The sequence below is a fragment of the Salvia splendens genome, chromosome 18, assembly GCF_004379255.2.
Source record: "Salvia splendens isolate huo1 chromosome 18, SspV2, whole genome shotgun sequence".
Classification (NCBI taxonomy): domain Eukaryota; kingdom Viridiplantae; phylum Streptophyta; class Magnoliopsida; order Lamiales; family Lamiaceae; genus Salvia; species Salvia splendens.
Genome location: NC_056049.1, coordinates 13,497,790 through 13,569,878, shown reverse-complemented (window position 1 = coordinate 13,569,878; position 72,089 = coordinate 13,497,790). Strand labels below are relative to the sequence as shown.

General features: G+C 41.2%; 3 protein-coding genes and 2 long non-coding RNA genes across 6 annotated transcripts; 2 read left to right on the top strand and 3 right to left on the bottom strand.

Moving 5' to 3' along the window:
- Window positions 1–16,511: 16,511 nt before the first annotated feature.
- LOC121776759 (protein MAIN-LIKE 1-like) lies at window positions 16,512–16,922 on the bottom strand. Its single transcript, XM_042173929.1, has one exon. It carries the CDS (start codon window positions 16,920–16,922, stop codon window positions 16,512–16,514), a length of 411 nt encoding a protein of 136 aa, XP_042029863.1.
- Window positions 16,923–19,560: 2,638 nt separating this feature from the next.
- Window positions 19,561–20,053, top strand: LOC121777043. The gene is made up of 3 exons (XR_006045354.1): window positions 19,561–19,601; window positions 19,690–19,866; window positions 19,930–20,053. It is a non-coding gene; the product is annotated as an uncharacterized LOC121777043 (long non-coding RNA).
- A 14,410-nt stretch (window positions 20,054–34,463) lies between these two features.
- Window positions 34,464–35,783, top strand: LOC121776403. Its single transcript, XR_006045286.1, has 2 exons — window positions 34,464–34,496; window positions 35,570–35,783. It is a non-coding gene; the product is annotated as an uncharacterized LOC121776403 (long non-coding RNA).
- Window positions 35,784–45,776: 9,993 nt separating this feature from the next.
- On the bottom strand, window positions 45,777–48,769 carry LOC121777947 (transmembrane protein 53-B-like). 2 transcript variants are annotated; one of them, XR_006045566.1, is made up of 2 exons: window positions 46,355–48,769; window positions 45,777–46,223 (listed from the first exon to the last, which is right to left on the bottom strand). XR_006045566.1 is itself a non-coding variant. In XM_042175284.1 (2 exons), exons 1-2 carry the CDS (start codon window positions 48,259–48,261, stop codon window positions 45,959–45,961), a joined length of 318 nt encoding a protein of 105 aa, XP_042031218.1. In that variant the 5' UTR covers window positions 48,262–48,748; the 3' UTR covers window positions 45,777–45,958. The 2 variants fall into 2 exon arrangements, 1 of the variants encoding a protein (XP_042031218.1); XM_042175284.1 differs by having other exon boundaries at window positions 48,209–48,748.
- A 5,525-nt stretch (window positions 48,770–54,294) lies between these two features.
- On the bottom strand, window positions 54,295–61,795 carry LOC121777496 (phospholipase SGR2-like). The gene is made up of 22 exons (XM_042174769.1): window positions 61,463–61,795; window positions 61,117–61,342; window positions 60,335–60,435; window positions 60,049–60,222; window positions 59,455–59,610; window positions 59,098–59,169; window positions 58,868–59,020; window positions 58,236–58,286; window positions 57,695–57,865; window positions 57,406–57,555; window positions 57,216–57,281; window positions 56,436–57,110; window positions 56,307–56,361; window positions 56,036–56,199; window positions 55,886–55,958; window positions 55,631–55,733; window positions 55,424–55,517; window positions 55,277–55,339; window positions 55,136–55,184; window positions 54,940–55,043; window positions 54,796–54,842; window positions 54,295–54,724 (listed from the first exon to the last, which is right to left on the bottom strand). The coding sequence occupies exons 2-22, from the start codon at window positions 61,322–61,324 to the stop codon at window positions 54,520–54,522; spliced, it is 2,934 nt and encodes a 977-aa protein (XP_042030703.1). The 5' UTR covers window positions 61,325–61,342; window positions 61,463–61,795; the 3' UTR covers window positions 54,295–54,519.
- Window positions 61,796–72,089: the final 10,294 nt, after the last annotated feature.

Here is a 72,089-nt window from a genome sequence, read left to right as displayed (position 1 = left end):
TCGGCGGAATCAGTGTAAATAGCAACGGGAATGTAAATTGTTTCTTCGCCCTTGAACTAGGACGGTGTTACAACCCTCGAACCACTCTCGGAAAGCTAAAACATGAACCCCAGCCAAGTGCTAACTGAAATCTCTCGCGAATTTGGAGTCAAGTGTGTGGAAAGGTGAATCGAGCAAGGGGCTGTTAGTGAGGCCTCCACCCCAGAAGGTCCCTCCAGCCTGCATGCTTCTCCCTTTTATAGATGCGGACATAGCCTTCTAGAGTTTTCGTAGAAATCCCTATTCTACCCTTCAACTCCGAGGCTTCCTCCGTCTAGCAATTTTCTTCCAATTGTTCACCCTTTCGCCAGTTTCCTAGGACCATGCAAGCGTCCTCTTCTTTTCCTGGATCTGGCGAAAAACTTCACATACGTGACTTAATTCAATGCGTTAGACCCAGTAATTTCATGAAATGAACCCTAGACCGATGCATGAAATTAGCCTTATCAAACTGCTCACACTTAAACCATGCTTGTCCTCAAGTATGAAAGACAAGAAAATAGGAATAAGGCGAATTTCAATGCATGGTTACCAAGTAAAAAAAATGAAAACAAAACAAACTCCTAGACCTAAGCAACTACGGACTTAGAAAAGAAAATAACACAAAGAACAGAAACACAACAAAACAAACAAGCATGAACTAGTTTCGAATTTTTAAGCTACTATCCCCACAAGTTTAAGTTCAATCTGATCGATTACAGTCTTCAAATCTTCCCCCTTCCTTCGTCTGCCTAAACGGTCTGTCAGTTAGTCAAGATAGCCTATTGATTTCCCATCTGTTAGGTTCGCTCGATCACTCATTCCTCACCAGGGATGTTAGGATAAAAAACGCTCCAAAGTTAGAGTTATACCACTGATGCGTCGGGTTATGAGAGTTTTCTCCCTATTCTTCCTCCTTTCCTATGAATTTCCCTAGGCCAGGCTACGATTTTTTTTTTCTCTTCCTCATTTTTCTGTATTACAACCCCTTTCCCCTGGACTTCGTCCAGCTTATTCCTCCTATTTTTTTTTCTTTCCCTGGACTTCGTCCAGCTTATACCTCCGGTTTCTGGACTTCGTCCAGCTTATTCCTCCTTAACCCATTTTTTTTCTCCTTCATACTCTACTCCCTAAGCATCAAGTGATAGCCCATTGTTTCATGTTAGCTCTAAAAGTGTTTAGGCTTATAACTCTCTTTATAGTAGGGCTGTACAGCTAGGTTATCTAAGGCGTTTTCCATCGTCCTAACTTCATTCAGATCGCATTCGGCTTATTAAGGAAGAAAGTGTCAAAGTTGATCTGGTTTCTCTCTTCAATCACTCTTACTAAGGGGATCTTGCCTTATTATCTAGCTAGCTCATGCGAAGCACACATCCTAAGACACAAAAACGATACTTACTCCCCCCCTCCCGCTTCACTCAAGCTTGTCCCCAAGCCATCGTAGTGAAGGGGGGAAAAGGGAAGTACTAACAGCAGACTGATAAAGCAAACAACAACAAACACAAATACAGAGCAAAACTTCTCACACTTAGACCGAGCATCGGGCTAAGTGGGAGAAGGCGCAACAAACAAACTAAGGCATGCAAAAAAAAAACAAAACACCCCCTTCTCACACTTAGACCAAAAGTTGGGCTAAATGTAAGAAAGGCAACACATATGTACAATTACAGAGCATGCTGGCATATAAGAACACAAACAAAATGGAAAATAAAATAAAAAAATAAGGGTTACTTGGCTCCGTGGGGGGTTCAATTCGGGGTCTGGCCCCCGCGAGGGCCAAACTTTGGTGGCGCTGTCTGGTAGGTCACCTTAGCTTTCTTTCTGGCTGGCAACTCCGGCTTCTCTTGTCGTTCTTCTGTCAGGCGGGGTACGGTTGTCTTCAATATCACGGGCCGAGATGGAGATGGAGTAGTCTGGGGCCTCGGGGCATGCGGTGGCTTCTGCGCAGTCAGACTTCCTTGACCTGGCGTTGTAGAATCGCCGCTAGGCTTCGGAAGTTCCTTCGGTGTCTCTGGGAACCTTGCTCTAAGCCACTTTGTCATTGCCATCATCAACTCAACACCTTCCGTCATCTTTTCAGTACATCTGGTCGATGTCGCCACAAGATCAGACATGCGCCCCTTGAGGGTCACCATTTCCTCCCTAACCTTCCGAACTTCTACTCTTATTTCTTCCATCTCCGTTCGTACTCCGGCGACTTCCTTCCTCACTTTCTCAGCCTCACTACTATCCTTCCCTTTACCCCGCAGGGACACAATTTCATTCCGAACCATCTTCATTTCTGACCTCATCCAACCAACCTCCTTTCGCACTTCCTCTACTTCTATCCTGGCTCCTGCTTCCAAACCAGTAGTATTCTTCACTTCCACCACATCGGATTCCTGTTTCACCTGAGTCTCTGACTGCCCAACCTCGTAAAAGCATACTTCCCTTCCGCGTGCGATCAGCAACCCTTTATTGAAAAAATAATCCATGTTAAAAACCTCAGGGGGCGAACATGTCTTTACCTCTCGGCATGCCTTATGGATCTTTATGATCACATTCCTCTGCAGATAAGCTCTGAGCAAGTGGCACGTGTATAGGTGCCGGGAAGGATTTGCAGTCACTTGATGGCACGCTTGGGCTATCCAGTAGCCCAAGTGAACTCTTACCCCCGTAGCCATGCACCATGTGAAGTACAGATCGGCGGTAGTCAGAGCGTTGTTGGCTGTGCCCATTAAATTGTAACTAATAAAAGTCTGGGCAAACCTCAGGACCCTATTTTCGATGTGGTGTGCCTTCGAAAAGCTTGTTTTAAACTGACCCACCCTCGGGTGAGTCAAGAACTCCCATGCGCTTTGCGCTTTGAATCCCGGCGTCATTTTCGGGGGACCAATCATCCTCTCGCTCCACAGGCCTTCATCGTCCTCCGTTCGCGTCTGCAAACCCATCCGCAAGGTCCATTCCCGGATGCTCATCGTATGTTCCTCACTGAAAAGTCTGAAATTAATGGAGTCGGCATCCAAATCGGTAGTGGACTTAAATCGGAAGGTGGAAAAGAATTCTCGGGCCAGGTCAATCGGAACCTCGGTAGTACTGTGCTTGAGCAACCAATCGAAGCCTATTGCGTCGATATAAGTCCGGAATTCATCGTTGCAAGCAATCGTTTTGAGCTCCGATGAGCTATACATCTTTCCGGACTTAGCGACCTTCCCCTCAGTACTCTTCTCCTTATAAATGGCCGTGCGCTTTGGGTCGTCAAACGTCCTCATTTCATCTAGCAAGCTGTTTGTTATCCACACTTCGGTTGGCTCAAAGTTGAATTCCTCTCCTTGTTCCTCTTCCGAGTCGCTGGACTCAGAAGGGCTCTCGGTTTCTACGGCATATGGCACCTTAGCTGCCGGCGGAAGCGCGGATTCAGTAGAGTTCCCTCTCGCCTTCTTGGTCGAGGAAGGAGCAATTTGTTTCCCCTTCCTTTTCTTCTCAGCCGCTTGGCGACGTTTCTCCTCATCACTCTCCCCCCTGCCAGGTCTGGGAGAGTTCACCTGTTCAGAGGCTGCGGTCTCTGGACCCAGCAATTCTTCCTCCGTCGGCTCCACAGTTTCATCAATCTCATCAATGAGGCTCCGGCGAGCCTGCCTCCTAGCATCTCTGGGGTTGACCGGCGAGTCGGTCTCCTCTGGGATCTCGGTCAGATCCACAATCAACTTCACCCCGGCGTCAGCGGGTTCCTGGCTAATTTCAGAATCGAGGGCTTCTCCCTCCTTGGACAACAATGGGGTTGCCCCCGAGATGTAAACAGGGGTCTCTACCCCCTAAAATCCTTCTCCGACGTGGGCCTCAGTACCCACCGGTTTCTCAGGGGTATCCCCCTCCACATTTTGTTCAGAATTTAGGGCCTCGTCGCCCCCACCTTCACCAACTATAGGGGCTTCCCCCCCCACAGATTCTTCCAAAACAGGGGTTCCCCCCTCAGTTGCAGAGTCTAATCTTGGTTCGCACATAGCCAACAATTCCAACCCTGTGACCAAATCTGAGTCGTCTTCACGATTCCCTGCGGTGGTTGGTTCCGGGCTAGGGGTCGTGGATTCTTGAATGTCCTCCGGTTGTGTGGTGGTCTCCGGAGCAACTGTCTCCTCTGGTACGGCAGTGGGTTCCGGAATGGCGATGGCTTCTTGAACGGTTTCGGGTTCGGCGACGGGTTCTGAGACGGTCTCCGGTTGTGGTACACTAGAAGACGGAGCAGCTTGTACGGATTTACCCATTGCGGTTGCAAACATGGCGAATGCCTCCATCGCCTTCTCCGCACCCCCAAATTTCTGGAATAGCTCGGCCATAAACGCCGCCGCCCCAGAGTCGGCGGACCCTGAGGTGCTTCCGGTTCCTTGTTTGTTTTCCATGGATGTTGTTTTGGGGAATTTTTGTAAAGAATTTGGGGCGGAATTAGCAAATTAGGGTTAGAGAGAGTAAAATGGGAGAGGAAATTGGGGATTTTTGTGTTTGTGAATATTGGAGAGAGAATAGGTAACGAGAAATAAAAAGGCAAAACGATTATAGTGTAGGCATGAGAGAGGACGTTTTGGCAGGTGGTTGCAGGTGATGACGCTTGCGACCGTACGCCTCCCCATAAAGTGCCTTTTGAAATCCGAACCGGTGCTAACTCCCCCCAAAATTTTTACTCCACAACTCCTTACCCTTGTGAATTCCTTCTGCAAAATCACACTTAGAGAAAAACATTAAACTAAAAATTGAAACGCCAGACTCCCCGGGTCTAGGGTATGACAGTATCAAAAACATTCCTTAAGGAGTCTGGTATTTCGAAAATATTTTTGGAAGATTATTTTTTTCTGATTTGTTTGGGTTTTTCTTGATTTAAAGAAGGCGATTGAATATTTACAATTTATGTTCAAGTGTTCTCAAGATTCCCTAGGTCAGGTCATGCTAAAACTTCTTGGATGCTGGACCTAGGAAATTTCTAAGAACACTCACTTCCCAGATCTATTAGGCGATATCATGGAGTGCGCGTAGTGGCATTTCGTCCACTACACACATCTCCGAGCTATCCCTAAATACCTTTACCCTATGACCGTTAACAAGAAAAGGAGTAGAGTTTGAAGAACTTCCCTGGATTTCTACAGCTCCATTTGCACGCAGACTCACAACAGTGTATGGCCCAATCCATTTGGACTTTAACTTACCAGGCATTAGCTTGAGCCGGGATTGGAATAGAAGAACCTTCTGCCCGACTTGCAATTCCTTGACCCGGAGGTTCTTGTCATGCCAGAGTCTCGTTTTCTCTTTGTACCACATCGCCGATTCATATGACTCCAGCCTTAGCTCCTCCAACTCCTGCAGCTGCAATTTCCTCTCTTCCTCGCAGGATTCGGGTCTCATGTTTATCTCCTTGACCGCCCAATATGCTCGGTGTTCTACTCCCACGGGCAAGTGACACATTTTGCCGAACACAAGCCTATATGGTGACATCCCAATAGGCGTCTTGTATGCCGTCCGGTAAGCCCATAGTGCGTCTCCAAGCCTCTTACTCCAGTCTTTCCTGGACGGATTAACCGTCTTTTCCAGTATCGCCTTTATTTCTCTGTTGGATATTTCCGCCTGGCCGTTGGATTGAGGATGATAAGGTGTAGACAGTCTGTGGTGGACACCATATTTTCTCATCAGAGCTTCAATAGTCCGGTTGCGGAAGTGCGTCCCATTGTCAGATATTATAGCTCTGGGCACTCCGTACCTGTTGAAAATGTTAGCTCTAAGAAACTTTGCTACCTCCTTAGCTTCACACGAGGTGGTTGCTTTTGCCTCTATCCACTTTGACACATAATCCACTGCCACAAGTATGTAAGTGTTCCCGTATGAAGATGGAAATGGACCCATGAAGTCCATCCCCCAAACATCGAAGATCTCACACACAATCACTGGAACTTGCGGCATCTCATCCCTCCTGGATATTCCCCCGGTCTGTTGACACCTCTCACAATTCTGACAAAACTCGAACGCATCCCTATGCAATGTAGGCCAGTAAAAACCACTGTCTAACACCTTCCTTGCGGTCTTCCTAGGTCCAAAGTGACCTCCACAAGCTAGGGCATGGCAATGATTCAGCACATCCCTCTGTTCCCACTCCGGGATACACCTCCGGATTACTTGGTCGGCTCCCATTCGCCACAAATACGGGTCATCCCAGAAATAGTACTTGGCCTCGCTCTTTAATTTCATCTTCTGGGCCCGGGAGATTACTTGCGAACTGGGCACTTCTCCAGTGACTAAGTAATTCGCCAGGTCTGCGAACCATGGCTCAACGTTTTGATGGCATTTCCCTTTTTCGACATCCCCTGGACCTGTTAACTCCATAACCTCCTCCCAGCTGATAGGTCGAGGAATTTTTTTCACGTAGTACAAATGTTCCTCAGGGAATGCGTCCGGTATTGCTTCCTCGGTCTCCCCTTGAAATATCCTGCTCAGATGATCGACTACTTTATTTTCAGTTCCCTTTTTATCTCTAACTTCCCAATCGAATTCTTGCAAAAGCAACACCCAACGGATTAATCTCGGCTTGGATTCTTTCTTCGCCAGTAAGTACTTTATTGCAGCGTGATCAGTGAAGACTATCACCCTCGACCCAAGCAAATATGGTCGGAATTTTTCAAAAGAGTACACGACTGCCAACATTTCCTTCTCCGTGGTGTCATAGTTTTTCTGGGCCTGGTTGAGCGTTTTTGATGCATAGAAAATTACGTAACTTTTTCCGTCAACTCTTTGACCTAGCACCGCCCCTACTGCATAGTCACTCGCGTCGCACATTATTTCAAATGGCAAACTCCAATCGGGTGCTCGGATAATGGGAGCCGATACTAGTCTATCTTTCAGTAGTTGAAAAGCCTTTATGCACTCCTCATTGAAAACAAACTCAACATCATTGTGCAGCAAATGAGTGAGTGGCTGAGCAATCTTCGCAAAATCCTTTATGAATCTTCTATAAAATCCTGCGTGCCCTAGGAATCCTCTTACCTCCTTCTGGTTCGTTGGGTAAGGCAGTTTTGATATCACCTCAATCTTTGCCTGGTCTACCTGTATACCTTTTTCCGAGACTACGTGCCCTAGGACAATTCCCTCAGGGACCATAAAGTGGCATTTCTCGAAGTTCAAAACCAAATGTTTTTCCTGGCACCTTCTCAATACTCTATCCAAACTAGCCAAACATGAGTCAAATGAATTCCCGTACACAGTGAAGTCGTCCATAAAAATCTCGATGCAGTCCTCCAAAAGATCCGAGAAGATACTCATCATACACCGCTGAAAAGTGCCTGGCGCATTGCACAGGCCAAACGACATCCTCCTGTAAGCATACGTGCCGAAAGGACACGTGAAAGTTGTCTTCTCCTGGTCCTCGGGATCCACATAGATTTGAAAATACCCACTATACCCGTCTAGGAAACAGAAATATTGCTTGCCCGCCAGCCTTTCCAGCATCTGGTCAATGAAAGGTAGAGGGAAATGGTCTTTCTTGGTCGCTTCATTTAACTTCCTATAATCGATGCACATCCTCCACCCAGTGACTAGTCTGGTGGGCACCAATTCATTCTTGTCGTTCTTGACCACCTGTATTCCTGACTTCTTGGGTACCATATGGACTGGACTCACTCATTCACTGTCTGGTATGGAATAAATGATTCCTAGGGAGAGTAGTTTCAATACTTCCTTCAGCACTTCCTCCCTCATGTTAGGATTCAATTTGCGTTGAGGATCTCTGCAGGCTTTTGCTCCTTCCTCCGAACGGATGTGATGCATGCACAAATCTGGACTAATTCCTACCAGGTCAGAGAGTGTCCACCCAATAGCCTTCTTGTTTCTTCGGATTACCTTCAGCAGTTCCTCTTCTTGTCCTTCGGTCAAGCTGCTGTTGATAATAACAGGGAAAGTTTCGTTCTCCTCTATATAAGCATACTTTAGGCCTGGTGGAAGTGTTTTCAGCTCTTTCTTGGGAACATCTTTTTCCTGGGGCAAGGGATTTTTCTCTGTTTCTTCCGTAGTCATTCCCTTCCTCGACCCAGCAGAACCTTCCACACTCGCCACATACGGTGTCTTTCTTGACCTAACTGGTTCCGGATTTGCACAGAATTCCAGAATTGCTTCAGCTAACTCCTCATCAGATAACTCACTTGTGTTCATTGCTTGACACCAACTGGCTACCTCTCTATCAATGGCATGACTCATCTCGGAGTTCTCAATCTGTTCCTGCATTAATTCCGTCTCAAGGTATTCCTGGACCAAAGGGTTAATAACATCTATAGCCTGCAGGTTTTCAACGTCAAGAGGTTCTTCATTGCCTCATCTATACTGAATGTATATTTCTCCCCATTATAATCAAGGCAAATTGTTCCATCAAAAACATCAATGATAGTTTTAGCGGTACGTAGGAAAGGTCTCCCTAAAAGTACTCCGCCCGACTCAGCAGACTCATTATCACTCATCTTAATCACATGGAAATCAGCAGGGTACAAGAAGTCATGTACCCTGACTATCACATTCTCAAGCACCCTTTCAGGACAGATGCATGACCTATCCGCCAATTGAATCACAACTTTCGTATCTACCATGCCTACCCCAACTAACTTCTTGTATATGGAAAGTGGTAACACGTTTATCGACGCACCTAAATCACACATAGCATGCTCGATTTTCACGTCACCAATAGAGATGGGTAAGGTGAACATACCTGGGTCATTGCATTTTGAAGGCATCTTCCTCTTCTGAATTACTGCGGAGACATTCTCGCCTATCAGAATTTTCCCACTGGGCCTAGCCTTCCCAGCTATAAATTCCTTGATGAACTTGCTAAAGACTGGCATCTTCAGGGCCTGTAAAAATGGCAGATTGATTTCCAACTTCCCAAAAATGTCCATGAAGTCTACCGGTTCTTCCTTCTGTTTCTTGGCTTCCCCCCGGCTTGGAAAAGGTTTCAGTCGCTTCCCTGCTCCGGTAGAACTTTCAGCTGATAACTCTCCAGTTTCTTTTCCCACTGCCTCATCTTCCAACTCCGGCTCTGGGTCGAGGAAGAATGGTTCGGTCGGTCTAGGCAATTGTTTCTCCAAATCTTTTTCCTCAAGATCATCCTTGACCAAGGGACTTCCTCCCTCCAAGTGTCTGGGTCTGGGAGTTGTTTCCTCTTTCTTCTTGCCTTCCTTAGGATCTGTCCCCTCCTTTGTTCTCACCACCGGTCCCTCATATCCTTTCCCAGACCTCAAGGTAATCTGACTTATATTAGCTCTATCAGGTGGCCTTACTGAGGCCGGAATTTTTCCTTCGTTTCCCCGCATGTCACTCAAAGAAGTGGCTATTTGGGACAATTGCTTAGCCAGCATATCCATGGCTGCTTTCTGTTCTTGCTGAGCGTCTTGAAGCTTGTGCACTACGTCATTGTTCGATTGCAGGTTGTTTTGCATATGTTGCTGAGAACTGACGAGGTCGTGCACCATATCATCGATACTTTTTGGTGGTTTCGGGGGCTGACTGGGCCCTGGCCCTATACTCAGAGTTGGTCCACTCACTTGATTCTGACGAGCGTTTCCTTGACCGCCTGAAGAGTTATTGTATTGATTTCCTTGGCCCTGGTAATTATTCTGAAAATTCCTTTGGTGTGGTGGTACATAAGAGTTCCCCTGATTGCTCTGATTTCTGTTTCCCCAGTTTGGGTGGTCTCCTTGGTTACGATTGATCCAGTTGCCCTGCCCTTCTTGATTCCTTCCTGACCAGTTACCTTGTCTTTCAGGCTGAGGTGCAAACTGCTGACTTTGTTGTGGTGCCAGCTGATTCTGTTCATTGTCAGTCCATCTGAAATTTGGATGGTTTCTCCAAGGCGCATCTCTCTGTCTCCCTGGATTCCAGCTCCCATCGGGATTCCAACTTCCCATTGCATTGACCTGGGCCTGATAATCTCCTTCCTGGGTCCCGTAATATTGTTGCATTTGATTATCTCCTGGACCAGGAGATTTCTCCTTCCCTTGTGAAGCTAGTGGAATCGTCTTTTCAATCGCGTTCAAAAGAGCCTTCTCGAGCCTATCAATCCTTGCTTCGACTTTGTCATCTTCTTGTTCTCTCACAGCATGCACCGATCCTCTTTCACTGCATTCCTAGGGTTATCGTACGCCTTCTTAGCGTCAATCACTTCCCTAGGATCTCTCTTGCCTCACTTCTCCTTTTCTTGTGAAATTTCCCCCACTCGAGGAGTTCATTAAGTCCTTTGACTCGGGAGTTGCTCCTTCGTAAAACAGAGAGTAGGTCTCTGCCTCTATCATTCGGTGATTCGGGCATGCATCCAACAACCCCTTAAATCTCGACCAATACTGACTCAACGATTCATCGTAATCTTGCTTACACTCTAGTATTTCTTTCTTAAGTGCATTCGTCTTGTTGGATGGGAAGAAATAATCTAAGAATTCTAACTTGAAGTCCCTCCACGTGCGGATAGAATCCGGAGGCAACCTCAATAGCCACGTATTAGCTTCCCCCTTCAAGGTAAACGGAATCGCTCGTAGGCGATAATCCTCCTCTGTTGCATCATTCGACCTCTTCTGAATACCACATAACTTACTGAATTCATTTAAGAACTCATACGGACACTCATTTCTACGCCCAGAGAACGTCGGCAAGATGCCGAGTACGTTTGTCTTGATCTCGATAGTCCTCTGGCGTGGATTCATCACTATAGCTTGAGCTGGTTCTCCATCTAAATGGGCAGTGAGAGAGCCGATTTCTGGATCTGGGTCTACCACCTGCGCCATGACTACTTCCTCTTCTTCCCCTGTTTCTGACTCTGTTTCTGATTCGGGTGGTGATTCTGGATCTTCGCGTCCTGATGACGTCCAAGATTCGTCGCTAGTAAATTCACTCGGAAACGGGCCTCCCGTGGTGAACCCTGATCTGGTGGTCACAGTCGAGACTGTATCCTTAACTCGCCAATCAAACTGGCCGTGTTTCCACCCAGAGGAGTTGCTCCAGTAGGTAGACCTTGAGCCTCTGCTCATAAACTGCAAACAAAAGAGAAAGAAAACAAATCAAAACTATTTACACCACAGACTCTGAACACTAACACTAAGCACGCCATCCATCCCCGGCAACGGCGCCATTTGAAGTAGAGTTGGGCCTGCCTCTCGACTCTAATGTCGAATGACTAGACTCAGGAGTAAGCAAGTGTGCACATATGAGAATTAATGCAAGGCTCGGTCCAGACACAACGCTCCTAAAATCCACTGGATCACTGGGTCTAGGAACTTAAGAGAACAAAAGTGCTTTGGTCGTTGGACACACATCGACTCCCCTTCAAAAAAAATAAATCCCTCAACCCGAATACTATGAATTAGTATAGGGAAGTGGGGTCGATCCCACAGAGATGGATTCGCAGGGTAGTGCTAAGAGACTATGGAAACAAACGGCTGCTGCCACGCAAAGGGGTTGAGATTTTAACTACCACTAGATCTAGGCAAGAAATGTAAACGCTAGACCTAGGACACAGAAAACTTACTGGAATCAGACATCAAATCCGAAAGACACAATCACTTCCTTGACTGAGTAAATAACTAACTGATTGAGACTAGGCAGAAAGAATAAAACAGCGGGGAACATGATTCCAAATATAGCAAGTACGGTAAAAAGCTGCAGATAACAGATCAGCTCCAGCTAGCTTCGCATGCAAAGTTCCTAACAGATTCAGAAACGCAAATGCAGAAACAGAGCATACTCCCAGATTCGAACAGAATATAGAAATTGGGATGCCGGAAACTTGCTACGAATTGGAAATAAACCAGATCTATGTAAACTAGGCGGAATGAAATGAAAACACGTAAGCTAGGCATGAAATTTAAACACTCCTGCTCAGAATCACGTCGGACGCTTAATCCACTCCGGATCCAAGCAATCCAAACTCAACAATCAACTAAATCAACTCCATAACTCTGATTCTAACAGATCTGCTCCGATCACCGCCAAATTCAATCAATCAAGAACAAACTGCAAACAAATCACAAACTCCAGCAAAACCCAACCTCTGATTTATCCAAAAACAGAACCATTCTTCAGATCCAGACGAAAAATATCAGCAAATAATCAGAAACCAACTGCAAAAAAAATAAACAACTCCGACAATCCAACTCGAAATCAAGCGAACTCAACCAGCAAACCAGAATGAACACAATAGACATAAGTGAAAGTAAAATCTGGAATAAAACAGGAAATATTGGTTAACAAAAGAAAACCGAGCTTCGAACAGCGAAGCTCGGCGGAATCAGTGTAAATAGCAACGGGAATGTAATTGTTTCTTCGCCCTTGAACTAGGACGGTGTTACAACCCTCGAACCACTCTCGGAAAGCTAAAACGTGAACCCCAGCCAAGTGCTAACTGAAATCTCTCGCGAATTGGAGTCAAGTGTGTGGAAAGGTGAATCGAGCAAGGGGCTGTTAGTGAGGCCTCCACCCCAGAAGGGGTCCCTCCAGCCTGCATGCTTCTCCTTTTATAGATGCGGACATAGCCTTCTAGAGTTTTCGTAGAAATCCCTATTCTACCCTTCAACTCCGAGGCTTCCTCCGTCTAGCAATTTTCTTTCCAATTGTTCACCCTTTCGCCAGTTTCCTAGGACCATGCAAGCGTCCTCTTCTTTTCCTGGATCTGGCGAAAACTTCACATACCTGACTTAATTCAATGCGTTAGACCCAGTAATTTCATGAAATGAACCCCTAGACCGATGCATGAAATTAGCCTTATCACACCTCGTCCGGATCCTCGAATGCATTCAACCACATAAAGAGAACCTTACATGTAACGCCCGTACTTTTTATAGAATTTGAGACTTATTCAGTTTCATCCTGTTTTTCATGACCTATCTCGTATTCTTTCGAGCTCTCATCAGAAGTAAATTCCCAAGCTCTATGGATTTGATTTGATACCGTTTAAAACCATTTAATTCTCAATATGATGTGTTAAGTTCAATGGTTTAGTCCTTGCTTTGTTTACAACCATTTTTTTTTGCAAGTAGGTGATGAGATCTAAAAGAGTCAAGCTAGAAATGTTGTTCTTGTTTTCTTGATTAATTCTGCAGCCTTTCTGATTAAGACACTTTCAGCAGTGTTGCTACAATTTTTGAAATCAGTTCATATCCAAGTAAGACTGCTTGATCAATTTTCGAGTTCTTGATACTAGACTTGGAGAAAAGGGTGAGATAGAGCTTATCGAATGCGCACGGGGGGAAAGAGTTTCTATAATCAGATATGCATAAAAGTGATACACCAACTAGAGGCAACGATATAACCACGAACACGAGGTGTTAAATTTTCAGCTTTTACATACCGCTAATAGCGAGTTGCTAAGGGATCGAACATTATGCTATACCTCTAGATTTTGGATCTTGAGCAACAAAATGTGGTGAAAATGCGGGCGTGACGTCTCGCCGCGCTCAACAAGAGAGAAGGTAAAATGTTTTTAAATGAGAAATGTTTATGCAAATGATGTTGGACGTGATGATGAATGGAGTATGATTGATGATAGTATGAGATGAGCAAATTTCGGGACGAAATTTCTGTTAATGTGGGGTAGAATGTAACGCCCGTACTTTTTATGAAGATGACGCACGTAATCGAGGAACGGTCGAAGGAATTATATTTGGAACAACACCAATAGTATAATTTTGCGTTGGGCGTTTTTAATCGTTGTGAAGACAAGATAACGAATTTATAAAGTTCCCGTGAATTTTTAATTGACGAGGGAAATAACGAAAAAAAATTATATGTATGAATTTATTTTGGACTTTCCAAAATAAATTTGAAGTCCAATTAAATACAAAATAATTGGATTCTTATTACTTTTTAAATCCTCCAAATAATAGTATGTTACTACTTGGGCTTACATATTATCTTTTAACTCAAAACAAAATAAATTAATTGAGCCCACAACATAGAAGTGAATTACTTTTTTTCCAAGCCCAAAGCTTTCTTCTTCCTCTTTCCCCACAAGGTGGCCGACGGTTTTTTCCACTTCATGGGGGGGACTTCCCCATTTCCTCCACCTTCTACCTTCCCACCATCAAATACCCACAAACCAAGAGTCACCACCACTCCTCAACTTATGCTCTTCTCTAACACTTCACATCCACAACTTCAGACAAGGAAAAGAGAGAGAGAGGGTGAGAGAAATCGAGAGAGAGCCGAGAGGAAGCAGGAGGATAAAGAGTTCATTCTTGTTTTCACCATTCTTGTCCTTTCACCACCAAAATCAACCTTTTTTGAGGTATACTCTTTTCTAAATCTTAAAGCATGATTAAATGATAGCTTGCATATATCAATTTCATAATTCCTTTCCATAACCAACTCAACCAATTAACAATCAACCAATCGAACAAGCGCCGAACACAATCGAAGATACGAAAGAACTTAACTTTATAATGAGAACGCTTGTTGCGGGTTGATTCGGGGTGGTTCGGAGTGTTTCCGGAGAAGAGGAAGCAGCCGGTAGCGGCGAGCTGCCGGTGACAGCAGCGGCTCCTCCTCGTGGCAGCAGCAACTGTCGACGGAGCAGCAGCGGCGGCTGACTCCAGGCGGCGACGGAGCAGCAGTGGCGGTCAGCGGCGGCAGCGACCGCACAGCGACGGCAGTGAGCAGCGATGGCAGCACACGGCGTCCTCCCTCCTCGCTGCAGCGGCGATTTCCGCCGAGGAGTGGAGACGCCGACGAACAGCAGGCCGGTTCAGCAGCTACGAGGGCGTGTCTTCACGGCAGAGGCGGCTGCTGCGTTCTTTTTTTTTCCCGAGAGAGAGGCGGGTAGAGAGAAGATAGAGAAGAAGAAGAAGATAAGAGGAGAGAGAGAAGTGGGGTAGGAGAGTGAAGAAGATTGGGCCTCTTTTGTTGTTTGTAGAAATTGGGCCAAACCTTTCAATTGTTTGGACTCTAAAGGTAAAAATTGAGAAAATAAGAATGGGCCTTTCTTTTTTATGTTAAGGAGATTTTGGTTGGGGGCAACTCTTTAATTCTTGGACTTTAATTAAATCGTTGGGCCGATAAATAATCGTGGTGAATTATTTAATTAATTCCCGGAAGACTTTTTGAAGAATGAATAATTTACCTAAGTATGAAATGATACTTTTTCAACGGTAAATAATTACGAAAAGTTAAGCATGCGCTTGAATAATTTTTAGAAATTATTCCGACGACATGGAAAATACGAGGAGCCAACGGAGGAAAAGAACGAGCGTAAGCGGCCAACCGGCGTCGCACGCGACGCCTTGGGCGGCCGCCGAATAACTGAAAATGCACGAAAACCGAGAAAACGAATTAAAAGATTTAATTAGAGTGCATGCATTCTAAAATGGTTTTTTTTGTTACCGAGATTGATATGAATTTTATGTATTTTCCGAGAAGGTGGTTTGCACGCACGCTAAAAGTCAGAACGGGGAACTTTTTACGGAAATCCTAAGCTTTTGAGGTGGGCTTTATTACTTAAACTCTTTTAATTGAAATGATATGTTATGGTGAAATAAGGGCGGTTTAAAATAGTATGTCATGCCGTATTTTATGTTTTGAATTGCCTATCTGATTGTCTACTAGGATAATGTCCTACTAGACTTTGATGGTTAACGAATTCGGGTCTGACTAGGGAGTGAGTCCCTACTCGGACTAGTGCACTGATGGGGATCGTGAGCCTTCCTTTGTGGTCGGCCGGTCCAGTGATCGAGTTTGTGGCCACATTCTCGTTTCATATGATGGTTCAGATATGGTATATGATGGAGGATGATAATGATATGTGTCTGCAGACACCTTTTAAGGAATGATTTAGTGTTTCTCGGCTTTTAAAGTAAAACCCGAGTTTCACTCAATGATGGCTTGACATATCTTAACGATGAATGTATTCAGGGCATGAGTTCACTGAGTGCATCAAGTACTCAGCCCCTGCATATGTTTTCCCTATGTGCAGGTTGAGCGGGGACGGGGGACGGAGGATGTTGAGCATTGGACAGAGACAGTATTCAATAAATGATCCGGTTGCTATTGTGTCTTCATACATAGTAGTAGCTAACTCTCAAATGCTTCCGCTATGCCAAGTTTAGGAATTTCTTTGATTTCCTTTGAATTGTCAAACCATGTCATTCACGTTATGTACCTTCGGGATTTGGAACCCTGTTGATAAATGAAATTTCGTATTTCGACCGATATGTCGTACTTCTTTGATTGTTTCCCTTTCTTCTTCGCTTCTTAATTCCCCACTAGTCGCGATTCCCGTGCTTCCTATCCTTAGGAAGCGCGGTCGTGACATTACACCCCGTGGTGTCTGGTAGAATGAGACCTCCTAACAAAATTAGGGCATGGATATGTGCCCTTTGAATGTATACGTATGTAGGTAGTTCATCACCCAAAGGTATCCTCGTCTGGTTGATCAGAGCGGTCATCAGCAAACCGCCTTGCTTTGTCTCTGTGGATGTATCCGGTATCCATCCCAACAAATCTCGGCACTTGCTAGGTCAATCAGGATATCCGACATGATGGTCACACCCTGTGAAAACGCGACCGTCCGCTCTCATGCCCCAAATGGCTTGCACATCTTCCAAGGTCATGGTCGCCTCTCCAATCGATAGATGGAAAGTGTGCGTCTCCGGCATCCAACGCTCAATCAAAGTCGTGATCAGCTCATTGTCGACCTTCATCGACTTTCCACAATCCATCACGCCTTTGAAACCAAAGGCGTCAAGCCAATACCTCACATGCTTATGAATGTCGACATCCCAAGTCTTACTTTCAGTCCTGCGAACTTTGAAAACTTGTATTGTGCCATCTTTCAATAGTTTATTTGAAATGTGCTTTTTCTGCAGATATAGCACGGACGGGTCTTCGGGTCCATATAATAATTGTCCGCTTGAACTTGAAGTCTCCATCTAATCTAATAACATATTCACAAAACAACAATTACAAACTCACATTTACAATACACATAACATATACATTCAAATTCATCATCAAAACAACAAAACATTATAAACCAAATGATTCACTGCTAATCCATTGAATACTATATATTATAAACTCCAATTCATCACAATTCATGCTTTATAAGTCTAATTCACATATAACTACTAAATTAGAAGGTTAAATTACAAGATACATTTCAACCCCTACTCTCTTCTCCAATAACAACCAAAATCGCAACCCCTACTTTCTTGCGGAAAGCAGTCTTGGCAACACAAAATCGCCATGAACCGTCTTTCTTGCGAACTAAGAGGACCGGACTCGAGAACGGGCTGGTGCTTGGTTGTATGATTCCAGCGGTGAGCATTTCGGACACCAATTTTTCCATTTCATCCTTCTGGGTATGATTATATCGATAGGGCCGAACGGAGACTGGTTGAGAGCCATCTTGTAGGGGTATGCAATGATCAATGGGCCGGTGAGGAGGAAGTGAGGCAGCGGCTGTAGTGACTGCCGGAAAAGCTTCAATGAGGGCCTGGAGTTGACGTTTAGAGGCGGCTGGAAGGGTTTCGGCAAACCCAAAAGTTGTTGTGGTCTGATCTGCGTCAAGTGACCAAAGGAGCCAAGAGTCATCAGCTGCTTCAAAGCAGCGGATCTCAGATGGCGTGCAAGCCCGGCGGGTGAGAGTTGGATCCCCCTGTAAGTGTACTAAGCGGCCTAACAGTGTAAACTCCATAGTTAAATCCCGCCAGTTGGCTTTGACGTCGCCGAGTGAAGCCAACCAAGAAATTCCCAATATGATATCCACCCCTCGTAGAGGAAAGACATAACAAGAAAGTAGAAATGGCTCCAAAGCCAATAACAACTTGACATCGTGGCAAATCCCACCACTGCGCACTTTAGTCCCATCACCCAAACGGACAGAAAAAATAGCTGTGGATGTGATGACAAGACCGAGTCGGGTAGCCACATGGTCGGCGATAAAGCAATGACTAGCGCCACTATCTACCATTACCGTGACGTTGGATGTGTCAATGATTCCGGATAACTTCATGGTGTGGCAACTATCTAAACCATTAGAGGATAGTTCAGATAACTGTAGCTGAAGCAATGACCCATTGCTAGTGGGAAGAGCACCCTCTTCATTGTTGTCATTCTGGTGGTCGTCATCAGTGGAATCGTCCTCCTCGTGCGTGATGAAGACTTGCAAAGTTTTGGGTGGACAACGGTGGGTAGGGCTGTACTTGAGTCCACATCGAAAACATGTACCCGCTGCAAGATGCTTCTGATATTCCTCTTGTGGCATGGTGCGAAAACGACGGGGCGGGCGCGGGCCCTTCGGGAGAGAGGCTGTAATGGATGTAGAAGAATCCCTAGAGGCAGTCTGAACGGGACTCGAATACGATTGATAGGAAGAACGACCGGTTGAGAAATTGCTCGATGAGTTTTTCGTCGTGGAGCCCAAAGGAGCATATAATTTCTCATATCGTTTCGCCATCTGAACAGCATCAGAATAGTTCGTGATGTTCTCACGCAACTGTAAACGAATGGATGGCTGTAAATTAGCCAGAAAAATCCCCAAAAACTGACAATCGGTGAGGTCGGGCAACTGTGCTAGATGTGACTCGAAAGCTGCAATATAGTCTGAAAGAGAGCCAACATGTTTAGTTGCTGCCAAAGCCTCATACCCATCACGGGCATTATTGTCCCCAAAACGGACAAGTAGCTCATGGGCAAATTGATCCCAAGAGAGAGACGGATAGCGACGCATTAGGATTTGGACCCAAGGGAGAGCTGGGCCTGACAAGGCGATGAGCGCGAGGTCCAAACGTTTGGCAGTGGGAGTTTTGTTCACCATAAAGTACTGGCTAGCCCGGGCGAGCCACCCAATAGCATCGGTTCCATCGAACGGAGGAAGTGGCATGGATGGTTGAGAACCTGGTGGAGAGATCTGACCTAAAGAATCAGAAGATTGGTCACTTGGGGGAGGTGGAGGAGGATTCTCCGGCTGAGTGCCTCTAAGTTCGAGCAAAATGGGACCCAGTTGAGTCTCTAGGCAACGGGCAATACGTGCATCAAGAGAGGAATCCAAGGCTGCTACTGCCTTCTCCAAACCAGCGACACGAGCAAGTGTGTCGTCTGACTGGGCAGATGATGAGCGAGTCTCGACCATCGTTCGCCGCACCAAATTGTTATGGAGTAAAGGCAGCCCAACTTTCACACACACCAATTATTTGATAACAGAAGGCAAACGAAGGGTAAGAGTATTTAGTGGAATGGAAATAGGATAAAAGGAATCAGTAAACAATGATAATCCTCCTTGAAGCCACGGTTACACGGTTTACAATGATTTCCCAGAGATGCCTTCTTCTATTCTCTGCCATCACTTATATAGGACCTAGCAAATCAAAATCTCAGCCAATCAAATCTCAATCATTGACTAATCAATCAATCAAATCATAATCATTGACTGATCAATCAATCAAATCCCCATCATTGACTAATCCCACAATCAAATCCTAATCAAGCAATCAAAGATAACAATAATAATAAGAAAACAATAATAATAGATTATCAGGATTTTCCTTAATCTTCCTTAATCTTTGTCTTTGCGATCACGCCGCGTATACACCTTCCATGGGCGAGCGGTATCAAAATGACTCCAGCTACTATGATAGGACATGCTAAGAATAGTACAACTCATTGAATTAGCTCCACATTTATTTATCTTTGCAGGATCTCTGTGTCTCTTTGAGGAAATCTCTCGGTTCAATGGGTGCATATTCAGAAGCATTTTCAGTGTATACTATGCTGAAATATAGTAAGAGAACGATGAATAAGGCCATTCATGGAAAAATTTTACACATTTTACTTTCAGGTGGACTTCTTAAAGATGCATATCTAGTTGTCAAGGTACGAATTCTGTTGATAATTGTTCTCTCTGCCCTATGTAATTATTGCTCTTCATTTCATCAGGATAATGCAGAGTTAATCCCTAAGCCAGCCATTAAGAAGTTTGCTATCTCCTTTATGAGGAACGGCAACATAAACTTAGTAAATGATGTGATCAAGTCTATTCACAACTCAAACTACAAGATTGATCAGGTAGTCATTGTAGAACAGTAAAATATAGATATAAGCGGAAAAGTAAATAGACATAGTAGAGAAAGTAGTAGTGTATTTGGTTTATTTTATTACTCAACACAGGCATATATATATATAATATATATATATATATATATATATAGGATTGTGATCAATACCAAACCACTCTTAAACCTTAAACGCCGAACAACATCATTATATGATAACATGGAGTTCATTATAATGAACTAATAACAAACATATAATGAACTTCAGATTTCTAAATTATGCATGATGATGTCATTGTTTTTAAATCTTAGAATTCCCTATAATGAACTACAAATAAAGTTGTAATGAACTCCGCGTTATTATATAATGATGTGTTTGGCGTTTAGTGTTTAAAACTAGTTTGGTATATAATACAACCCTATATGTATATATATATATATATATATATATATATATATATATATATATAGTACAAAACACTAAGCTAGGCTAAGTCACATCACCGATATGAGAAAGAATACTAATATTCTTAACAGTCATATATCACCATGGCAAAATGTGCTTCTATGTCTGCTCCTTTCCCTGTTCTTGCTTCTCTTAAGCATGTGTACAAATATCCCATTGTACTCAAGTGTAGTACAGGTCTTAATTCTAAGCTACATAAAGTTTTGTAGTTAACCGGACATCTATATCTAGCTTTAAACCGCATTAATTTTGTACAAGTTTCTGATATTCACATATGGATGAGATTTCGTTTCAGGAGATTTTTCACTTGGCCATTTTCCGTACATTGAGCAACCGAAAAGAAAGACCTGCTTTCTCATGTGTTAGTGGATGCATGGTCAAGGTTATGCTGTGATCAACTACAAGTGATATTATGATACTAAAGGAATTCACACTTCTTTGGGACCATTGAATTGCAGAATTAAGTATAAGGCATCATACCGTGCTTGAAGAAAAATAACATTAGGTAGAGAGGAGCAACGGAGGAACAAGAGTCTTAGCGTTAAAGGTGTGCTTAATGCATGATATATAGGCGTTACCTTTATCCTAGTAGTTATTATTCCATGTTTATCTTAGTAGCTTTGATTTTAATCTCTATAAATATGTCAAGAGGTACCCAGGGGGATCAATTAAGTTTGTGCCCGAGTTGCGGTGATGGTTACAGACTCTGAACACTAACACTAAGCACGCCATCCATCCCCGGCAACGGCGCCATTTGAAGTGGGGGTCTCGCTCGACTCTAATGTCGAATGACTAGACTCAGGAGTAAGCGAGTGTGCACATATGAGAATTAATGCAAAGCTCGGTCCAGACACAACGCTCCTTAAATCCACTGGATCACTGGGTCCAGGAACTCTAGAGAACTACAGTGTTTTTGTCGTTGGACACACTCGACTCCCCTTCAAAAATAAATCCCTCAACCCGAATACTATGAATTAGTATAGGGAAGTGGGGTCGATCCCACAGAGATGGATTCGCAAAGTAGTGCTAAGAGACTATGGAAACAAACGGCTGCTGCCACACAAAGGGGTTGAGATTTAAACTACCACTAGATCTAGGCAAGAAATGTAAACGCTAGACCTAGGACACAGAAAACTTACTGGAATCAGACATCAATACGAAAGACACAATTACTCCCTAGACTAAGCAAACGACTACCTAATCTAGCTAAACAGTAAGCAAATAACAGTGGGGACCATATTTCCAGAAATAGCAAGTACGGTAAAAAGCTGCAGATAACCAACCCATGCTCCAACTAACTACGACATGTACCTTCGCAACTAAACTAAACTCGCAGATGAAGAAAACAGAGCACACTCCTAGATTCAAACAGAATATAAAGATTTGGACGCCGGAAACTTGCTATGAATCGGAAATACATCAGATCTACATAAACTAGGCGAAATGAAATGAAAACACGTAAGCTAGGCATAAAATTAAAACACTCCTGCTCAGAATCACTTCAGACGCTTAATCCACTCCGGATCCAAGCCATCCGAACTCAACAACCAACAAAATCAACTCCATAACTCCGATTCTCACAGATCTGCTCCGATCAACTCCAAATTCCAACAATCACAAACAACTCCACAACATCAGCAAAACAAAACCCCGATTCATCCACAAACAAACTCCATTCTTCCAGATCTCACCATTAACCTGCAATAATCCAGAAAATAACCACGAAAACAACCAACTCCAACAATCCAACTCCAGAATTCAAGTAAACACAATCAATCGACAGAAATCATCACACGATCGACGTAAGCGAAACGAAACTTGCATAAAAGTAGAGAAATATCCAGAAACAAAAGAGGACCGAGCTTCGAACAGCGAAGCTCGGCGAATTCAGCAGAAACGAAAAAAAACAGAAATAAATTGTTTCTTCGCCCCAAAGAAGGACGGTGTTACAACCCACAAACACTATCGGAAAGCTAAATGTGAACCCCAGCGCGAACCCGAGATCCTCCGCGAATTAGAACCAAGTATGTGAAAAGTGAACTGAGCAACAGGCTGTTCGTGAGGCCTCCACCGAGAAGGTCCCTCCAGCTTGCATGCTTCTTCCTTTTATAGATGCGGACATAGCCTTCTAGAGTCTTCGTAGAAATCCCTATTCTACCCTTCAACTCCGAGGCTTCCTCCGTCAAGCAATTTCTTTCATAATGTCCGCTCTTTCGCCAGTTTCCTAGGACTATGCAAGCGTCCTCTTCTTTCCTGGATCTAGCGAAAACCTTCACACACCTGGCTTAAAACATGCGTTAGACCCAGTAATTTCACGAAATAAAACCCCTAGACCGATGCATGAAATTAGCCTTATCAAACTGCTCACACTTAAACCATGCTTGTCCTCAAGTATGAAAGACAAGAGAAAGAAATAAGGCGAATTTCAATGCACGGTCCCCAAGAACGACTCTACAAACAAAAACAAAAACAGACTCCTGGACCTAGACAACTGGCAAAATAAAAAAAACAGACTTATAAAAGAAAACAACACAAAGAATCAAAACACAAACAAGCATGAACTAGGTTCGACTTTTAGGCAACCGTCCCCACAAGCTTAAGTTCAATCCGATCGTCTACAGTCTTCAAATCTTCCCCCTTCCCTCTTCTACCTAAACGGTCCGTCAGTTCGTCAAGATAGCCTATTGACACCCCAGCTGTTAGGTTCGTTCTCGATCACTCATTCCTCACCAGGTATGTTAGGATCAAAACGCTCCCCAGTTAAAGTTATGCCACTGATGCGTTGGTTATGAGAGTTTTACCCTTCTTACTTCTCTTTTTTTTTCCCATTGATTTTCCTGGGTCAGGTTGAAATTGCTTCCTGCCCTTGAGGATACTAATATATATTTATTTTTTTATTTTTTCTGTATTATATCCCCTTTTCCCCTGGACTTCGTCCAGCTTATACCTCCAAATTTTTTTTTTTTTTTTACTCCTCCCCTGGACTTCGTCCAGCTTATTCCACCTTTTCCTGGACTTCGTCCAGCTTATACCTCCGAAACCCATTTTTTCTCCTTCATACTCTACTCCCTAAGCATCAAGTGGCAGCCCAATTTACATGTTAGCACAAAAAAGTGTTTAGGCTTATAACTCGCTCTTATAGTAGGGCTGCACAGCTGGGTTATCTAAGGCTTTTTCCATCGTCCCAATTCAGACCGCCTTTGGTTTATTAAGGAAGAAGGTGTCAAAGTTGACATGCTTTCTTTCTTCAGTCGCTCTCACTAAGGGAAACCTGCCTTATTATCTCACTAGCTCATGCGAAACACACATCCTAAAGACTCTTAAAACAGAAAGAACACAAACACCATACTTACTCCCCCCCTCCCACTTCACTCAAGCTTGTCCCCAAGCTATCCTAGTGAAGGGGGAAAAGGAAGTAAGAACAGCAGACAACAGACACAAACGCAAACAAAAAAACAAAACAAACTTCTCACACTTAGACCGAACATCGGGCTAAGTGGGAGAAGGCGCAACATACAAAACCAAGACAAAACAACCCCTTCTCACACTTAGACCAAAAATTGGGCTAAGTGTAGGAAGGTATAACACATATATACAGAACGATGCATGCTGGCACATAAAAACACAAGCGAAAGAAAACGAAAAGTAAAAGACAGAAAAGTAAAAGTTACTTGGTTCTGGGGGAAATTCAATTCGGGTTCTGGCCCCCGGGAGCCAGACTTGGGTGGCACTGTCTGTTGGGTCATTTTAACTTTCTTTCTTGCCGGTGACTCCGGCGTCTCCTTCTGATCTTCTGTGGTTCGGGGTACGGTTTTCTTCAAAAGCACGGGCCTGGAGGAAGACGGGGTGGTCTGAGGCCTTTGGGCTTGTGGCGGCTTCTGCACAGCTAGACTCCCTTGACCCGGCGTCTTGGAACCGCCGCTAGGTTCAGGAAGTCCCTTCGGTGTCTCGGGGAACTTCGCTTGAAGCCACTTCGTCATCTTCATCATCAGTGCGACGGCCTCCGCCATCTTGTCGGAACGCCTTGACGATTCTGCCACTAGGTCGGTGATACGCCCCTTCAGGGCTACGACCTCCTCTCTACTTCTCCCCATTTCCCTCCGTATCTCCGTCACTTCTTTTCGTACACCGATTACCTCCTTCCTCACATTCTCTACTTCGTTTCTCACTTCCTCAACTAACTTTCTGACTTCTGCATCCTCAGCACTGTCCCTTCCTTTACCCCGTAGGGCCACAATCCCCTCCAAAACCATTTTCATCTCTGACCTCATCCATCCAACCTCTTTCCTTACTTCTTCTACTTCTATCCTGGCTCCGGCTTCCATGTCAGCAGTATCCTTCGCCTCCACCATCTCAGGCTCCTGCTTCGTCTGCGCCTCCGACTGACCAACCTCATAAAAGCACACGTCCCTTCCCTGTGTAATGAGCAGCCCCTTATTGAAAAAGTAGTCCACGTTGAACACCTCCGGGGGTAGACACATCTTCACTTCTCTGCAGGACTTGTGGATTTTCATAATAACGTTGCGTTGCAGGTAAGCCCCTAGAAGGTGGCATGTGTAAAGATGTCGGGAAGGGTTGGCTGTCACTTGATGGCAGGCTTGGGCTAACCAATAGCCCAAGTGAACACGTACTCCCTTGGCCATGCACCAAGTAAAGTACAAGTCGGGGGTCGTCAGAGCGTTGTTGGCTGTGCCCATCAGGTTGTAGCTAATGAAGGTCTGGGCGAATCGCAGGACCCTGTTCTCAATATGGTGGGCCTTCGACCAGCTGGTTTTGAACTGACCTACCCTAGGGTGAGCCACAAACTCCCATGCGTTCTGCGTCTTGAATCCCGGCGTCAGCTTCGGCGGACCAATCATTCTCTCGCTCCACAAACCCTCATCATCCTCTGTGCGCGTAAGCAGTCCCATCCGTAGAGTCCATTCACGGATGCTCATCACATGCTCTTCATTGAAGAGCCGGAATTTGATGGAGTCAGCATTCAGATCGGTGGTGGACTTAAATCGGAAGGTGGAGAAGAATTCCCTTGCCAGGTCGATTGGAACTTCGGCGGTGCTGTGCTTGAGCAACCAATCAAAGCCGATTGCGTCGATATAAGTTCGGAATTCATCATTGCAAGCGATCTGCTTGAGCTCCGATGAGCTGTACATTTTTCCAGACTTAGCGTACTTGCCCTGGGCACTCTTCTCCTTGTGGATGGTTGCGCGTTTCGGGTCGTCAAACTTTCTCATCTCGTCCAGGAGCTCTCTTGTAATCCAGATCTCAGTTGGCTCAAAGTTGAGCTCCTCTTCTTGTTCTTCTTCAGAGTCACTAGACCCAGCAGAATCCTCGGGCTCTGCAGCGTATGGTACCTTGGCAGGTCGAGGAAGTGGGGATTCAGTGGATTTCCCTTTCGCCTTCTTGGTCTTGGAAGGAGCAATTTGTTTCCCCTTCCTTTTCTTCTCGGCCGCGTGGCGGCGTTCCTCTGCATCACTCTCCCCTCTGCTCGGTCTGGGAGATTCTGCCTGCTCAGGTGCTGTGGCTTCTGGACCCAGCATTTCTTCCTCCGTCTGCTGGACGGTTTCATCTATCTCATCAAGCAGGCTCCGACGAGCCTGTCTCCGCGCTTCCCTTGCGTTAACCGGTGAATCGGTCCCTTCGGGGACATCAGTCAGATCCACTATCAAATCCAACCCGACATCGACGGGTTCTTGGACATTCTCAGCACCGAGGGCTTCTCCTTCCTCGTTCAACAATGGGGTTGCCCCTGAAAAATAAACAGGGGTCTCTATCCCCTCCAAACCTTCTCCAACGTGGGTTTCTGTACCCGCAGACTTCTCAGGGGTTTCCCCCTCTCTGACATCTTCCTCAGTAATTAGGGCTTCGTCGCCCCCAACCACTTCTGGGGTTTCCCCCTCCACATTTCTTTCAGCATCTAGGGCTTCGTTGCCCTCTGGAATTTCAACTCCATCAACAGGGGTTTCCCCCTCAACAAACTCCTCCAAAACAGGGGTTTCCCCCTCAACACGGCTATCAGTAACAGGGGTTTCCCCCTCAGAAACACCAACCACTCTATCCTCTAAAACAGGGGTTTCCCCCTCAGTGGCAGATCCTAACCTGGGTGCACTTACGGCCAACAACTCAACCCCGCGGCCAGATCTGCTTCGTCTTCGCGAGTTTCTGCAGCGGTTGGTTCTGAAACGGCGGCAGTGGGTTCTGCGACGGCCTCCGGCTCAGCGGTGGTTTCTTGAACGGTCTCTGGTGGTGGTGCGGAGGATGTTGAGGCGGTTGGTACGGATTTCCCCATTACAGCCGCGAACATGGCAAACGCCTCCATCGCCTTTTCTGGTCCCCCAAATTTTTGTAGCATGTCTGCCATAAACGCCGCCGCACTTGAATCGGCGGATCCTGAGGTGTTCCCGGCACTTTGCTTGTTATCCATGGAGAATTCTGCAGAAAATTTTTTTTGACAAAGACTTGGACGGAAACTTCTTTGATTAGGGTTAGAAAAGAAAACCTAGAGAGAATTTGGGATGTAGAGAGAGAGTAAGTAAGTAAAAAAAAATAAAAGAACACGGTTATTATCCGATAAGTATGGGCGAGGACTGTTTTGCAGGCGGGTTGCAGGCATGACGCCAGCGACTGTACGCCTCCCATAAAGGTGTCTTTTGAAATCCGAGCCGGTGCCAACTCCCTCCAAAATTTTACTTCTCAATTCCCTGCCCAAGTAACTTCCTTCTGCAAAATCACACTTAGAGAAAAACATTAAACTAAAAAAAATTGAAACGCCAGACTCCCCGGGTCTAGGGTATGACAGTATCAAAAACATTCCTTAAGGAGTCTAGTATTTCGAAAATATTTTTGGAAGATTATTTTTTTCTGATTTGTTTGGGTTTTTCTTGATTTTAAAGAAAGCGATTAAATATTTACATTTTATGTTCAAGTGTTCTCAAGATTCCCTAGGTCAGGACATGTTAAAACTTCTTGGATGCTGGACCTAGGAAATTCTCTAAGAACACTCACTTCCCAGACCGATTAGGCGATATCAGGGAGTGCGCGTAGTGGCATTTCGTCCACTACACACATCTCCGAATTATCCCTAAATACCTTCACCCTATGGCCATTGACAAGAAATGGAGTAGAGTTTGGAGCACTTCCCTGGATCTCTACTGCTCCATTTGCACGAAGACTCACAACAGTGTATGGTCCGACCCATTTGGACTTCAGCTTACCAGGCATCAACTTGAGCCGGGATTGGAATAGGAGAACTTTCTGCCCAACTTGCAATTCCTTGACTCGGAGGTTCTTGTCATGCCAAAGTCTTGTTTTCTCTTTGTACCACATTGCCGATTCATATGACTCCAGCCTTAGCTCCTCCAACTCCTGCAGCTGCAATTTCCTCTCTTCCTCGCAAGATTCGGGTCTCATGTTTATCTCCTTGACCGCCCAATATGCTCGGTGTTCTACTCCCACGGGCAAGTGACACATTTTGCCGAACACAAGCCTATATGGTGACATCCCAATAGGCGTCTTGTATGCCGTCCGGTAAGCCCATAGTGCGTCTCCAAGCCTCTTACTCCAGTCTTTTCTAGACGGATTAACCGTCTTTTCCAGTATCGCCTTTATCTCTCTGTTGGATATTTCCGCCTGGCCGTTAGATTGAGGATGATAAGGTGTAGACAGTCTGTGGTGGACGCCATACTTTCTCATCAAAGCTTCAATAGTCCGGTTGCGGAAATGCGTCCCATTGTCAGATATTATAGCTCTGGGCACTCCGTACCGATTGAAGATATTAGCTCTAAGAAACTTCGATACCTCCTTAGCTTCGCAAGATGTGGTCGCCTTGGCTTCTATCCATTTCGAAACATAATCCACTGCCACTAGTATGTATGTATTCCCGTATGAAGATGGAAATGGACCCATGAAGTCCATTCCCCAAACATCGAAAATTTCACAAACGATCACCGGGACTTGCGGCATTTCATCTCTTCTGGAGATTCCCCCAGTCTGTTGACACCTCTCACAATTCTGACAAAACTCGAACGCATCCTTATGCAATGTAGGCCAGTAAAAACCACTATCTAACACCTTCCTTGCGGTCTTCCTAGGTCCAAAGTGACCTCCACAAGCTAGGGCATGGCAATGATTCAGCACATCCCTCTGTTCCCACTCCGGAATACACCTCCGGATTACTTGGTCGGCTCCCATTCGCCACAAATACGGGTCATCCCAGAAATAGTTCTTGGCCTCGCTTTTCAATTTCATCTTCTGGGCCCGGGAAATTACTTGCGAACTGGGCACCTCTCCAGTGACTAAGTAATTTGCCAGGTCTGCGAACCATGGCTCAGCGTTTTGATGACATTTCCCTTTTTCGGCATCCCCTGGACCTGTTAACACCATAATCTCTTCCCAGCTGATAGGTCGAGGAATTTTTTTACGTAGTACAAATGTTCCTCTGGGAATGCATCCGGTATTGCTTCCTCGGTCTCCCCTTGAAATATCCTGCTCAGATGATCGGCTACTTTATTTTCTGTTCCCTTTTTGTCTCTGACTTCCCAATCGAATTCCTGCAAAAGCAACACCCATCGGATTAATCTCGGCTTGGATTCTTTCTTTGCCAACAGGTACTTTATAGCCGCGTGGTCGGTGAAGACTATCACCCTCGACCCAAGCAAGTACGGGCGAAATTTCTCAAATGAGTATACTACCGCCAGCATTTCTTTTCAGTAGTGTCATAATTTCTCTGAGCTTGATTCAGCGTTTTTGAAGCATAAAAGATCACATAGCTTTTCCCATCAACTCTTTGACCTAGCACCGCTCCCACGGCATAATCGCTTGCGTCACACATAATCTCAAAGGGTAGATTCCAGTCGGGCGCTCTAATAATAGGCGCAGATACTAGCCTGTCTTTTAACAACTGAAAAGCCTTTTTGCATTCCTCATCAAAGACAAAATCAACATCGTTATGCAACAAGTGGGTGAGTGGCTGAGCAATTTTTGCGAAATCTTTTATGAACCTCCTATAGAATCCTGCATGCCCTAGGAATCCTCTCACCTCCTTCTGATTCGTCGGGTAAGGCAGTTTTGAGATCACCTCAATCTTTGCCTGGTCTACCTGTATACCTCTTTCCGAGACTACGTGCCCAAGGACAATTCCCTCAGGGACCATAAAGTGGCATTTCTCGAAGTTCAAAACCAAATGTTTTTCCTGGCACCTTCTCAATACTATATCCAAACTAGCCAAACATGAGTCAAATGAATTCCCGTACACAGTGAAGTCGTCCATAAAAATCTCGATGCAGTCCTCCAAAAGATCCGAGAAGATACTCATCATACACCGCTGAAAAGTGCCTGGCGCATTGCACAGGCCAAACGGCATCCTCCTGTAAGCGTACGTGCCGAAAGGACACGTGAAAGTTGTCTTCTCCTGGTCCTCGGGATCCACATAGATTTGAAAATACCCACTATACCCGTCTAGGAAACAGAAGTATTGCTTGCCTGCTAGCCTCTCCAGCATCTGGTCAATGAAAGGTAGAGGGAAATGGTCTTTCTTGGTCGCTTCATTTAACTTCCTATAATCGATGCACATCCTCCACCCAGTAACTAGTCTGGTGGGCACCAATTCATTCTTGTCGTTCTTGACCACCTGTATTCCTGACTTCTTGGGTACCATATGGACTGGACTCACCCATTCACTGTCTGGTATGGAATAAATGATTCCTAGGGAGAGTAGTTTCAATACTTCTTTCAGCACTTCCTCCCTCATGTTAGGATTCAATTTGCGTTGAGGATCTCTGCAGGCTTTTGCTCCTTCCTCCAAGCGGATGTGATGCATGCACAAATCTGGACTAATTCCTACCAAGTCAGAGAGTGTCCACCCAATAGCCTTCTTGTTTCTTCGGATTACCTTCAGCAGTCCCTCTTCTTGTCCCTCGGTCAAGCTGCTGTTGATAATCACAGGGAAAGTTTCGTTCTCCTCTAGATACGCATACTTTAGGCCTGGTGGAAGTGTTTTCAACTCTTTCTTGGGAACATCTTTTTCCTGGGGCAAGGGATTTTTCTCTGTTACTTCCGTTGTCATTCCCTTCCTCGACCCAGCAGAACCTTCCACACTCGCCACATAAGGTGTATTCCTTGACCTAGCTAGCTCCGGATTTGCACAGAATTTTAGAATTGCTTCAGCTAGCTCCTCATCTGATAACTCGCTTGTGTTCATTGCTTGACACCAACTGGCCACTTCTCTATCAATGGCATGACTCATCCCGGAGTTCTCAATCTGTTCCTGCATTAATTCCGTCTCAAGGTATTCTTGGACCAAAGGGTTAATAACATCTATAGCATGCAAATTTTCAACGTCAAGAGGTTTCTTCATTGCCTCATCAATGCTGAATGTGTATTTCTCCCCATTATAATCAAGGCAAATTGTTCCATCAAAAACATCAATGATAGTCTTAGCGGTACGTAGGAAGGGTCTCCCTAAAAGTACTCCGCCCGACTCTGCAGACTCATTATCACTCATCTTAATCACATGGAAATCAGCAGGGTACAAGAAGTCATGTACCTTGACTATCACATTCTCAAGCACCCCTTCAGGACAGATGCATGACCTGTCCGCCAGTTGAATCACAACCCTCGTGTCTACCATGCCTACCCCCACTAATTTCTTGTATATGGAAAGTGGTAACACATTTATCGACGCACCCAAATCACACATAGCGTGCTCGATTCTCACATCACCAATAGAGATGGGCAAGGTGAACATACCTGGGTCATTGCATTTTGAAGGCATCTTCCTCTTCTGAATCACTGCGGAGACGTTCTCGCCTATCAGAATTTTCCCACTGGGCCTAGCCTTCCCAGCTATAAATTCCTTGATGAACTTGCTAAAGACTGGCATCTTCAGGGCCTGTAAGAATGGCAGATTGATTTCCAACTTCCCAAAAATGTCCATGAAGTCTACCGGTTCTTCCTTCTGTTTCTTGGCTTCCCCCCGACTCGGAAAGGGTTTCAGTCGCTTCCCTGCTCCGGTAGAACTTTCAGCTGATAACTCTCCAGTTTCTTTTCCCACTGCCTCATCTTCCAACTCCGGCTCTGGATCGAGGAAGAATGGTTCAGTTGATCTAGGCAAAGGTTTCTCTAAATCTCCTGTCTTAAGGTCATCCTTGACCAAGGGACTTCCTCCCTCCAAGTGTCTTGGCCTAGGAATTGTATCCTCTTCTTCCCTGTCTTCCTTGGGATCTGTCACCTCCTTTGTTCTTACCACTGGCCCATCATATCCCTTCCCGGATCTCAAGGTAATCTGACTTATATTAGCTCTGTCCGGTGGCCTTACGGAGGCGGGAATCTTCCCTTCATTTCCCCTCATATCACACAAAGAAGTAGCTATCTGGGACAATTGCTTAGCCAGCATATCCATGGCTGCTTTCTGCTCCTGTTGAGCATCTTGAAGCTTGTGCACTACGTCATTGTTCGATTGCAGGTTGTTTTGCATATGTTGCTGAGAACTGACGAGGTCGTGCACCATATCATCGATACTTTTTGGTGGTTTCGGTGGCTGACTGGGTCCTGGGCCGATACTTAGAGTCGGTCCACTTGCTTGATTCTGACGAGCGTTTCCTTGACCGCCTGAAGAGTTATTGTATTGATTTCCTTGGCCCTGGTAATTGTTCTGAAAATTCCTTTGGTGTGGGGGTACATAAGAGTTTCCTTGACTGCTCTGATTCCTGTTTCCCCAGCTCGAGTGGTCTCCTTGGTTCCGATTAATCCAGTTGCCCTGCCCCTCTTGATTCCTTCCTGACCAATTACCTTGTCTTTCGGGCTGAGGTGCAAACTGCTGACTTTGTTGCGGTGCCGGCTGATTCTGTTCATTGTCAGTCCATCTGAAATTTGGATGGTTTCTCCAGGGCGCATCTCTCTGTCTCCCTGGATTCCAGCTCCCATCGGGATTCCAACTTCCCATTGCATTGACCTGGGCCTGATAATCTCCTTCCTGGGTCCCGTAATATTGTTGAATTTGATTATCTCCTGGACCAGGAGATTTCTCCTTCCCTTGTGAAGCCAGTGGAATCGCCTTTTCAATCGCGTTCAAAAGAGCCTTCTCGAGCCTATCCATCCTTGCTTCGACTTTGTCATCTTCTTGTTCTCTCACAGCATGCACCGATCCTCTTCTCACTGCATTCCTAGGGTTATCGTACGTGTAACATCCAAAAATAACTCTAGACTCAATTCCTTTTTCAGGTAAGAAATCCCGACTCGGCTTTCGACGAATAAATCGATATTGAAATAATGATAGTCGATAAAATATTGTTGATAATTTTTATAAGGATATAAAAGGTGATGAGATTATATTAGAAATAATATATGAGTTATATTATAAATAAGATAAGGTTTGTGTTAAAATTGTCTATTTCGAATTATATGTGGTTGATTCGATAACAAAAAAAAGAGCCAAATAAGTAACAAGGAATAAGGAATAAAGTAGCATTAAAAAGTAGTATTAGAAGTATAGTGAGGGTGAGAAGAGAAGAAAATCGGAGTTGAATCGGGAATCATAAATAGAATACGGTAGAATGGCAAAAAAATCGTCTTTTCACATGAAATAAAATAAAATATCTTGTTTAAATCATAGGGCACGAAATTTCCAGCATTTTGGACATGTTTGACTTCAAAATATGCCTTAAAGTAATAGAAAAATCTAGAGAAATATAAAATAACTATGCCATGATTTGATGAATGCCACTTGTACACAAAAATACCATGAAATTAATTAATAATTTGGGAACTTTTATAAACAAAAATAACACTATTCATCTCAGTTTCATCCCAAAAGTCGTGTCCTCCATAGCCAAGGAGTTCCAAGCTTTCATCTTCAAATTTTAGCTCTGTTTCTCAACGTATTGAATACCCGATCGCGCAATCGGTGTTAAATCAAGGTAGCTCTTCATTCTATGTTGTTTTTGAAGATTGAAAAAATATATATTGGACTTTAAAAAACTACAGGGATCCTCCTTGATGTGTTTGAACAAATGATGGTTCAATTCTTGTATTAGTGTAGAATATGTTACGTTTAGATGCCCTAAACATGTTTTATCCTTGATTTTGAAGTTATGAAAATTTTTTTAGAATTGCTAATGGAACTGAAAATATACCTTAAGTATATGATTTGGGTGTTATATGTTCCCAATAGATGAAATGAATATTTAAAAGATGATTAAATATGAATTGAATAAAAATCTTGATTAGAATCAAACCCTGGTTCTACGCCTCCTAGTTTGAATTATTAAACATGTTTATATATGTTAAATCTTTGGTTTAACAATTTCTATAATAACTATGATGCGTCTAGAGGATCCTGAATCGTATGGAGAATTTAGGAGTTCGTTTACTATGTGTATAAATGGTATAAAACAATACAACTACGAACTGTCAAAATTCTGGTACTGTCATATTTTGGATGTGTTATCCGAAATATTCAGGGAATTTAGGTCGATGAAAACTTGATTCCATAATTTCGAAATTAACTATAAGGTGTTTAGTTGTTCTCGAATTTGTGATTAATTAAGAGTACAAATATTATTTATAAAAATTGGTAGAAAACTATTGCCAAAACTACTCGATTTTGGTAGTCTGTGGTGAAAGGAGAATATCTCTCGACCCATTAGGAATTTTGAGTGAATTTTGTTGCCTTGTAAACTAAACTTCCAAGGGTATTTGAAAAATACTAGGTTGCGTCTAAAGCCTTTTAAATATTACATAACATTAACGAGAAAAACAGTCCAATGTAGTTGAATATTAAAGTAAATTGGTAGATCATGGAATTACTTTCATCTAGGATATTAGATGAGGATAAAGGGGGAGAGTTTAGCTTATAGTAATATTATTTCTCGATAAATTAATTTGTGTTATAATTCTATGAGGTAGCTACACCCAAATGTTAGCAAATGAAAGAAAAAGGATCGGCGAAAGAAGAAATGCGAATGGAAAGGTTTGGAAATAACGTCATCCAGGTAGCATGCTCAACACTAAATGGGCCTAATTCTCTTACGTGTTTTTCCGTGATTATTACGGACTTATTGTCTAAATAATTTATGATTAATACTTGATAAAATATTCATGAAGTAAAATATAAGAATATGATGGATTGTTGATTGATTTGATAATGAAATATGTGCAAAGAGTATACGTTGTGGAGATGGAAAATAAATGTGATTAAATGTGATGATGTCTGATCTATCTATCTGTGATGAGGTCTGATTTGTTGTCTGTGTTGATATATTATTATCTTAGTAGATTATGAGTAATTATGTGATAAAAGACTTGTGAAGTAAAACATGAGAATATGATGAATTATTGAAAGATTTGGTAATGAGATGTGAAAAGGGAAGAATATGGTTGTGACTGTAGATAATGTGGAAATGAGCATTAAGAAGGATATGATAAATGATATATGATGATGAGATGTATACAAATATGATTAAATGTGATGATGCTTGATCTATCTATCTATCTATCTATCTATCTGTGATGAGGTATGATCTGTCTGTGTTGTTGGGAATCTGGGGATTTTGAGAATGTCGGAATTTAATCTATAATTCGATATGATATGGTGTGAAAATAAGTTGTCGATGTGTTATATTAGAAATAATTGAGAATATGTATTGAGATGAAAATGAGTAAATTTGATGGTGTTTACGCCCCGTGCTTGAGTGTATTCTGTGGGTACAATTGGCATGCCATAGGACAGCAGCGCTGCATCATCTGTGATCTCTCGTCTTCTGGATAACCGAAGCGAGGATCGTCTGTTATCTGATCTGTCTGATCTGCACCCTATGGGTGGTCTGTTCCCGGGATTATCTGTATGCATCCGAAATGGATGGTCTGATTATCTGTATTGCCTATTGTTGGGTTTTGGGCATATGTTGGTTATAGAGGAGATGTTGCCCAATTTATGTTAGAAATTAATAAGACAATAATAATATGATATATGCGGTAATGATTGGTAAATATAATAATAAGAATTTAAGTTGTATGATTTTTGATTGTTAGAGAAATTGTGGCTGAAGTGTTGAGTTTGCTACAGGTTAATTGGATCGTGGATTCCTTTGGATATTTCTTTCGTTTCTTCGCCAGCACTGCATCCTCGGTGGGTCACTGATCACTGCTTGCGGCGTTTGTGTCAATTTATGTTAGATGTGGCATGTATAGTATTTGAATATTTGTAATAGCTTCCGCTGTGTTTGTAAATAGTGTTGGAACTTTTGCTGATAGGTTAATGAATTAAGTTTGGTTTTTAATTGACCATAATTTATGGCACCGTAATTGTGACATTTCTATTCGACCGTTCGCCGATCGGGTAGGGGTGTACAGTACGCCTTCTTAGTCAATTTAGTACATCTTAACGTCAATCATCTCTTCCCTTCTAGGATCTCTCTTGCCTCACTTCCCTTTTCTTGTGAAATTTCCCCACTCGAGGAGTTCATTAAGTCCTTTGACTCGGGAGTGGCTCCTTCGTAAAACAGAGAGTAGGTCTCTGCCTCTATCCTTCGGTGATTCGGGCATGCATCCCAACAACCCTTAACTCTCGACCAATACTGACTCAACGATAATGTAATCTTGCCTTACACTCTAGTATTTCTTTCTTAAGTGCATTCGTCTTGTTGGATGGGAAGAAATAATCTAAGAATTCTAACTTGAAGTCCCTCCACGTGCGGATAGAATCCGGAGGCAACCCTCAATAGCACGTATTAGCTTCCCCCTTCAAGGTAACGGAATCGCTTGTAGGCGATAATCCTCCTCTGTTGCATCATTCGGCCTCTTCTGAATACCACATAACTACTGAATTCATTTAAGAACTCATACGGACACTCATTTCTACGCCCAGAGAACGTCGGCAAGATGCGAGTACGTTTTGTCTTGATCTCGATAGTCCTCTGGCGTGGATTCACACTATAGCTTGAGCTGGTTTTTTCCATCTAAATGGGCAGTGAGAGAGCGATTTCGGATCCGGGTCTACCACCTGCCGCCATGAACTACTTCCTCGCTTCCCCCCCTGTTTCTGACTCTGTTTTCTGATTCGGGTGGTGATTCTGGATCTTCGCGTCCTGATGACGTCCAAGATTCGTCGCTAGTGGATTCACTCGGAAACGGACCTCCCGTGGTGAACCCTGATCTGGTGGTCACAGTAGAGACTGTATCATTAACCCGCCAATCAAACTGGCCGTGTTTCCACCCAGATGAGTTGCTCCAGTAGGTAGATCTTGAGCCTCTGCTCATAAACTTGCAAACAAAAGAGAAAGAAAACAAATCAAAAACTATTTACACCACAGACTCTGAACACTAACACTAAGCACGCCATCCATCCCCGGCAACGGCGCGCATTTGAAGTGTGGGTCTTCGCTCGACTCTAATGTCGAATGACTAGACTCAGGCGTAAGCGAGTGTGCACATATGAGAATTAATGCAAAGCTCGGTCCAGAGACAACGCTCCTTAAATCCGCTGGATCACTGGGTCCAGGAACTCTAGAGAACTACAGTGTTTTTGTCGTTTGGACACACTCGACTCCCCTTCAAAAATAAATCCCTCAACCCGAACACTATGAATTAGTATAGGGAAGTGGGGTCGATCCCACAGAGGTGGATTCGTTAAAGTAGTGCTAAGAGACTATGGGAAACAAACGGCTGCTGCCACGCAAAGGGTTGAGATTTAAACTACCACTAGATCTAGGCAAGAAAATGTAAACGCTAGACCTAGGACACAGAAAACTTACTGGAATCAGACATCAATACCGAAAGACACAATTACTCCCTAGACTAAGCAAACGACTACCTAATCTAGCTAAACAGTAAGCAAATAACAGTGGGGACCATATTTCCAGAAATAGCAAGTACGGTAAAAAGCTGCAGATAACCAACCCATGCTCCAACTAACTACGACATGTACCTTCGCAACTAAACTAAACTCGCAGATGAAGAAAACAGAGCACACTCCTAGATTCAAACAGAATATAAAGATTTGGACGCCGGAAACTTGCTATGAATCGGAAATACATCAGATCTACATAAACTAGGCGAAATGAAATGAAAACACGTAAGCTAGGCATAAAATTAAAACAGTCCTACTCAGAATCACTTCAGACGCTTAATCCACTCCGGATCCAAGCCATCTGAACTCAACAACCAACAAAATCAACTCCATAACTCCGATTCTCACAGATCTGCTCCGATCAACTCCAAATTCCAACAATCACAAACAACTCCACAACATCAGCAAAACAAAACCCCGATTCATCCACAAACAAACTCCATTCTTCCAGATCTCACCATTAACCTGCAATAATCCAGAAAATAACCACGAAAACAACCAACTCCAACAATCCAACTCCAGAATTCAAGTAAACACAATCAATCGACAGATATCATCACGATCGACGTAAGCGAAAATGAAACTTGCATAAAAGTAGAGAAATATCCAGGAACAAAAGAGGACCGAGCTTCGAACAGCGAAGCTCGGCGAATTCAGCAGAAACGAAAAGAAAAACAGAAATAAATTGTTTCTTCGCCCCAAAGAAGGACGGTGTTACAACCCACAAACACTATCGGAAAGCTAAATGTGAACCCCAGCGCGAACCCGAGATCCTCCGCGAATTAGAACCAAGTATGTGAAAAGTGAACTGAGCAACAGGCTGTTCGTGAGGCCTCCACCGAGAAAGTCCCTCCAGCTTGCATGCTTCTCCCTTTTATAGATGCGGACATAGCCTTCTAGAGTCTTCGTAGAATCCCTATTCTACCCTTCAACTCCGAGGCTTCCTCCGTCAAGCAATTTCTTTCATAATGTCCGCTCTTTCGCCAGTTTCCTAGGGACTATGCAAGCGTCCTCTTCTTTTCCTGGATCTAGCGAAAACCTTCACACACCTGGCTTAAAAACATGCGTTAGACCCAGTAATTTCACGAAATAAAACCCCTAGACCGATGCATGAAATTAGCCTTATCAGTTAGCATAACCGTCTCTGTCACCTTTTTCATCGTTTCAGTTTTACTGTAGTGGTCCCACCTACTTTTTGCAGAAATACCTTTTAGTGTGTCACCCCAGTTGATCAGTTTAATATGACTTTGTTTTATGCATGCCTAGTTTAGTTGATCTGTTAGAATCCATGACTTGATCAGTCCAAACCAGTAGAGTAAACTTAACCCACTGTAAAAGCGTAGCAGCAACCAAAGTTTCCCAAATGTCCTGAATACAACTCAACATGCCTCCGTCTCTGTGGGATTCGGCCCTTACTTCTCTTTACTAATTCATAGTATTGTGGGGTAAGGTCTTGAAAGCCTGAGTCTCTCAGTTTGCACACCCAACGACGAGTTCGTAGCTTATTTGATCCGTTGACAGTCCAATCTTGATCATGCTGCCCTATCTGTTTAATTTGTATGTTAGCTGAGACATAAACTCGAGACTCTTCAACTGTCCAGCACTGAGGCTGAGTTTAGAGGGATCAAAAGTGGATTAATTGGAGTTTTATGGTTGAGGAGATTAATGGAGTTAGACCTATTGTCACCAAAAACTTGTCAACTTTTTTGTGACAACAAAGCTGCAATTAGTATTTCAGAAAAATCCAGTTCAACGTGACAGAACGAAACATGTGGAAGTTGATAGACATTTCATAAGGAGAATATCGAGGCTGGAATTGTTGCACTTCCTTTTGTTCGATCTGAAGATCAACTCGCCAACATACTGACCAAGGCAGTAGGCACTAAAAATTTCCAGAGTGTTCTTGACAAGTTAAGCATCGGAAATCCCGTTACTCAACTTGAGGGAGAGTGTTAAACAAGGGAAGAAATATTACCAAATATTATAGGAAAGTAGGTAAGATCTTTTACGTTATTTAGATTGATGTAAGTTAGACATATTATTCTTTCCTTTATAGAGACTCCATAGTCTAAATAAAGGTGGAGAATACATGTACCTTCCATTCGCAATATCAATGAAAAAACAATACAATCCCAAATCTCAAATTACAACAGAAGATACTGCCAACGAGTTATAATTATGCGAGTAGAAGTAACTGTTGGAAATATTGTAACCTTTTACATGGGCAAACTCTTGCTATTACAAAGAACCAAAAACTAGAAAGTAAATAAAACAAAGTAAATACAATAAAAGGAACAAGAAGCAAACTATAGTCTTCTTTAAGTCGAGTCGAGGTATCCCTCTCTCCGCATGACGAGATACGCCCCGGCTAGTGCTCACGGATTGGCGCAACGTCCCCAAAGATGAAATGACTTTTCTCCTATTGAGTTGAAGCACCTCAAACTCGTAGGCTCCGGCGAACTTGAATTGGAGGCGAGAACCGAGCAATGCAATGCTCCTAATGATGCGAACTAGAATGCTTGAGAGCTAGATAGAAGAGAGAATGATTTGTTGTTGGTGTTTTCCATCTCTCAAATCCACACCTATTTATAGGATAGGAGTGACCATATGAGAGGTCTTGTTATTAAGGAACCTCATAAATATTTTGGAGGTTATGAAAAGCCAAAAGACTTAGAAAATGAAAAGCTTAAAGCTTTTCAAAATCCCACGTTTTCAACAGTAACTTCTTGGAGAATGAGTCGAGAGATTACAGATATCCCTAGGCAAGTTGTTGATTAGAGAGTCTATGTTGTGCTAGGAAGCATAACAGATGGCGCTGTGCACCAAACCATAATATCCCTTCTTCCTTATTTCAACTGCACCGACTCCATCACCATTCTTCTCTTTAATTTATCTTTTAATATTTCTTCTAAGTGCAATAATAATCCCACAGACAAAATTATAAATAATTTATGATTCATATAAATTTTACGAGAGACTCTTTTTAGAATTCAATTTTCAATACTGGCTGTTAATGAAGCTGGTCTATATAATTTATGATTCATATAAAAAGATACCAAAAGTTTTGATTAAATGAGGCACAAGTTACAATCACAGTCCAGCACAAAAATAATTAGATAGATCTATATATTTGGCCCAATAAGGCCTAAAATAAAATAAGCTACTAAAAATATATTTAAGCATTTTCCGCAAGTAAACAACATATGAGTAAATCTTGGAGAAGAACATACCCGGTATTTTTAATTTTGATTTTATATGCATACATATAATATTTAATTAGTTTAATGATATGCATAAAGATATGAAATTAAAATATTAAGAAAACAATACTCCCTCTGTTCCCTCATCGTTGAGGCAATACTTTTCGGCACGGAGTTTAAGAAAGTAATGTTGAGTGTGTTAAATAAATAGATAAAAAAAGTAAGAGAGGGAAAAAAATAGGGAGAATAAAGTAAAAAGTGAATAAAATAGAGAGAATAAATTAAGAGAGAGTAAAGTAAAAGGTAGTAGTTTATATAATATAAGTTTGAAATTAAAATGATGTACCCATAGCCTTCAACTCTTGTTGCCGCCGTTGCAGGTGAAATATCAATTCCTTTCTAATCTTACACTGAGTATTGCTTTACCACTCAAGATTGCGTATAATTTGCTTTTCAATTAAATTTTGATGTCGTGTTTATTTTATTAATTAGTTTATGATTTCTTGTCCGATTAGATTTGGATTATTAGGGTTGTTTTATTTGTTTCTGATTTGTTAAAGGTTTATGTTTCAACCGCTGATTAAGTGTGAACAAGGTAAGCATTATATGATCTTTTTACTTGTCAACTGATTATGATTCATAAATTTGTTTATTTATCTTTCTTTTTTCTTACCGTTAGCCTAAACCCTAATATGTAATTTTAAGGTACACATAATGGTGCATGGAGATAGAATTAGCAATTTGTGAAGTGATATTCTGATATCTATAATCTCTCGGCGAAGCTACTGCGACTTGCATACTTTCAACTCGTTGATGACATCTCCATTGCTACGTCACTCATCTCAATTTCCCAAAATTTACAAATGGAGTTGACGATTTATTAATGAAGCTGGTATGTCATCAATCTGATGGCCTTGAGCCTCTCATCTGCTTTGCAAAGAACAGGCTGTTAATGAAGCTGGTATGTCATCAATCTGATGGTCTTGAGCCTCCACCAACACACCCATGTTGGCTTGTTCAAACTCCTCCAAATATCCATCACTGTCTCATGCCTCTCCCTCTCCTCCACCCCACAAGTTTCATTTTCTGGAACCGTCATTGACTTCACCATTTATATTTGCCTCCCATTGCACAATTTTAAACCCACATTCCGCCCCAACACCAAGATGCCGAGTTTCAACACCAAAGCCTCTTTCTTTCTCGTTCTAACAACGTTAATCCTCTTGTTCCTCACATTCTTTGCATAGCTGAATACTTCTTACAAACTGAGATTATAAAAAGCAGAGAATATAATGGTAATAATAGGTGATTCAACATTTTATTTTCTGAATATCTGAATTACAAAATACATCTTAAAACTTTATATACACATGCATATGCTTGCATGTATAAGCATGAACAATAGCTACACTAGATATAAGTTACTCTAACTAACTAATTAACCCTCTCATCAACCTTCTAACTATCCAACAACCTAACAACTAAGCTTTCTCTCAGCTGCACCATCTTCCCTTTACTTGGTGGAATAGCTCGACTTCAACACGCCCCCTTATGGTGAGCCATGCACCTCGCCTGCCTCTGTATTCGAGAAATGCAAGTCTAACACAACTCTCTAAAAAATTATTCATCCTTTCGGATTCTACTGAAGCTCTTAAGGTATCACCTTTCTTTTTTGCCACCCTTCTCGGGTTGTACTTGATTTCAAACCAACATCTGGAATAAAGTTATCACCTCGTCATGTGTCTTGCTCACTAAATCTCCATCGTGCTTGCATTGATCAATCTCATACTTACATTGTTCAGACCTTAGTAAAAATTTATCAAATCTCGACATCTTGCTAGATCATGGCTCGAAGATTTCCTTAGCATCTCCGAATAACATTGGCATACTTCGAAAAACGTCACATCAATCCTTTGCTGAAAGGACATGATAGCATCTCTCAACTTTTCTATCTTCATGGATGAATTGTACTTCGTAAAAAACTTGGACCTTAGCTCTTCTAATGTTACCACACCTTGTCCAGGCATAGAGCCATAATACTGTCTTGTCTTATCTGTAACTGAGAACAAGAATAAGGCTCTTTGATGCGGTCATGTGGCACATTGGGAGGTTTATAGTTGATTACTTGATTGTCAACGTTTTGAGAGGAAGAAAGAACTCCCTCTATTTTGAGTTATACTCCATGTTATAATTGCAGGTACATCCTAATATTTTGCGAAAAATGAGTTGTTAGAGAGTTGTGTTATACTTCCTCCGTCCCACCGTTCACCAATAAATGTCTCATTTTTTTTTACTACCTTTAGTAATGGACCTCACATTCCACTAACTTTATTTCAATCACATTTCAATCTAAAACTAATACTCCCTCCGTCCCACCGAAGATGACCCATTTTTCTTTTTCGTTCGTCCCAACCAAGATGACCCTTTTCTTATGTAGGAAATTTTTAAAATATTCAATTATCTTTTCTTTTCTTACTTTATTCATCTCTCTTACATTAAACACCCAACAACTTTTTCTCTCTTACTTTTTACATCTCTCCTACTTTTAAACATCAACAACATTTTATCTCTCTTACTTTATTCATTTGTCCTACTTTTAAACACCAAACAACTTTCTCTCTCCCTTTTTAAACACTTTAAAATTAGCATGCATAAAATCTCATGTCGTCCCAAGAGGGGGTCATCTTCCTTGGAATTGAGGGAGTATATAAGAGTAGGACTCACCTTCTACTAACATTCTTCACTCACAGTCTACTATATTTCTTGAAACTCTTGCTTGGTCAAAATTGGTCTTATATTGGTGGACGAAGGGGGATTTGAATGGACGTAGGGTATTATACAAAAATTGAAATTTCTAGTTGATAAGGCTCGTTTCATACATCTGTTTTGGGGTAAAATTTTGTGTTCTCGGGAAACTAATATGTAATCTTGAGTCAAGTGTGTAGAAAAGCTGCCAGGTCCAGAAAATTATGTGAAGTGACCAGGCGGACGCAGGATCAAGGAGAATTGGAGTGAAACAAGAATCAAGAAGAAAGCAACAAGAGTGGAAAGGAGACAAAGAGCATATTCTAAGGATCCTTTTACAAGGGCACAACCGACCTTTCAAAGAGGGACTGTCGTAGGGATTAGAGTCTCAAGCCTCCCTATATAAAGGGAGGGGAATTGAAGAATGAGGCAGCTCTCTCTTAGCTCAAGTCTCCGAGCTCACATTTACTCTCCCTATCCTTAGATTAGTCTCTACACACTTGGAAGAAGTGGTGAAATTCTGGCTGTGGTGGTGATCTGTTCTCGTTTTAGCTGTGTAACACCGTCCTACGTGGGCGAGGAAACAATCTCTCTTTAATTTCCGTTGGATAAATTCTTGTTTTGAAGTATTCTCTAGTTTTAAACTTCGTAGCTGTGAAGCTGACGTTGAATCTGTTGTTTTGAACTTGTTTCTAATACTATGGAAGTTTTTCTGTTGTTTTCCCTTACTTTCTCTTGTTGTTGATGTTTGGATTGTACTGTTTGGATGTGTTTAGCAAATGACGGGTTGTTAGGAATTGGAATCGATTGTGTTTGGAATTGTTTTAGATCTAGCTTATTGACATCTGATGTTGCCGATATGAGCTTGTTTGCGCTTAACAATGGGAGATTTGTGTTGGAGTCGAGTTTGAGTTCGTAGATCTGGATTGTTTTGTTTTCCTTCTGCATGATTATGTTTTGATTCTGCCTTGACGTAATTCCCAGTTGATCAGTTAGATTAGATATGTAGTTTTAAGCTTTATTTTTCGTGTTTACGTGTTTTCTGAAATATGCTCTGTTCTAATGATGTCTGAAATCCTGTTTATGCTTTGTTTTTCGTCGATCACATGAAGAAGATGAAGTAGTCTAACTTTTACTTTTCGGCAGCTTTTGTAGGGATTGTTAGTTGAGGGGGATTGGTCCCCCTTTACTTTACCTTTTGTTTGGCTATTTCAGGAAAGTTTCAGTGTGATTCTCTCCCAGTTTAATCCAGCTGATCAATTAGGAATCGCGAGTGGTCAATCAGTCTTAGCATAGTTTAGTTTAATGGATCAGTTAGTTTAGTTTCTTTAGTCCACTCCGTCAAGTAGATAGGAACTTAACCCACTCTGTATGCGTGGCAGCAGCCATCCCTAAATTGTCTACAACACATGTTGAAACACCTCCATCTCTGTGAGATTCGACCCTTACTTCCCTTTGCTAATTAATATTCCCTCCATCCCCAAAGAGTATGAACTATTTCCTTTTTTGTCCGGCCCTAAAGAGTATGAACTTTCTAATTTTAAAAAATTCAAACAACATACTACTCATATACATCATTTTATTTAAAACTTATACCATTACCATTAACACCTATATCATTATAATAATATGGACCCCACTCTCTACTAACATTATTTCCACTATCCTTTTTCTCTCTATCTCTTACTTTTCCCCTTATTTATTAAAACCCGTGCCTAACCAAAAGTTCATACTCTTTGGGGACGGAGGGAGTAGTATTGTGGGTCAAGGTCTTGAAAGTCCTAGTTCTAGTTAGGCTTCGTGGAGTCATCCTGATCAGCTAGAATTCTGTTGCTTGATCCGTCTGCAAGTTCTCGCACAACATTTTAAACGGTGTCTGTTGGATTAGTCGGCCATTATCCTCTTGATCAATCTGCGTTAATTTTATTCAATTACATCGCGTACGTGGTCAGAATGACGACCTTTCACTAGTTTTATCTTCTATTCGTAAGCGGACGAAGAAACATGTCGAAACTATATACTCCCAAAAGTCTCCTTTAAATATATTACTCCCTCCGTCCCAGCCTAAGCGAGACGTTTTCCTTTTTGCTACGTCACAACCTAAGTGAGACGTTTCCTTTTTTGGTAATAGTCAACTCACTCATCTCTCCTACTTTATCCTCTTATATCTCCTACTTTATCATCTCTCTTACTTTATTCATCTATTTCTCTTTCTTACTTTATCATCTCTCTTACTTGTTTCTCTCTTTCTCTTTCTTACTTTACTCTCTCTCTTACTTAGTATTAATAATTTAATTGACTAAACACCACTACCTAAATTTTTGTGTCAAAATAGAAACGTCTCGCTTAGGCTGGGATGGAGGGAGTATATCTTAAAACTCAGACCAATCAAATGCGAGATACCACCTGGTGGACTACTACCTACAGAGCCCAAATATGCTCTTCAGGTGAAGGTACGTACGGTACGAGTTATGCATTTATAAAAAGTTAAATAAATTCAATGCTACTCTCTTTATACTGTGTTAATATTCTTACATATGATATAATAGTGTTACAAATATAAAATGACGCTTGTGGTTAAAAGGAATTGTTGCAAATATGAGTTGTTCTTAATAAAAATTAGTACTACTATTGGTTCGACCAAAAGAAGCAACATACCCTTCTACAACTTCTCCACAAAGCTCAAACATTCTTTCAAAAAATTGTCGAGTTGAGAAGCATACACATGAGGAAATGTGCGATAATGATCGACATGAGGAGATGAGCCAAAATCAAAAGAGAAGACGTGTTTCCCATTTTTCCTCTGCTCCTCCATGAATGTCTCGACTCTTTGAAATGGGATAACCTTATCTCCAGTACTATACAGATACAGTTGAGGACAAGGTGGCTGACCCCTCGAGAGGATGGATATGATCTTTCGCAGTCTCCTGTTACACAAAGCAATATGAGAGATCTTTTTCAGTCGCTTCACTACTCACGTTATGATGCAATGCAGATAGAGAGATTTATCACAATGAAACAACAGCGTCAACAACCTAAAAAACTAGAATTGAGCTACCTCAAACACACACTCAATTCCTATTGATACTGAATGAGCTTTGACCAGTTTGCATCAGGCAAGTTAAGAAGAAAGGAGAACAGCTTCTCAAATGCACCCAACATCAAGTTTTCAACAGAAAAGGGCTTCTTCTCTTCTATATGTGATTCGTTCGATTGAGTTGTTTCTGTGGCTGAATAAGTAGCTGAGCTGCTTTTCTTTAGCAAAACAGTGGTAAATCCAGCAGCCGTCCAAATCATTTTCTATCAGCCACACTTCTTAGCAAAACCAATCAATAAGGTATCCATAAACCAAGCTCAAGTAAACATCACATACCTACGAAGGGATCTTTACAGAAACAATCATACTTTAAATTTTCTAACTCACTGCACCACAATCACCATTACTTAAGCACTACAGTTTACAAAATAATTAGCAACGTGTGAATCTCAAAATTCAGAGCCTGTGTCAAGTTATAGAGGGGAGCTATACACAGGCAAGAAGGTTAGATAAGATAAATGTTGTAGCTTGCTTTGTTTGTAGAAAGCTCAATCAGCGATTCAAAAACCACCATCTCGCTCTTTCCTTTCTTCGGTGCTGCCCTTTTTATATGAGGGGTGGGGTTGGGGTGTATAATATACTACCTCCGTCCCGCATTAAGTGTCACATTTAGTGTGGGTGCGGATTTTAAGAAATGTAAAGAAAAGTGGGTTGAATAAGTTAGTGGATAAAGAAAGTCTGCCCAAAGAGCTTAGCCAAGAGTGGATCCTTCCTAATGGTTTTTGTTCATGCCGGCAAAGCAAGTTAGAACCCACTTCCATATAGTCCTTGCTTTATAGATGCCATACTGCCTTAGTTAGGTTCTTAGCTCAGGTATTGTATTACAGTAGCAGAGCAGGCTGTATTCATATCATACAAGGAAGAGGCAACAATGATTAGCAATCTGTGCCTTCCGTCAGCAATTAGAGATCAAACTAGTCAATCCATTATCGAAAGTTGCACAAGGGCATTTGTTCAATCATTCCTTCTATGGTTAGCAACTAAAGTCCATCAATTTTTCCTTTAATGGAAGCGGGACAATTTCAAAGCATTTTCTAGATATTTTGCATGTAATGAGAAAAGATTAACTCATGCAAACTCACAATTAACTCCAAGTGTACCGTTTAAACAGATCATTATATGCATTTCTTCCAAACCTAAAAAGGATTGTTACTCTTTAATAACCAAAAACATGGAGTAGGATACACAGCTACAAAATATGGATAATAAACACTAAAATCCTGATGAAAATTGGATTCCACTCCCCACCAAGCCAAAGCAAGATATAAATAGCAATGTAGAAATGCAGAAAATAATGGGGAGTATGGAGCATCAGGGCTTTCCATGAACCAAACTGATAGCGCATTTATATTACACATCCAAGTTGGACAATTGGTGCTAATGGCTAAAAGTGGAGAATAATAATTGCAACGGCAATTAGTAATCATGAGATGCAATCAATAATATTAATTACTATTTGTAGCTCCAAGTAGAAATGTCATCTATTATGGTCACCTAGTTTAGAGAAGTGGGGGGAAATCTTGAGTTTAGTATATGGATGGCAATTTATGGTAGGGCCTTGTAGAGAGTGGCCTCATAAGAGGATAGTTTCAATATGTATTTCAGTCTCAAAAAAGTGGTGAAAATATATGGTAACCACAGGGCAGATGGAGAGTAGTCTTGATAGGTTAGAGAAGACAATGGATAGGTTAGGTTAGGTTAGGTTAGGTTAGGTTAGACAAGGCAATGAATGGTACACCTAGATGGGAACTGGTTTCAAAATATCATCCAATCTATACATTAAAGAAGTCATCGGCACCTACAACATTCGATTACCCTGTTAGCTGTGTAGAGACAACAGTTGACCCATATGTTACAACACCCACCATCTTCGCTTCATGTACCAGTACCACCCTACATCACCCCAAGGTTCTACTTCCTATCTCTGGCAAGTGGCTGGGGAGATAGTGCCCCCCCCCCCTTCTTCATCTTCCTTAGCAGTCAACTCTAATCCTCTAAGTCCACTGCCACTGCCAAAAGCCCGACCAGACACTGCATATAACTTTCACTAGGGGTGGCAGCGCCTTCTTCAGCTCAAGATGCGATCGCGGTAGCGGAGATGGAGAAATTGGGCGGCGCGGAAAAGGGAAATGGATTGAAAGAGGGAGTGGTGATTGTGGGAGAGGAGAGAGAGGGGAATCGGTGTGGGGAAGAGACGGATTGACGTGAAAGACGAGGGAGGTGGAAAAGGGGGAGTGAAGTAGGAGAACGGGGGTACGAGGATGTAGGCGGAATGGGACGGACCTTGCCATTACTGATTTCAATTTCAATCTACATAATCCAAAATACTAGTATAGTAACAAAAAATAAAATTAACTTTTTTTGCAAAAGAAAAGCGCTATATCTTGTGTGCTCCCATAATTTCTCTTCTATAAAATTCATCATCCAAATCTCGTTTCAGCATTTTTTTGGTAAAATATTTAATATGGGTTTATGGTAAATGGGCTTTCATGATTTGGTGGATACAATTGTAGAGTCTTTGGTTCAGCCCATGTAGGAAGTTTGGCCCAATTTCCAGCGTTTGGTTGAAACGGAGAACGAAGGAAACAAAATCGACCTTGACTAAACTACCCCTCTCTAGGCATGCACAAATAGAACCGGACCGCCGATTCACAAATCGAAACCAGACCGGCGACGGCAGTTCGGACAGGATGGCGGTTCAGCAGTTCAAGCGGGCCGGTTCAGGTTCAAAAAAATTGTGAACCGTAACCGGCAGTTCTAAACCGTCGGTTCACCGGTTCAAACCGGCGGTTCAGCAGTTCCAACAGTAGGATTCCAGCTAGGGCGTAGGTTTCCAGGCTAGGTGTGTAGAAAAATCGGCGGTTTTCGGCAAAAACCATCGGTTTCCAAAGGTTCGGGACCTTTTTCAGGTGGCAGCGTATAGGCCAGAAAACCGGCCAGAAACAGTGGACTAAGTTTTTTTTTTAATTTGAAATTTGAACTTTTTTTTTATTTATTTCTTCCAATTTTACTCCTATAAATACCCCACTTCCCCCATCATTTTTACTCACCTCATTCTTGTGAACAAGGATTTCCTTATCAATCTCAATTTCTTTATTCTCTATCCTTATTCTCTCTAATTGCTCAAGTTGTTTACTACTATATTTGTTGTTGTGTTCGTAATTTACCATTTTTACAATACTTCATATTCCATACTACTTTCATTTTGCATTATGTCTTCTTCTCGTGGTGGACCGGGACGTAGTTATTGGGGCAAAGGAATTTCCCAAGATCAAAGTAGTCGTCCCCAAAAATCAAAGCGACCCAGCCGTCGAGAAGTTATGGAAGAGGTTTCCCGAGTGGCGGCTGAACGCATGCAAGTAAGTTCTAAAAATAAAATTATTTTTACAATTCATAATTTCATAAGATTGAGTTTTTTAATTTTTTTTGTGTTCCTAATTAAAACTTTAACTTATATAATATTTATAGATAGAAGAAGATCATAGGACCGTCATGCTACTCGCTCAAATGGGTCAAGGTGGGGGGCGGTGGTAGTTCCGTGCAACAAGATGACGAGTACGACGTGGCTATATCGTCGGACTCAGACAACAATGATGATAGATCTTGTTCTCGTATTCCGTCTAGCACCGGCGGAAATGAGGACATGCCTCCCCCTTCACCCACTAAAAAGCATTGAAATCTGATATTTTTGTTAAACACTACAAGAAGGTCCCGGTGGTAATTTCAAGTCATAATGGTCCGCTCTCTCAAGAAGAGACATCAGCGTTTCATGCATATTGTAACTATTGTGATAAAGTCTACAATTTGCGAGTGGTGGGGATATGGCACCCTCCGTCGTCATTTAGTGACAAAGCATCCAGTAGAATGTGGCACTGCCGCTACCCAAACCCAACTAAACTTCCAACTCGGTGGCTCAGGTTCGTCAGGTACACATCTTTTTAATTATGATCCTAAAAATTTTGCTGACGTTATGACTAGATGGGCTGCAATGAAGCATTTTCCTTTTAATGTTTATGATGACAAAAAAATTGAGGTTACTATGCAAAGTGGTTTGAACCTAGCTGTCAAAAGAGTAGGTCAAATGATCGTTCAATGATCTACCCTTTGACAATATTTGGAGAAAAAAGTTGAATTATCACGTTATTTACTCAACTTGGGACACAAAGTAAACATTTGCTCAGATGTATGGACTGATTCTTTTAATAGACATTCATACATGGGCATTACGGTTCACTTTGTGGACAATAGTTGGACTTTGAACAAGCGTTTGATTGGTTTTAGAGAATTTGAGACACCACACACTGCACCCGAAATTGCTTCTTTAATTATTCAAGTTTTGAATGAATTTCAATTATGCAATAAGATATTTTCTGTTGGTTTTGATAATGCAACTGCTAACACTGCAAGTATTAATGACTTGATTGCGGCTTGTGCTCCGGTTATTGGTGGTAAGTATTTTCATCAAAGATGCATATGTCATATTTTGAATTTATGTGTATAAGATACGCATGAATTATGGCAAAAGCATGTTAGTCCTATTATAACCGCGGTTAGATTAATTCATCAAAAGCCGCCTATTGGCAAAGTTTGGAAGAAGTATTGCCATCAAAAGAAGGTAAGATATACGAATTTTACCATGGATGTGTCTCATAGATGTAATTCGACATATGATTGTCAGAATTCTACTTTGGAGCATAAAAATTCTTTGTGTGATTTTTTTAAAACCTGTCCCGTTTCTGATTTATATCTATCGCATAGTTGTTGGGATCATAGCGTGAGTTTATTTAAATTATTCAAATATTTCAAAAATGCGACTGTTGAATTATCGGGTGTTTATTATTGCACTGATGTTCGTGTTTTAGAGCATTGCATGTATATATCACTTGGTTTTAAAACTGCGATGAAAAATGTGTTACTCTTCTCCTGAATTGATGTGTGTTTTACATTATATGATTGACAAATGGCTTAAGTATTTCAGTGAGCTTCCAACGGTGTTTTTGATTGCAAAGGTCTTGGATCCAAAATGGAAATTAGTCGGTACCTCCAGGTTTTTAGATTTTTATTATAACAATTTGAGTTCTATTGATCTAGGTCCACTTCAAGCATTGTAAGCGGATACCAATGGCCAATGGGGAGTAAACCTAACCGCAACATTTCAAATAAACCTCCCGGACCGGTCAATTGTCCAACAAACCTTCGAATTTAACTTGCGTGCTCTCTACACCGAATATAAAACCAAGTATAACATTACCCACCAAGTCAGAAGACTTACCCCTCCTCAACAACATAATTTTGGCTTCGCATTTCAAACTGATTATGATTACCCCGACGCGCAATCCCAATTAGCCGACCTATACAGCTACAACACCGGCGGAAGGTCGACCTCAGGTATGGTAAGTGAGTTTGATTTATATTTCGATTCAATCTTTTCCTTTGGTGATGAAGGTCTTACTCCTCCCGCTCAAATTGACGTCCTCGATTGTTGGGAACATACGAGAAAGATTTTCCCATACTTGCGTCAATGGCCAAGGAGATTTTTTCGGTTCCGGCTTTCACTGTAGCCGTCGAGTCCGCTTTCAGTGTTGGATGAATCAAGAGAAGTAAGCTCTCCGCGAAAAATATGGAAGCCGTGATGTTACTTGATGATTGGGCCAAAGCTGACGTTAGAGAACAAGAAAATGATTGGGATGATTGACAGGAGGAATCACAAGAAGATTTCACCGGGGATGAATCGTAGGCCAACCGTCAACCGCCGGCCAAGCCAAATAGGTAAGTAAGGTAAGAGAACTACGTGGGCTTTGATTCCCTAATGCAAATGAGCATTGGGGATACGTATGCACCTCAACTTAAATTTTAAATTTAAGTTGAGCTCAAGTCCTTTTTCATTAATTTCTTTTTTTTCCCTTTTGTTTCTACTTTAAAAATATGCAAATACAATTAAATAATTGTATTTGTATATACTCTAGTCAGTGAAGTAAATTTCTCTATAAGACTAAATCTGAGAAACTTTTGACAATTCTACTATAATTGTTGATTGTTAGACTAAACTCAACATTTAAGGTTGAATTGCTAAAGGTGTTCTCAATTTAGTTATGTAGAAACATCTCCTTCGCCGACTAAGAGTATATATACTTATAAATTTATTGTTCAGAACTTCAAGTCTTTTTTGTAATTTGTAATTAGCTTCGTTGTAGTCTTGTAGACTACTATTCTCGTTGTATTTAAATTTTTTTTTAAGACTTCAAGACTTCAAGGTTTTTGTGATTTGTAATTGTAATAACTTGTAATCTCAATAAAATTGCAATTTTCATCGTAATTTTTTGAATTTTATTTACGCACATTTCATAGATAAATAAATAAGAAAATGCAAAAAAAAAATTATAAACCTCTGAACCGGCGGTTTTTTCAACTGGAACCGGAACCCTTGGCGGGCCGGTTCAGGTTCATGAAAATGTTAAACTTTGAACCGCCGGTTCCGAACTGGAACTGGCGGTTTTTGAACCGTGTGCATGCCCCTCTCGTTGATGATTTAGTTATCGATGCAGGTTCCAATTTGGTGGGACAATGCAGTGGCCTAGCACGCTCACCAAATGCCAGTGCCTCAGCTTGGATATCACCTCCATGTGGTGCTGCAGAGCTTGAGGAGGAGAATGCTTCTGTTTCAGCTTCAGGCATTTCACAAGCACCACAGACCCATCTCTCAGCCTTCCTTTATATAGCTGCTCATCAACATTTTTTCCATAATTCACACAAAACATCATACTACTATTCAACACAAACACAAAGTGAAACAGAACAATATGTACACATACCTGCCCTTCTCCCACTAGATTGGATGGATCAAAGTTGTTCGTCGTCCTCGAGTGTGAACTTATGGTACGGGGGCAGCCCTATCGATGCCATCCTCATCGGCTGCGGAACATGCCCTGATCAAAAGTGCAAACACCAAACTCATTTCATAGATCAAAAATAGACTAAAACACAATTCATTTTACTATGATTGATGCTTACTTTCTCCATCACAAAACTCTCACTTCTGAATTCATCATGCCCTTTCCTCTGCAGCCTTCTGTAGATAACAATAATCAACATCCCCAAAACACCCAATATCGCCACAATTGCACCAATCACTTCAAGCACAATGCCTAATTTCGAGGTAGATTCTTCCTCTTCCTTCCTCTTCACAGTAGGCATAACTGCAAGTGCATCTTTCCGGCAGAAAGCAGTCTGCCTCTGATACTTGGACGTCGTATTCGACAAACAATAATCGGCTATATGTCCTCATGTGTTCTTCCAAATAGAAATATAGCCAAACAATAATTGAACATTCGAATCAAAGCAACAATATTTGCTCCAATCAGAACGAATTCAATTGAGCAAGAAGACCACATCCACCTTCAAAAAATAAAACTGATAGATCGACGGAGAAAACACCACAAATCGACACTGCAAACGATAATCGAACATTCGAATCAAAACTTACCCGGACTATGGTAAGCCAACGAACGGCGATCTAAATTGAGTCGAACTGACGAGCGTCGAAGTTGCATCGACGGAATTGAGTGACCAACGGTAAGAATCACGAAAGGTTTGAACAATTCGAAGGGCAAAATTGTACAAATGCAGTGTTTTCAGACTAATCGTGAAACGCCCAAATGTTATACCTGCTCACCACCGTGATACACTTGACACTGATAGGCTGATAGTAGTAGATGTAGGGCTGAAACCCGGCTGATGAATCCCGGGTCGGTGGACTGGTGTTCGGGTTACCAAACGACGGAAATGGCGTGAAGGAATTGGTGTTTCAGACCATTTTCAGGCTACCAGACGCCCCCTTAGTGAATTGTAACTTACAAGGGCAAAAGAAAAGCGCTATATCTTGTGTGCGGCCATAAATTCTCTTCTATAAAATTCATCATATATATTGTCCAAATCCGAAGCAAAATTTGATCGTATCAACTATCAACACATTAAGAAATTACATACATTTAAGTGGAAGAGAAGCTAGATTTATCTACATCTATACACGTCTGTATGTACAGTTTTAGTCCCCCGAATACATGAAATAGCACTTTCACCTTCTTCAACACACAGCAATCACTCAGCGTTATAGGTGAAGCTGAGTATCATCTGGTCTTGATAATGTTCTTGGCTTTGTAGGAGAAATGTTTGATGGACATGTTGTCAGCAAAGGTCAAGGGAGCTTCCTCATCCTCCACCTCCCTTGGATCCGACCATCTACTCTCCCGTTGCTCGTCGGGTTCCTCCGGTATATCGCGATACAAGTATCTCAACATGAAAAGAGCTGTATCTGGATCTCTCCAGTAGTTTCTGCACACAAATATACCATCAAAAACGCACTCCACATCTCCAGTGGGCAGAATAATCACTTCACTACTTACGTGTGCGACCCGATGGCCGATATGTAAGGGTGTCGAAAAGTTTTATCCTGAAACACCAAACCAATATTAATAAGATAAAAGACCAAACCCACGTTCTGCTCTATCTTATAGAGCTCACTGAAAGGGAAGGCGAAAAGGTCGTACTTGCAATACATGATCGACACGCCCATCCACGGATCCTGTTAGTCTTTCCATCATAACAGACCCATAGCATCTTTCTCCATTTTCTTGCAAATCCTCACATTCATCTGCAACCAAAATTTCGACAAAAAAGAAAAAAAGCCTCACGATTGTCAGTCTACAAAGAAGTAAATGAAAAGCAGGAGGAATATAGGTTTACCATCACTGCCATCATTGCTTCTCGGCTCACACATTGTGAGCATTTTAACCTGACCGAAGGAGCTTTCAGTAAGATTGATAGATTATATATTAAGTGAGAGTTAGATCTCTTAAACTAAATCAATACGTTAAAAACACCCACCCTAACAGTTTTCAGGTGATCCATGAAGGCTTGAGAACGGGCGGCTACTCCTTCTTTAAATTCCTGTATGACGTTGCATGAGCACAAAGAGGAACACACCTGCCGCATCTATGGTCTAAGAAACTAGCTCTTAGGGTAGTGGATTACCTGATACCCCACATATAGTCGTTTGCCACCTCGATGGTATGGAATAATAACAGGACGTTTGTTGTCATAATCTTTACAGATTAGCGGCTCCACTCTGTGTAAACAAAAGTTTTATTATCTTAATGAAGTTTGTTTAAAATAAAATACTACTATAAAATAAAAACCATGTGATATAATTCTAATCAAAGTAAAAGGGTAAAACATCACCTATACGCGACAGGATCGAAAGGATGAAAAATGTTAAACATCTGACGGCATGCTGGCATTTCTTCATTAATATTTTCCTCTTCCCAATAGTGTTTCCCTTTGCCTACCAACCAAGACAGCAGAAAATATTTTAGACAAAAAATTCAATTCCAGCCAACAAGTCTGGCATTCAAAAGAAACATAACAATTCAACAAGAGGTGAATGAAAATTTAGGAATTAGGTAAAGGTATCTAAAGCTCAAAGCCAGTAATTACCAATGCCAATACGAACATTACGGAGGGAGAGGAACACTCCAAGGGGTGAGCCCACGGCAAAGAATGTATCGACCTGACATCAAAAGCAAGTGTATTCATCAATACTCTTTAAGCCAAGTAACTAAAGCATAAGAAATAACAGAAAGTCACCTTAAATTCTAATTTTGTGTATCTTATTTGCGGGGTGTAACTCTTCACAGTATCTCTACACCCATCTTCAACACTATCAGGTTCGTTTACAACACTTTTATCAGATTCGTCCACAACATTTTTATCAGGTTCGTTTACAGCACTTTTACCGTCATGTGCATCCACTGGCATTAGTTCACATCAAAAGCAGGAGAACCAACTTAGTAAAATCATTCAAGATTTAACATGCTTAAATAAGTCGTATGACACGTTGAAATCACACAACCCATACCTATATCATCAATTCCTGCTTCAAATTGTTTGATTTTTGATTTAAGCAATTCAATCTGAGAGATAAGGGTAGTGTGAGAAAGAATTAAGATAAGAGGGCGAGAAATGGAACGAAAAATAACACAACCACCTCTTCCCTAAGTGATTTGATCACTTCGCCTTCGCGATTATCTTTGATATTCTCACCACTTGGTTCGTCGTCACATGTTTCAATCTCACTTTTCATGCTTCTTGGGTCGTTTATCATCTCAGGTTCAGAGTATCCTCTGTAATTCAAAGAGTCGAGAGTTTGATTATGATTTTCATCTAAAGTGAAGGCATCATTTTTCTGCTGGTCGCTAGTATCATTGGTAGTTGATTCATCTGACTCTGACCATGCAGGAGGACCCAACTGATTACAAACTCCATCCACATGTTCTTCCACTAGGTTGGAATTATCTGTATCACTGATAATGCTTTCACCTCCAGAGTCCTCAACTCTCTTGTGTTTGCAGTCAGGTGATAAGTCATTCCCCACGGAACAATGTCCCTCACTTTTCTCTCGTTCCATATCTGTAATACCAACAACTATTTCACCTCCAAAGTTCGCAACACTCTCGTGATCCATGTCTGAGTTGAGGCCTTCCCCAACATCGAAGGTGGCCTTGCAGTTATGTGGTAAGTCACTCCTCATAGAACAGTGTGTCTCACTTTGTTCTTGTTCCTTGTACATCCACTCCATCGGGAATGGTGAACAAAGAGTATCTTGATGGCAAAGGATATCATATGATAGAACACTTCCCAAAGAGTGGCCATATATTGAAACCTGAAGAGTCAATACATTGATGAGCGGCCGAGTCTAAACAATAAGCTCAAACATTCAACTTGGCGTCGATATAGAGAAGGTTTCTGTTTTCATCTTGCAATATACCTTTCCATCATATCCAGGGTTCCTCTTAAGAAACTTTAGATATAATCTGTTAAGTTGGTTGGATACCTGAACAAGACATGAGCACAGGAAAATTGATTTAAGAACATTTGAAAATTTGTGAGAAATTTCCAGCTAATATAATCAGAAATTTAACAACAGAGGCGAGAAGAAGTAATAAATCAGAGGGTACCGAGTTAATAATGTCCTGACAATAGATAGGGCTCATATAGTATAAGACATCATGAACTGTTGCACTCAACATTGTTCGTAGCCCTCGCACACCATCTAAAGTGATTTTCTCAACCGCTGCTTCACCACTGAGAGTCAAGCCCTTTCTCCACTAGTCAAAGAAAAGAAATAACAATTAATCATAATCAAGGAGCTAATACCTTCAGGTTAGCACAATGGATGCATAACTGACAATACAAATCCAAACTAGCAAGCATCGCGTAACGAATCCAATAAGTGCACTAAAGTACCTGGCATGGAATATAAAGAACTCTTTGAGTGCTACGTTGGTGCCAAGTCAGATGCCTTTCCGCAAGGCTTGCTGTAAGGTGGCGAAAACCTCCAACATCATCCACCAAATTTGATTTCTCCAACCTTTGACCAATACCATGAACCATGAAAACTAAATGTTGCACAGGAACCTGCATAAAAAAGCATGTGCCACAGAGGAACTCTTAAACGGTCTCAGTTTGAGAAACAATTTTGAAGTCGATAAACAGAAAGAAAGTGCTGTTGATGAGGAACCCATAAAACCTCTCGAGACCCCTACATCCATTTCCAAGTGTTCTTGTATTGAAGCATATATTATTTATGCATATGTTTCTAAGATCTGTTTCATCAGTATGCTGAAGCTAAATGTTGTGATCAAAAGAAAGTCAACCACCGCAGATAGAGATAGTGGTAATAATCATGCTTGTTAAAAAAATGCAAGGACTTTCAATAGCGAAAGTTGGATTGACAACTGTAATTATATAAATGAAAATACCCCTATTATCAATTCATGCAATGTACCTGTGAACAATAATCATCCATTTCCTCCTCCTTTTGTTGACGTAATTCATCCTGAAACAAATTGCAAATTATGTGATGAAATATTGTTGATTTAGCTAAGATGGTTAGGAAAGGCTTTCACATAAATTCATAAAGCAATGTGCTTGTACACAGTAAAATTATGGTTTTAGAAATGCTAAGCATCATTAGAATAATTGAATACTGCAAGCATAATGAAGAATGTGGAATTAGGTGTGAGGCTGAGGAAAGGTGCTGAGGAGAATAAACCCTTCCCAGCAACTCATCTTGTAAGGTTATCATCATTTAAAATTTTAATCCTAAACTAACTGTAATGATGTAGTGAATAGTTCTCGGTGATAGAATCTTTTGGGAGAGACAAGGTATCTGTATCAGAACTAATATTTTGTCATTTACATTGAAGCAACTAAGTACATAATTCCCCTTGTTAAATATAAAATTCATCTAAAATTGATGGGTCCAATGTGGTTGGTGTTTATAAACAACACCATCAATCTACAAATACAGTTCTAGCATAGAGAAAACACATTATTAAGAAAGTCGTCTAAAGCAAGGAGAAAAAAGATGACCTGAAGTATTTGTACAGAAAATACAAATGTTACAATTATGGATACCTGCGTTGGTTTCTTCGACTCAGATGGAGCATACCCACGTCTTAATTTAATGCCATTATATCCAATATTTACGATGTTAGAAAATCCAGAAGAATCAACACTAAGCCAAGCTTCCCATGTATCATCTTCCCCTGTAAAAAGGGCATGCAGCCCCTGCAACCAATAGAGTTATAAGTTATGAATCCCTAATAACAAGTTCAGAGAAAGCTTATGCCAAAATAGCTACGTACTGAGGTTGAGCCTTGTAAATCAACTCGAGCAGCAAAAAGACCCGATGGTTGGAAAGTTCTTCGGTGCCAAACCTGGAAAAGAAAGCATCTCCAGCTTCATCAGTTACTCTTCTCAGACTAAATTGCCCTAAAATATTCTGACAGATTGGAAAAAGGAAACAAAACTCATAATGAAAAATATGCTGATATAGTTAATAGTTTTGAAAGCTTACTCAAACTGGATCACAGAAGAGAAAAATAATTATATAAAATAGGCATAGTAACTAACTTTCAGAAATAAACAAAGTAATTATAAGATATCTCTGCAATAGTGCAGTTGACTGACAAAAGAGAACAATACAGAGAGTTCACGAGCACCTGGCTTCGGTATGCATACTCCAACTGCTCAGATACATCCTCACGAATTGGATGCCAATCAAGACCACCTTTACGAGCAAACCAATGGCCTCGTAGCACCCTTCGATTCTCTCCGTACCAATAAACAGGAAAACAATGTCGTCTGACTAAATCTACCTGTACAGGTGCAATTTGTCAACATCTAGACTTTCCTATTTGTAAAGAACATTTGTCAACCATTAGGTTGAACTGGATACAGATGAAAGGAATATAGAATAAAAACATAATCAGTTACTACAATATAGTGAATGCTTGATATTCAATTTTTTTATGTTTACCCAATTTCACTTCCAAACCCAAGCACACACATGGGGGAGGAGAGGAAAGACTCTGGTGAGCTTAGTCAACATTTCATCTCATTCCCCCAAAAACAGGTAAAAGAATAAACAAATTATCAAACATCAGTTTCATATCAAATATCTAAAACAACTAGCGAATAAGCACAAAGAAACTACATGACAAAGGGAATTAATTGCAACAAACAAGAGATTGTCAAGAAAACTCATTTGAAAATGAACAATAAATTTATGAGAAGCCAACAGATGAAAGGACTACCTCATACAACCCTCCCTTTACTGGTACACCAACTCTCTCTTCTTCAGCGGTGGATAGTTGACAATCAGGACAGTCTGAAGAAAGTTTCATGGAAACAATACCATGCTTCCCTCTAGGACCTTCACTACATTCCGCATACTCCTTCCACCAAGCAGAAAGCAACTCTTCTTCTCTCTGTGAATATAGCAGATATGCGTGAGTACAATACTCCATACACAAACTAATTCTACAGTGATCAGCTAAAGAAATCAAGAGAACCACATTCAAAGTACGAAACTTTTCTGACCTGCAAGAAAGAAGCCTCTATTGCCAGCGAATCACGCACACCAAATCTGAAATAGTCACCTTTCCCTACAACTTCAGTTTGAGGGACTGATGCGGCAAGTTCTGACAAAAAGAAAAGTACAATATAACAAGATCCGGCATGATGGCAAGGCCAATAGTACCTCTCTGATGTGGCATCCAATAAGATTGTCACATTAGGGCCAAACAGAAATCAACCATCCAGAAAAAGCCATTTCGCATAAGTTAGACTTGGGTGTTAGTACAATCTAAATCTATTATAACAACTATTGCTTATCAGCATAACTATAATGTCATACGCTGAAGATACAATTCCTTCATGTATTAGCCAATCATATTAATAACATCATAGACTAACCCCAAGACTTTCCCTATTTATCAGCAATCAAATTTCACCAGGGCAGGAGCTGAATAAATATCCCTAAATTCATAAGAGTTCCTCTGCAGCCATAATTAGAACACAAAATAGAAAGAATATCACAAATTACACTCATAATTTGATCAATCTACTTAACATGGTGAGTTATGGAAAAGCAACGGCAAAAACTTCCATTCTAAAATAAAAGACAACCAAAACTAGCACCTCAAACACTCCAAGCAAACTAAAAAAATAGAATAGCAGAGGCAAAAACATCAACTCCAATTCTAACTACACGAGATAAAAGACAAGCATAAACCAGCATTTCAAACATTCCACAACAAAACATAGAAATTACTGCAATAAGAAGGCATACACACTGAACAAACAAAATAGCAAGAACTAACCATTTTCGGCCAACGGAACCTTACAGAAGTACCACCTAAGGTCGCCGCCATCAGAGGGGCTCCTAGTGCGGGCAAGGTACTTCTGCCTTGCCTCACACTGCTCAATCTCATGAGCCAACCTCCTTATATTCGACGGCGTATTCTTTAACATGTCTAGTGAGGTCTGCCCCACCTCGTCAGCAACATTGCCCCTCATTTCCGAGGGCATTACACCGCTCTATTCTAGCTACAGACAAATCAATTAGTTCGGATTAAACGGCGAGTTGTAGAGTCCTCCTACTGATCATCAACTGATTCCACAAATACATCAAAGTTAAACAATATTGAACGAGTTGAAGAAGTTTACCAACTGCGTTTCCCCCTTTCTGTGTTTTCCTGCCGCAATTCAGCAAAATTGTGTTTTCTAAACGGAGTCAACTGATTCCGTAAGCCAGCGCCTAACTTCATATAACTATAAACTTAGCAATTTGAAGGATAAAACATCCAATCTCGATATCAAAATTTAGTTTAGGCATAAATTTCCTCAGCAGTAAAAAATCTACTAATAGGTTTTGGAGTTGCTTCAGCTAAACTCCAAGATGTTGAACAGTGAGGAATCGAATTGAATGTCATCTTCTGGTATAATCCTAACTTGATTTTGACGAATAAACAGACATTTTTAATATATTAGTAAAAAATTATGAAAACTGGAGCACAGACACTGATGTTGAGTTGGGGTGCCGCCGCCACCAAATTCCAGAGACCTCAATACTATTTTTGGCAAGTGAAATTAATTAAAATTATCTAAATGTTAATTTGAAAATCTTATTTATTTCCTACAAATTATCAAAATGTTAGTTTGAAAATCTTAATTTTTCTTAGACATCAGCTGGCGCGAAATTCCCGAAAAACACCTTTTGCCATATCATACGGATTTCCCACTGCGCTGTCACGTCTTAAAGACTTCCCACTGCACAGTGGTGGACATCCCCAAGGACTTCCCGAGACTTCCCACAATTAAAAAAACCACAAATTCACAAATTAAACAATTTCCGGAATTAAACAATTTACGGAATTAAAATTTTGACACAAATAGGGAAAAAATTCCATTAAATAAAAAAAAGGAAAAGTACCTTTCACCAAATTAAAAAATAAACATTTCAATAATTTAAAACTACATCAACGACGACCCCTCTGCTGCCATACTTCTTCAATAATATCGTTCTGAAGCCGAACATGGGCTTGTCTTTGGCGCATGTCGGCAAATGCACGGACTCGATCGACTTCGTCATGGGGTGTCCCCATGCGTACATTGCTAGTGGCCACGCCGTGGCTTGGACCCGCAGCACCAGCATCATCATTGGTCCAATCAGTCAGTGCTGGACCTTCATCTTCGACAATCATGTTGTGCATGATAATACATGTGTACATGATGTCGGCGATGCTGTCAACATACCACAGCCGTGTTGGACCCTTCACTGCCGCTCATCGAGCCTGGAGCACACCAAATGCCCACTCCACATCTTTGCGCGCTGCCTCCTGGCGACCCACAAAATATATCTTCTTTTCATCTGCTGGGCATCTGATCGTCTTCACAAAGACATGCCACATAAGGTATATCCCATCCGCCAAATAATAGCCCATATTGTGCTGGTTGTCGTTGACGACGAAGTTGACGGCCGGACCAACGCCCAATGCTGCTCGTTGAAAAGGGGCGACGACTAGAGGACGTTAATGTCATTGTTAGACCCGGCTACTCCAAAATAGGCATGCCAAATCCACAGCCGGTAGTCAGCTACCGCTTCAAGGATCATCGTGGGATTCTTGGCCTTGAAACCAGTAGTGTACATCCCTTTCCAGGAAGCGGGGCAGTTCTTCCATTCACAGTGCATACAATCTATGCAGCCTAACATCCCCGGAAACCCGTGCTGATTCCCGTGCATATCCAGCAGAGCCTGACAATCTTCGGGGGTAGGCCTCCGAAGATACCTATCCCCGAATATCTCCCTAACGCCCTGACAAAAATACTTCAGGCAATCGCGGGCAGTCGTCTCGCCGATGTGGAGGTACTCGTCGAACATGTCGGTCGCGCCTCCATATGCCAGCTGCCTGATTGCGACAGTGCACTTCTGAATCGGCGTGTGGCCGGGTTTACCAGCCGCATCCTCCCGCACCCTGAAATACCCGTATCGACGCTCCAAAGCACCCACGATACGCAGAAAGAGCGGACGATGCATCCTAAACCGTCGCCGGAACAGGTTCTCCCCAAACCGTGGCTTCGGCGCAAAGTAATCCTCATACAACCGAGCGTGGGCAGCGAGGTGGTCCCGGGGTATTATAGTTCGACGATGGATGGGTCGAGGTACCGTCGGTGCCAAGGCCGCGGCCGCTTGTTCCTCCCTCTCCGCTGATTCCCGCACACGTGCATGAATCAGACGCATCATGTGTTCACAATGCCCACCACTACCACTACCACTGCCAATACCACTACCAGCCATTCCGGATATATAAAAGAAATGTAGAGAGAGAAACTTGTTAAAACAAGTGGTGCGAATGAAATGCAGTTCAACGAGCCGTTTATATAGAAATTTTTTTTAAAAAATAATGCAATAAACGGGAATTCCGCGCGGACGTCCGTGAGAGTCAACGCAATGGCGGACGTCCGCACGCCCGTCGCGACGGAATTCCGCGTAACGCCGTGGAACTGCGGTGTCCTTGGCGGAATTCCGTATCCGTGCATACCATGCACAATGGCGGACGCCCACCGAGGAATTCCGGGACGGGCGCCATTGCTGATGCTCTTACGAGTAGTCTTATTCTTTTCACTTCATTTATAAAAATTTATATATTCCTTTCGGTGAAGCTTCTCTCAAAAGAGATACTACTCGGTCTATTCTATACTAATAATATTTCAAGTATCTTCTATTTCAATATTCTATTAAGTAGTAGAAGCAGTACCTAATACATTTTTCATCCCTGAAAATTTCCTTCATCTCACAATAAAAGTTACTTTTAAAGATTTAAAAAGTTGGTAAAATATGAGACCCTTTTTTTATATTAGTTTCATAATAAAATGTGAATGAAGTGAGTTAGCGGAATGTGGAACCTACTTACCATTTATGATAAAAATGAAGTGACTCTTATTGTGTGACGAACCAAAATGGAAAAGTGTGACTCTTATTATAGGACAGATGGAGTATTTCTTTTTTATTCCGTCTCTGAAAAGTATGAACTTTCTAACTTTGGGAACTTCTTTCTCTCTAATGAGGTGAGACCATCCTCCACTAACAATACTTTAAAACTTTTTCTTCTTATCTCTCTCTTCCTTTTCTAATAATATATCAAAACTTATGCCGAACCAAATGTTCATACTTTTCAGGGACGGAGGGAGTATTGTTTACTGAGAACTACTCCCTCCGTCCCGCAATAGGAGTGATATTTAGTTATGGCACGGGGTTTTAAGAAATGCAAAGAAAAGTGAGTTGAATAAGTTAGTGGAATATGAGCCTACTCATATATATTAGTTTTATAATAAAATGTGAGTGAAATAAAATTGGGGAATTTGGGGCCTACTTAATGATTATGAATATCAAGGACTAGTTTGTAGTTTATTATGTCGATGGTGTGTACTTGTTTTTTTATGGTAGGTACTTGTTGTTTGATGGTTAATACTTGACTTTGATGATGGTTTTGATTGTGCCAGTGTCACATAAACTTGTTTTTTGACATCATACGCTACTGACCTTGAATTCAATTGTAAAATGTTCAGGACCGATTTGATCTTGATTATTAATATCATGGACTACTTTGATGTTTATGAAGTTGTTTGTTTTCTAATTCAGATTCACAATCAAACATCCATCCAGAGTTGCTAATCGAAATTCAAAAATCCATCCCATAATGGTATGTAGCAGATTCAAAATACATCCTTCTATATACAAAATCAATTCAGATTCAAAATACATCAAAAATCCAAAATTCATCATTCAAAATAAGGAATTTGCATTCAAATCCATCAAATTACTTGAATGCACAAACAATTGTTACAACAACAACAAACCATAGACAATACGACACAACATTCACAAATTTCTCAAATTTATCCTTTATTTCAGATAAATTCAGTGCTAAACCCTCAAAATAGGAACCACCCACTAAGGTTGACGAAGAACAACCTTCGACTTCATGAATTGACTCGCACCACTTGAAGAAACAACATTCCTTGCTCTCACATACTAAGTAAAGCTTCTCCCTTGTCGGTTTTGTTTGGTTGGTGACTATACGAAGCGACGCCACCTTCTTGCAATTGCAGAAAACGTAGCTAAATCGAAGGTCTTGCGCGCTGTCGCCTCCTTGACTTAACCATATCCGAATATCCGATGGGTCGGACAATGTATGGTGGTGTTGCAGAGAAAGATAAAATTGGGGTTCTGAGAAAGAAAGAGAAGAAAGAAAGGGAGAAATGGAAAATTGAAAGTGAATCGCGATACTTGTTTTTATTTTTAAATATCAGAAACTTGTTATAATTTAAAATTTTGAATTTTACATTTTCATTTTCAATTTTGCATTTTTTAATTTTGCATTTTCAAAATTTTTCAATATTATATATATATATATATATATATATATATATATATATATATAGTTGTGATCAATGTCAAACCCTTCCTAAAGACCAAACTAGAGACCAAATCTCATCCATCCATTAACCACATCTAATGGTTATTAATAATTTCTGATTTTTTTTATTCAATTAAATTGGTAAAGGGTAGTTTAGGAATGTGTAGCGCTCATCCTCCCTTCCCAAATCCAACCAACTTCTCTCTCTCTACAATTCTCTCTCATCATACCTGCCCCAATTGCCCCTTCTCTAAACCTATAGAGGAGGCGCCACCATTTCCTCTTCTCTATCTCTCTTTCTCTCCCTCATCGGTGCTTCTACGACCACCGCTCCCTCTGCCTCGCTACTTCGCCGCCCGCCTGCCACCGCCTGCCACCGCCAGCCTGACCGCCCTTGCTGTGGCGTGCGCCGACGCTCCTTCCGCCATGTCTCATCGGCGTTCCTTCTGTACAGCCTCGTCGCCCATGCCGTCGGCCTGTGCTGGCATTCCAAGGGTGAAAACCAGCGCGGCGGTCCGCCATCCGATCTACTAATCAACTCTCTGCTCTGCTCGAAGTAATCTCTCAAAGTCGAGCGCCGCTCCTCCAATGCTCCGCTAAGGGTTGAAGTAGTCAGGAAGTTTCACGACTTGAGAAAGAAATAAAGAATATGTCCAAGCCTAACTGTAAATGTGTCAAATGTGGCGAGGTTGGTCGGCTTAATTCAAGGAATTGTGACAAGTAGAAGAAGAAGAAGAAGAAGAGCACATTTCCTTATAGTAAATTATTCATTCCAGTAGGTTTCCTACTTCATTCATGTAGTTCTACACTTTGAATTTGAATTTATTTAAATTTTTGGCACACATGAAATCAAATAGACTATATGAAGTGTTTTATTAATGAAGTATTTATTCTTTATTATGATGTATTCGTATGCTCAGACTAAACCTGCCTATTAATCAACATTGTATGTTCAATACTTCATTGTTGTAGTTTATTACTTCATTCCAGTAGTTTATTACTACATTCGAGTAATTTATTAGTGTGCATGAACTAAAATCGTTTGAATTTTCTCCAAAATAGCCAACTATTTCTACAGTAGGAGAAAGTTGGTAAACCACACCATGTTCACTATATAAATCTCATAACCAAATACAAACTCTCAATTACATTACTTCTTTTAGTTAGATTATTACTTCATTCGACTAGGATTTTAAACAAAGAAAGAATGGGGGAAGAATTATGGAAATCGTCATTATTTAGATTTCTATATTACTTCATTTGATTAGGTCATTATTTCATTTTATTAGGTTATTACTTCATTTGACTAGGTCATTCACCCAAGTCACAGATTTAGGGCAAACAACAACTATGATATAGTTATACATCTATGGTTCTCGATTGTTTGCAGATTATGAAATTTGTTTGAATATTACTTTCATCAGAATTTTGCTCTCTATCGATATCTATCTCTCTGAAACGTTGGGGCTTTTGTTTGAATCCTAATTTGTTTTATAGTTTCTGAATTCTAGCCAAATTAGCTGTTGTTTTGAGTTGTGCATATTCCACTTTAGTAACTTTCAGGCCTTAATTAGTTTATCCAATTTAGCACTGGAAAATCTCCATCGCGAGGAGGCTCGATATTTTTGACTGAATTGAATAATAGTGAGAAAATAATTCTGCCAAATCCACGACCTTTGAGGTATATGATTGGTTGTGTTAATCTTTGTGTGTGTTTCTTCTAGTTTCGTATTGTTTAGTTGTGATGCAGATTACTTGCAAGCATGCAGTGCAAAATAAAAATACTACTTGGGAGAATTATTCAAAAAAGAAATGCATATATTGCTTGATTCGGGTTAGAGAAGCTTCGAGAACAATTTATCGTCATTCGGTTTGATTTAGAAGGATTTCTGATGGAAATCGTCGCTGTAGATTGAAGGAATTTTGGGGAGTGGAGAAGAACAGTTGGAGAACTGTGTTGTATGTATAGTTTGCGAAGAATTAATGTTGTAATGAACTAAATAACGCACTTGATGAAGTTATAACCTCAAACAATGAAGTGATATGAACATAATTGTATTATATGCATAGTTTGTGAAGAATTATAATTTTAATGAACTAAATAACGCACTTGATGGAGTAATAACATCAAGTAATGAAGTAATATGAATTGAACCGTGTTGTATGCATAGTTTGCGAAAAATTATATTTGTAATGAACTAAATAACGTACTTGATGAAGTTATAACCACATGTAATAAAGTAATTAACCAAGGAAATGAAGTATCAAAACTACTGGAATGAAGTAACAAATTACAAACAAATAAATGTATCATTATATTGTCAGAAAACAAATAAATGAAGTAATAAATTACAAACTAATAGATGAAGTGATGGAACTATCTGAATTAAGTAATAGCTTGGTTAAATGAATTAATATAATGAATAATATTAGAAATGAAAAGAACCAAATGACTATTAATATTGACGTATAACATATTGTACTAATAAATTGAAAAATACCAGTGCAGAACTTATTTCCAGTAGGTATTACTTCATTTTAGTAGGTGTTTACTTCATTCCAATAGGTTTATTACTTCAATACAATACGTAATAAATTGAAAATGAATATATTTTTACTTCATTCTAGTATGTTTATACTTCATTCAAGTAAGTGTATTACTTCATTCCATCCATTACGTAATAAATTGGAAATGAACATATTTTTACTTTATTCCAGTAGGTTTATTACTTCATTCAAATGTGTCATTACTTAATTCAAATAGGATTTTAGTTCATTCCAATAGGTTTTCACATGATTCAACACATGTTTCTTTCAAATTCATTGAACAAGGTTTTTTACTTTATTCACTGTAAATAATAGTACAATTTATTCCAGTAGGTTTATTACTTCATTCCAAAATGTTAATACTTCATTATACTAGGTTTTACTTCATCCAGTAAGACTCCAAATTCTTCTACAAATACTTCGTTTCTGCAGTGTCCACGGAAGAGCCTTCAGCTTTAGAAAACCAAAACTCTGCCCCAATAATTGAACAAATGGATTAAGTAATCAAACAAAATGCATCACCTTTTCCGCACCAATCTCACTTGCTCATCACATTTTTTAATCAATTATGGCCATCATTTTATGATCCAAGAGTTATTTGTACTCAGAAACAACAGCGAGACAGTTCTGTCCATGGTGGTCACCCGACTGCAACAACGAACACGGTGAACAGATGCAGCACGAAGGAGATGACGACAACGTAGCTTCGAGTGGAAATAGGCAGAGGTGGAGTCAGACAACTCCGAGCGCAAACCGATGGTGGCTGGTACGACGCATCTGCGACTATGGTGAGGTGACGACGCTGAAAGGGCGTGACAGCCGTGAGAGTGACGGCAGCACATGCCGTCTCACACCGGCGACGGCAGCGGTATCGCGAAGGAGGGCCAGATACGTTGAGGACGACGAGTTCTAAGGATTTCAATTTTGGTTAGAGATAGAGATGGATGGAAGAGAGATTTAGACGGAGGAAGTAAGAGAAGATGAGATGGGGTAGGAGATGAGCTCATATATGTTTTGACCGAAATACCCCTGCATTGAAGTAAATTGTCTACCTAATGAAGGAGCGAAATTAATATAGCATGGTCTAATCTTATCCATTAAACCCTAGATCTAAGGGCCCAAATTTGGTCTCTAGTTCGGTGTTTAAGACTGGATTTGTGAATAATGAGACTCTATATATATATAAATATATATATATATATATATATATATATATATATATATATATATATATATATATACACATAGGGTAGTGATCAAGGTATAACTAATCTTAAGTGTATAACTAGAGAACAAATCTCAGCCACACATCTTAATGAAATAAATATTAATTATTTTAATAATGTAAAATAGGCCAAGGGTATTTTTGGAAATTAAATTATCAAATTTAAATGAATTACGCAGATTCCTTTCATTCTCATTATGAAAACGACATTCTCCCCCGGCGACTCGCTGTTCTTCACCGATGAAGGCGGCGACGATGTAGGCTCCGCCGCCGAACTCATCATCCGCCTCCACCCTACCAACACCACGCTCAAACCTTCAACCTGTGCAGCGGGCGCAAGGCTCCCCGGCGCATTCGCCACGTTACAGCGGCAGTTAGCAATTGCAATTCATCCATATTTCGTAAATTATTTGATCGCATCTGCAAGATCTGATCTCAATAAGAAAGAACTATGGTGGATTCATGCGATTTATGCTATTCAAATTAAGATTACTATGAAATTGATCATTTGCACTGTTCATAGAATCGAACATTTTGATCGATTCTAGTTTGTGATAGCACCTCGTTAATGGCGATTCTAGTTTGTGATACATGGCTATAATTTCATTGGATGATTATTGTAAATTGTAAGTATGAACTATTTTGGTATTGTTTGATCTACGCAGCTGAAAATTGTATGTTGTGATTATAATACAAGTAGGAATTTGTGTGCGTGTGAATTGTATGATTTGCAAGATTCGCAGTTTGTTAAGCACTTGTGAATTGCATATTTGCAAGATTATGAAGATGAAACTAAAAAAAATTGCACAAATTAAGAGGAATCGGGCAAAAAGTAGCTTAATTATTCAGCAAAGGCAAATGGATTTCGATACCTTCCAATTCATAACCCTGAAATACATCACTCTTAGCATGATTTTTCTTCACTCTTGTTTACAAAACGCATCACTCCTAGCATGATTTTACTTCACTCTTGTTTACAAAACACATCACTCTTATTCTGATTTTACTTCACTCTTGTTCACAAAACACATCACTCTTATTCTGATTTTACTTCACTCTTGTTCACAAAACACTTCACTCTTGTTCAGAAAACACTTCACTCTTGTTCACAAAACACATCACTCTTATTCTGATTTTACTTCACTCTTGTTCACAAAACACATCACTCTTATTCTGATTTTACTTCACTCTTGTTCACAAAACACTTCACTCTTGTTCAAAAAACACTTCACTCTTGTTCACAAAACACATCACTCTTATTCTGATTTTACTTCACTCTTATTCACAAAACACATCACTCTTATTCTGATTTTACTTCACTCTTGTTCACAAAACACTTCACTCTTGTTCAGAAAATACTTCACTCTTGTTCACAAAACACATCACTCTTATTCTGATTTTACTTCACTCTTGTTCACAAAACACATCACTCTTATTCTGATTTTACTTCACTCTTGTTCACAAAACACATCACTCTTATTCTGATTTTACTTCACTCTTGTTCACAAAACACATCACTCTTATTCTGATTTTACTTCACTCTTGTTCACAAAACACATCACTCTTATTCTGATTTTACTTCACTCTTGTTCACAAAACACTTCACTCTTGTTCAGAAAGCACTTCACTCTTGTCTACAAAACACATCACTCTTATTCTGATTTTACTTCACTCTTGTTTACAAAACACATCACTCTTATTCCGATTTTACTTCACTCTTGTTTACAAAACAAATCACTCTTTTACTTCACTCTTGTTTACAAAACACATCACTCTTATTGTTAATTTACTTCACTCTTGTTTACAAAACACGTCACTCTTATTCTGATTTTACTTCACTCTTGTTTACAAAACACATCACTCTTATTCTGATTTTACTTCACTCTTGTTTACAAATTACATCACTCTTATTCTTATTTTACTTCACTCTTGTTTACAAAACACAAAGAACAACACATAAATATGAAGTGATCTAATTCCAAACTCAAGCACCATCAAGATTCTAGAAATCAAATTCTCATAATAGTAGTGATCAAAAATATATGCCAGTGCAGCAAACACAAAATTGAAGCAAATTAAGTGCATTATTTAGCAACAATTATCCAAAACTGAAACTCTAATCAACAAAAATCAATGATTTCTGTGAGCATGGAAGTAGGCAATGGCTGTGACCATCCACCTCCTTCCACCGCCGATCTCCCTAATCACCATCTCCTTCTCATCAAAGCACATCTGCATTTCCTACTCTGCCAAATCTTCCGATTCTACTTTATCCACAATCCTTTCCAAAACCTGGATTCGCTCATCTCTAGCATCCAATTCCACCATCAGCGACGCCTTTTTCCTCCAATTCAGCGTCCGATTCCTGCAGAACGTGACGACGGCGACGCCAACATCGACGAGAAGGTTGAATCGCGCGAATTTTGCAGAAGAGAGAAGAAAAGGTTGAATCGCACAATGAGGTTGAATCTCCTGCCGCCGCTGCGACAATGGCAGGTACAAGGCGGTGATGAGGATGGAGAAGAGAAGAAGAGGAGATGAATTCTAATTTGCCGACGTATCCTATTTTTGGATATGCAATGACCATTATACCCCTGCCTTG

Excerpts from the sequence above, each read along its gene's own strand:
- LOC121777947 (XM_042175284.1), bottom strand. The coding sequence starts at position 48,261 with ATGGTGGGTGTTGTAACATATGGGTCAACTGTTGTCTCTACACAGCTA. Across the intron at positions 46,224-48,208 it reads GTCTCTACACAGCTAACAGG|GAGACTGCGAAAGATCATAT; the intron begins GTAATCGAATGT and ends TTTGTGTAACAG.
- LOC121776759 (XM_042173929.1), bottom strand. The coding sequence starts at position 16,922 with ATGGAGACTTCAAGTTCAAGCGGACAATTATTATATGGACCCGAAGAC.
- LOC121777496 (XM_042174769.1), bottom strand. The coding sequence starts at position 61,324 with ATGCCCTCGGAAATGAGGGGCAATGTTGCTGACGAGGTGGGGCAGACC. Across the intron at positions 60,223-60,334 it reads TAGAGGCTTCTTTCTTGCAG|AGAGAAGAAGAGTTGCTTTC; the intron begins GTCAGAAAAGTT and ends CTATATTCACAG. Across the intron at positions 54,843-54,939 it reads GTGTCGATCATGTATTGCAA|GATAAAACTTTTCGACACCC; the intron begins GTACGACCTTTT and ends TTGGTGTTTCAG.